The 68,331-nt window shown below is 40.7% G+C and overlaps 1 protein-coding gene across 1 annotated transcript; it reads left to right on the top strand.

Annotated features, from left to right (window-relative positions):
- The first annotated feature begins 16,454 nt into the window (after positions 1 to 16,454).
- Positions 16,455 to 65,411, top strand: rab30 (RAB30, member RAS oncogene family). Its single transcript, XM_078402645.1, has 5 exons — positions 16,455 to 16,612; positions 34,408 to 34,508; positions 42,400 to 42,483; positions 54,563 to 54,746; positions 58,272 to 65,411. The coding sequence occupies exons 2-5, from the start codon at positions 34,416 to 34,418 to the stop codon at positions 58,520 to 58,522; spliced, it is 612 nt and encodes a 203-aa protein (XP_078258771.1). The 5' UTR covers positions 16,455 to 16,612; positions 34,408 to 34,415; the 3' UTR covers positions 58,523 to 65,411.
- The last annotated feature ends 2,920 nt before the right edge of the window (positions 65,412 to 68,331 follow it).

The following is a 68,331-nucleotide window of genomic DNA, read 5'->3' as shown; positions in this document are numbered from 1 at the left end:
TTGTTAATTCAGAGGGTGGTGTGTATCACCACCCCCACCCAACACACCACATTGGTTTATTTAATTTTGCAACTTCACATACGTAACATACACGTTATATTCACCCCCCTATATCACTTCTGCCTTTACTTATTAAATCACCCAGAGGACGTCATTGATGTCATACAGCCATGGTGACTGAAATATTCCCAAGGACGCAATGCCCTTAATACTTGGCTACAGTAGACAGCCACTTTCAAACCCCCTTTTCAATCGTGTATTTATTAGCCAGCAATTTTCATCTCACAAAAATAGTTTAAAATAAAAATTGTCAATCCCCCTTACCTATCTTGCCAGATTACTTTCAATAGACAATAGGTGCAGGAGTAGGCCCTTCGAGCCAGCACCGCCATTCAATGTGATCATGGCTGATCATTCACAATCAGTACCCAGTTCCTGCCTTCTCCCCATACCCCCTGACTCCGCTATCATTAAGAGCTCTATCTAGCTCTCTCTTGAAAGCATCCAGAGAATTGGCCTCCACTGCCTTCTCAGGCAGAGAATTCCACAGATTCACAACTCTGACCGAAAAAGTATTTCCTCATCTCCGTTCTAAATGGACTACTCCTTATTCTTGAACTGTGGCCACTGGTTCTGGTCTCTCCCAACATTGGGAACATGTTTCCTGCCTCTAATGTGTCCAATCCCTTAATAATCTTATATGTTTCAATAGACAATAGGTGCAGGAGTAGGCCATTCGGCCCTTCGAGCCAGCACCACCATTCAATGTGATCATGGCTGATCATTCTCAATCAGTACCCCACGTTCCTGCCTTCTCTCCATACCTCCTGACTCCGCTATCCTTAAGAGCTCTATCAATGGCCTCCTCTTGCACCTATTGTCTATTGAATGCAATAAAATCCCCTCTCATCCTTCTAAATTCCAGCGTATACAAGCCTAGTCACTCCAGTCTTTCAACATACGACAGTCCCGCCATTCCGGGAATTAACCTAGTGAACTTACGCTGCACGCCCTCAATAGCAAGAATATCCTTCCTCAAATTTGGAGACCAAAACTGCACACAGTACTCCAGGTGCGGTCTCACTAGGGCCCTGTACAACTGCAGAAGGACCTCTTTGCTCCTATACTCAACTCCTCTTGTCATAAAGGCCAACATGCCATTAGCTTTCTTCACTGCCTGCTGTACCTGCATGCTAACTTTAAGTGACTGATGAACAAAGACACCCAGATCTCTTTGTACTTCCCCATTTCCTAACTTGACACCATTCAGATAATAATCTGCCTTCCTGTTCTTTCCACCAAAGTGGATAACCTCACATTTATCCACATTAAACTGCCATGCATCTGCCCACTCACACAACCTGTCCAAGTCACCCTGCATCCTCATAGCATCCTCCTCACAGTTCACACTGCCATCCAGCTTTGTGTCATCTGCAAATTTGCTAATGTTACTTTTAATCCCTTCATCCAAGTCATTAATGTATATTGTAAATAGCTGCGGTCCCAGTACCGAGCCTTGCGGTACCCCACTAGTCACTGCCTGCCATTCTGAAAGGGACCCATTAATTCCTACTCTTTGTTTCCTGTCTGCTAACCAATTTTCTATCCATGTCTATTGAGGGCGTGCAGCGTAGGTTTACTAGGTTAATTCCCGGAATGGCGGGACTATCATATGTTGAAAGACTGGAGCGACTAGGCTTGTATACACTGGAATTTAGAAGGATGAGAGGAGATCTTATCGAAATGTATAAGATTATTAAGGGGTTGGACACGTTAGAGGCAGGAAACATGTTCCCAATGTTGGGGGAGTCCAGAACAAGGGGCCACAGTTTAAGAATAAGGGGTAGGCCATTTAGAACTGAGATGAGGAAAAACTTTTTCAGTCAGAGTTGTGAATCTGTGGAATTCTCTGCCTCAGAAGGCAGTGGAGGCCAATTCTCTGATTGCATTCAAGAGAGAGCTGGATAGAGCTCTTAAGGATAGCGGAGTCCGGGGGTATGGGGATAAGGCAGGAACGGGGTACTGATTGAGAATGATCAGCCATGATCACATTGAATGGCGGTGCTGGCTCGAAGGGCCGAATGGCCTCCTCCTGCACCTATTGTCTATTGTCAGCACCCTACCCCCAATACCATGTGCTCTAATCTTGCCCACTAATCTCCTATGTGGGACCTTATCAAAGGCTTTCTGAAAGTCCAGGTACACTACATCCACTGGCTCTCCCTTGTCCATTTCCCTAGTTACATCTTCAAAAAATTCCAGTGGATTAGTTAAGCATGATTTCCCCTTCGTAAATCCATGCTGACTCGTAAAGATCCTGTTACCGCTATCCAAATGTTCCGCAATTTCTTCTTTTATAATTGACTCCAGCATCTTCCCCACCACTGATGTCAGGCTAACTGGTCTATAATTTCCCATTTTCTCTCTCCCTCCTTTCTTAAAAAGTAGGATTACATTGGCTACCCTCCAATGCACAGGAACTGATCCTGAATCTATAGAACATTGGAAAATGATCACCAATGTGAGAAGAAGGGTCTCGACCCGAAACGTCACCCATTCCTTCTCTCCTGTGATGTTGCCTGACCCGCTGAGTTACTCCAGCATTTTGTGAAATAAATACCTTCAATTCGTACCAGCATCTGCAGTTATTTTCTTACACCAATGTGCGCACGATTTCTAGAGCCACTTCCTTAAGTACCTTGGGATGCAGACCATCAGGCCCAGACGTTCCAAGTTCAGACCCAAAAACCAGCATCTGCAGTTCCTTCCTACACAAATAAACTTTCTTGTACTCTGTCTTGGTCTATTCCACTTATTTTTCTGCTATCTGACTATCATCTTCATACCTTCTCTCCTTTTCCAATCTACCGTCCAGCTCCTGACATAAGCTTAAACTCTACCCTAAGCATTAGTTAACGTTGCTATGATAACGTTAGTTCCAGCTTGGTTGAGGTGCAATCTGTTTTTATCCCGTACAGAACTAATTTCTTCGAAATAGTGCCTTTAACAAATCAGCTGAAGTCACTTCTCCTTTTATAATCCAATATTTACATGACATTTGGTGATTTGTTTGATTTTACACTAAATAGAATCTGGAATTGAATCATTATATTTAATTAATAAAGATGGGGGTTGGTGGCATTCATGGATATTTTAAAAGCCCCAAGACCATTGTTGTTTTAAATACAAATGAACTAATGGTATCCCTCAGTATTGAGTTAAATTATATATTTAGTATTCTTCCATGTCAAAAGTCCAAGGTAAGTGCAAATTATTTTATTGGTCAAGGGCAATGAGTTTACTGGTGATTTTGCATTTTTGAAACCATTGGCTATCGTATATTTAGAAAATGTAATTTAGGATGATTATTTTTTATTGGATATTATCCTATGAACAAGCAGGCGAGCGAGAAATGCATGCAATGCCCCTGGCATGATCTCGCAACAGCCTTTTACTGTGTAGCAAGATTTTGATATTTTATGCTCCTTTTCTCCTGCAATAAAGTATAACATTCATTTGTTTTCCTCAATACTTGCTGAATTTGCAATAATAATCCTATTTTTGGCAATCCTTTCGCCACAGGAATCAACCTGGTAAACCTTCGGTGCATTACCTCCAATGCAATATAAGCTTTCTTAAACTGTGTACAGTATTCAAATGCAATCTCACGAGCACCCTGTGAAATTCAAAAATTTCTGACTTTTATACTCCATTCCGTTACAACAAAGGCCAGCATTCCATTAACCTTCCAAATAACTTCCTTTATCTAGCAATATTTGGTACTTCATGCACTGGGACACCCAGATCTCATTGTACTCAAACATTTTGTAAGAATAGGAAGGCAGATTATTATTTGAATGGTGTCAAGTTAGGAAAAGGGGACGTACAACGTGATCTGGGTGTCTTAGTGCATCAGTCACTGAAAGGAAGCATGCAGGTACAGCAGGCAGTGAAGAAAGCCAATGGAATGTTGGCCTTCATAACAAGAGGAGTTGAGTATAGGAGCAAAGAGGTCCTTCTGCAATTGTACAGAGCCCTAGTGAGACCGCACCTGGAGTACTGTGTGCAGTTTTGGTCTCCAAATTTGAGGAAGGATATTCTTGCTATTGAGGGCGTGCAGCGTAGGTTTACTAGGTTAATTCCCGGAATGGCGGGACTGTCATATGTTGAAAGACTGGAGCGACTAGGTTTGTATACACTGGAATTTAGAAGGATGAGAGGGGATCTTATCGAAACGTATAAGATTATTAAGGGGTTGGACATGTTAAAGGCAGGAAACATGTTCCCAATGTTGGGGGAGTCCAGAACCAGGGGCCACAGTTTACGAATAAGGGGTAGGCCATTTAGAAGAGATGAGGAAAAACTTTTTTAGTCAGAGAGTTATGAATCTGTGGAATTCTCTGCCTCAGAGGGCAGTGGAGGCCAATTCTCTGAATACATTCAAGAGAGAGCTAGATAGAGCTCTTAAGGATAGCGGAGTCAGGGGGTATGGGGAGAAAGCAGGAACGGGGTACTGATTGAGAATGATCAGCCATGATCACATTGAATGGCGGTGCTGGCTCGAAGGGCCGAATGGCCTACTCCTGCACCTATTGTCTATTGAACATTATTTACATTTGCATTATCGATTATCTTGTCCTCGTTTTTAAGGGACCAACGTATACCTTTGCTATAACATAATGTAATAACAAGTAACTGCAGATCCTAGTTAATACCAAAGATGAACACAAAATGCTGGAGTAACTCAGCATGTCAGGTAGCATGGAGAACATGGATGAGTGACTTTTCGAGTTGGAATCCTTCTTCAGAGTTCCGACCCAAAATGTTTCCAATCCATGTTCTCCAGGGAAGCTACCTGACCTGCTGAGTTATTCCTGCATTTTGTATCTATCTTTGATATACTTTTGTGAATCCAAATCCCTGTGTATCAGATGAATTATTTATCTCTTAAATTCGTTCAAGCCTTCTACCTTTTATTTTAAATCTTTGTTTCTAGTTATTGATCTCAGTGCAAAGAGAAATACTTCTTCCTATTCATCTGCACAAACTCATCATATTCTACACTTCACTTAAATTCTCCATCAGCCTCTTCCATTCAAAAGAGAAAAACAACCCCAATCTAAGCAACTCCTTGCATCATAGCTAAACCTTCCTATGAGAGTAACATCTATGCAAATCTTATTTGATGACTTTCCAATCCCATATGTAGGACTCAGGAAAACAACCAATATAATCAAGGATTACTTTTTGTTACCATTCCCTCTTCTCCCCGTTCCCATCAGACAGAAGATATAAAAGCTTGAAAGCACATCTCACTGGATTTAGGAACTGCTTCTTCCCCAAAGTTATTAGACTTCCAAATGGTCCTCCCATAAGCTAAGGGTGTAGAACCAATCTCCCAACCTACCTCAATGCAGGCCTTGCATTTTTTAAATCTGCACTTTCTATATCATGTAATGCTATAAAGCTGTGACGTTATATTTTGCACTCTGGTAAGGGTGGCACGGTGGCGCAGCGGTAGAGTTGCTGCCTTACAGCGAATGCAGCACCGGAGACTCAGGGTCGCTCCTGACTACGGGCGCCGTCTGTACGGAGTTTGTACGTTCTCCCCGTGACCTGCGTGGGTTTTCTCCGAGATCTTCGGTTTCCTCCCACACTCCAAAGACGTACAGGTATGTAGGTTAATTGACTGGGTAAATGTAAAAAATTGCCCCTTGTGTGTGTAGGATAGTGTTAATGTGCGGGGATCGCTGGGCGGTGCGGACTCGGTGGGCCGAAGGGCCTGTTTCCGCGCTGTATCTCTAAATGCCGACTTCCTGCAGCTCCTCGTACAGCGGTTCGATGCCCCTTCCACTAAGCACGGTGTCGTCCACTTCATCCCTACCGAGGGGCCGCCTGTATTCGCCCGGGCTCGGCGCCTGCCTCCCGACAAGCTGGTCATGGCTCGGGAGGAGTTCCTGAATTTGGAACGACTGGGGATTGTTCGGCCTTCAGACAGCCCATGGGCCTCCCCCTTGCATATGGTCTCTAAAGCATCTGGGGGGTGGAGACCATGTGGGAATTACCGGCGTCTTAACGCTGCCACCCAGCCTGACCGCTATCCGATCCCTCACATACAGGACTTCTCAGCCAGCCTCGAGGGCGCTGCGGTTTTCTCGAAGATCGATTTGGTGCGGGGATATCATCAGATCCCTGTCCACCCACCGGACATTCCCAAGACGGCTACGATTACTCCATTCGGGTTATTTGAGTGGTTGCGCATGCCGTTCGGTCTCAAAAACGCGGCTCAGGCATTCCAACGTCTCATGGATCATGTGGGTCGCGGATTGTCTTTTGTGTTTATTTATCTCAACGACATTCTGGTTGCTAGTTGTTCGGTCCCAGAGCACCTGGTCCACCTTCGCACTGTGTTCCAGAGGCTGCAGGACCACGGCCTGATCCTCCACCCGTCCAAATGCCAGTTCGGCCTGTCTGCGGTGGATTTCCTGGGTCACTGGGTCACACCGGCCGGTGCCACTCCCTTGCCCGCTAAGGTGGACGCTGTCCGCTCTTTTCCCCGCCCTACCACCATCAAGGGCTTGCAGGAATTCGTGGGAATGGTGAATTTTTATCACCGGTTCGTGCCTGCGGCAGCTCGGATCATGCGCCCCCTTTTTCAATGCCTCGCGGGTAACCCCGCTGAGTTGGTCTGGTCCACAGCCGCCGAGGCGGCTTTTGACGCGGTCAAGCTGGCCCTCGCCAACGCCACCATGCTCGTGCACCCCCGCTCCTCTGCCCCCACGGCCCTGACGGTGAACGCCTCAGACGTGGCGGTGGGTGGGGTCTTAGAGCAACAGGTCAATGGTCACTGGCAGCCTCTGGCATTTTTCAGCCGGCAGCTCACTCGACCTGAGCTGAAATACAGTGTCTTCGACAGGGAGCTCCTGGCCCTCTATTTAGCTGTTCGCCATTTCCGGTATTTTTTGGAGGGCCGCTCTTTTGTTGCCTACACGGATCACAAACCCCTCACGTTTGCTTTTTCTAAGGTTTCTGATCCGTGGTCGGCCCGCCAGCAACGGCACCTCACCCTCATTTCGGAGATCACCACAGATGTTCGCCACATCGCGGGTAGGCTCAACGCCGTTGCTGACGCCCTGTCCCGGCCGGCCAATTCCTCTGTTGCTGCGGTGGGGGGCGAGGTGGATTTCCAGGAGCTAGTGGAGGCTCAGCGCCTGGAAGATATTGCCTCAGCGAACGCCTACACTGCCTCAGGGTTGCAGTTGGCCCAGGTAGCGTGCGGCCCCACAGGTACCACACTTTGGTCCGACGTTTCCTTTCCCCGCCCTCGCCCAGTTGTGCCGACCACCCTGCGGCGTAAGGTTTTTGAGGCCATTCATGGCCTGGCACACCCGTCCATTCGGGCGACCTCGGCCATGGTGGCCGCCCGATTTGTCTGGCACGGCCTGCGGAAGCAGGTGGCCGCCTGGGCCTGCGCCTGTGTCCCGTGCCAGATCTCCAAGGTCCACCGCCACGTCCAGCCTCCGTACCAGAATTTCATGGTTCCGCCCGTCCGTTTTTTCCACATTCACGTGGATTTGGTTTGTCCATTGCCTTACTCTAGGGGCTACACTCATCTCCTGACGGTGGTCGACCGTTTTACTCGTTGGCCAGAGGCTTTTCTGTTATCGGACATCTCGGCAGCCTCCTGTGCATGGGCCCTGGCGTTACATTGGGTTGCCCGTTTCGGCGTCCCGGCCATCATCACTACCGACCGGGGCGCCCAGTTCACCTCGTCCCTCTGGGTCGTGCTTGCGCAGCTGTATGGGTCCCGCTTGCAGCAGACCACCGCCTATCATCCCCAAGCTAACGGGATGGTAGAGCGCTTCCACCGACAGCTGAAGGCGTCCCTCTGTGCCCGCCTGACCGGCCCTGACTGGGCTGACCAGCTGCCTTGGGTCCTCCTCGGCATTCGCACGGCCCCTAAGTCTGATCTGGGTACTTCCTCGGCGGAACTCGTCTACGGCTCGCCCCTGCGTGTGCCGGGTGACATTCTTCCCTTATCCTCCGCCCTGCCGTCGTCCGTCCCGTCAGTTTTGGCTTCTCTCCGGGCTCGGGTAGGTTCCCTGGCCCCATTCGCGGCCTCCAGTCACGGGAGTACCGCAGCGCACATACCGGTGGACTTGCATGACTGCGAGTTCGTTTTCCTCCGGCGGGATTCCCACCGCCCCCCTCTGCAGCCGGTCTACCAGGGCCCGTTCCAGGTGCTGAAAAGGGGGACGATCACCTTCACTTTACAAGTGGGCACCCGACAGGAGCTCGTCTCCGTCTCCCGGCTGAAACCGGCCCACTTGGACCAGGACCGTCCCGTGCTGGTGGGCCAACCTCCTCGCCGGGGCCGCCCTCTGGCCGGCCCACCTGGTTCCCCAGGTGGGGCCGCCCTCTGGCCGGCCCACCTGGTTCCCCAGCTGCGTCTCTTCTCCCACCGCTCGGGCCTCCGCTGCCCACGGCCGTGTTTACTCCGCCCCCTCCAGCCGCGCCCCCATCGCCTACACCTGCAGGGTCCCCCCTCCCTCCCCCTCCAGCGGCGCCCCCATCGTCTCCACCGGCAGGGCCCTCCCCGCCTCCTTCGTCGCTGGCGGTACCGGCCTCCCCTCTCCGTACGCGTTCAGGTCGGGCGGTCCGGGTGCCCGTTAGGTACGGTACCGAGGGTTCTGGGGTGGGTCATGTAGGAACATAGGGATTGGCTGGGAGAGTTCGAACCCTCAGATTGGCTAGCGATGTCACCAGGTGTGCCAGCGCGGGAGAGATAGTCAGTCTAGCGTTGAACTCCGTTTAGGTAAGACGTTTTGTTGGTTGTCTACAGTTTTGAGTGTTGCGATTGTCACGGAGTTTTTGGACCATGCAATAAACTTCGTCTGCAACACCCATCCGCTACCAGACTCGCCACAATATTATCAATTTCATGTCTACTTCTAAGAAGAACAATTTCTTGCCATTTATTTTGTTGCATTTTACTACTCATCAGATCACAAGACATAAGAACAGAATGTTACAAGATTTCGCAGCCTTTGGGAAATCACCATCCAGCCAATCTTCCTAGCTTGGTGAGGACTATCCCAAATATTGTATTCCAGTCTGGTGCTTCATGAATGTGGGATGGTATTTTTTCAGCATTCTCTGATTCCTGACAAGCACTTACTTCCACCCTGGGCACTCCATCTTCCACCAACTGTGGCCTGCCCGTGGGGTTAGTGGAAGGATGGAGGTGGCAATGGCGAGTATGCTGTCTTCAGGTATCATTGGGATGGGTTATGATAGGGGTGTCAGACTTTGCAGCAGAAAAAGGAAGGGCACAAAATAAGAAGTAACTCAACCAGACAGGCAGCATCTCTGGATAGGGATAGACTGAGTCCGAAGAAGGATCTCGACCCGAAATGTCACACATTCCTCCTATCCAGAGATGCTGCCTGTCCCGCTGAGTTACTCCAGCATTTTTTGTCTATCTTTGGTGTAAACCAGCGTCTGCAGTTCCTTCCTACACATGGAGCCAGAGGAGGCTGCTGTACTAAATGCAGTGATGCTAGAGGGCCTACGAAAGGGCCAGAGAGGTTATCGCCAATAAATAGTCTGAAATTTGTTGTATTAGATGGTGTGGGGTACTCAAGGTTACTGAAATTTTGTGGAGAGCCTGATTAGACTGGACAGGATATTGATAGAAAAGAGGACAAATGGGAAGTGAAATTAGACTGGGTGGGATACTGAGTGGTGCTGAGAATCAGAATCAGATTAAACTAGGCGGGATTTTCAACAGAATCAACACATTATACATTGAAAACTTTAGAAAGAGACAGAGCTGAAGCATAGGAGCATAGTGACGTCCCATGCTTGCTTGGCCTGGCCTTCAAATATTCAGTCCCAGTCCCAGGAAGAACAGATGCAGAACAGTATCGCAGCAGAGGGGGTTGAAGGAGTAGTGTGGTGATCAGTGCCACTGGTTGAGAGAATGGAGACTACAGGATCTGTTATCTGCCACACAATCTGAACTCTGAGTCAACTTTGATTATGTGGTGCAAAGGCAGGATGGTAACTCAATGCCCAATCAACAGAGGGAACCAGCAATATCACACACCATGCTAGGGTCCAAGTAAGTGACCACCATTGATAAAAAACCTTATATTTGCAAAAATAAATTAACATTTACTGGAACTTGTGATTGATAGCTAGTTCAATCCATTCCAGGAAGGACCAGCACATTGATAGGGTTTCTTGCCCTGTGAAAAAACTGCTAAATCAGTGTGGCCAAGCAACCCCATCCATAAAATTATCCAGACCAACATTGTGCATCTTTTGCACAGTCGGTTTCAAAGTTTTGTGTGATTTAACTGCCTCTGCTTTGCATAATATTAATGATATGGAACAAATTGTACAGGGGGTCGATAATGTGAAAAAATGTTAATGGTGCATTGCACAAACACTTGTCAGAGCAGATAACGAAGAAGCATTATGGATGGATTGTAAGTCTGGAAACTGGATTGTGTGACCTTTTTTCAGTGACTTCTAGCATGTAAATCAATTTTATGTGGAGTAGATTGTGTTGGCAATCATTTCTGGATGAAATTGTGCCAATCACAATAGTGAGTCAGATATTTCCATGTGATCCATGCTGGAATGTTTTATCTTTTCCCAAGAGTCCCAAGAGCATCATTATTCACATGACACTCATTCTGACATAAACTGACGCTGAAGGTACTATGTCGTGGCCATTAAGGATGAGTCTCAGTGGAACTCGGAGCATATCTTGCTAGAAACAAGGAAGTGCAGATGCTGGTTTATCAAGGAAAGACACAAAATGGTGGAGTAACAGCGGGTCAGGCAGCATCTGTGGAGAACATGGATAGGTGACATTTCGGCACAGGACCCTTCTTCAGACTCTGGATGATATGAAACAATTTGTACAGGCGGTAGATAATGTGAAAAATATTAAGGTATAACGTGAAAAATATTAAGGTGAATTGCGTAAACACTGCAGAACTGATTAAGAAGCAGCATAATAGATGGATTGCAAGAGGAAGAGTTAAATAAATCATAACAATATGTAGTAGTGAAGACAAGGCAGAATGATTGGGCAGCACCAACTGTAGCAACAATTATACAACTATGTGGTAATTTGGACAACTAATGACAAACAGTTCCATTTACCAACTTCCTAGGATCTATACGAAAAATTAACAAGACCAAATGCTTTTACTAAAAAGATCTGTCGCATGTATATTATCACCTAAATGTAGGTAAGGGAAATCAGCAACATTTAATTTTTAATATGCATAAGGATCTGTTTTGAAACACTAAAATTATATTATGGTGTGAAATCATCATTGAAGATATTTCAAGCTACAATGGACAAGATGCTTCAAGGTACTGATCATTGTCTGTGCAATTAATAAGATGTACCAAAAGCTAAAAGTAATGAAGAAGAAAATCTTTGTGCATTAAACGTAGTATTTAGCTGGCTTTACAATCTTAATCTGAAACTCAACTGAAGAAAATGTGGCCATCAACTAAAAGAAGAAGTTAATCTTGGGCTTAAAGTAAATGAAAGGGTGGAGACCAAAAAATGAAAATTATTTATGGAGACATATAAAAGATACCATTTTGGGTTGACAACCTTTCACCAGAATTATGAAAAGTTAGAACTTCAAAATAATAATAATATAATAATAATATATTCCTTTATTCGTCCCACACCGGGGAAATTTACAGTGTTATAGCAGCAAATTGGATAGCAAGAGAGCAAGAGATCATTCATTATAAATAAAAGATACATAAATTGTCATCAGATTTCTGTGTGTTCTTTGGTGTTATTGTTGACTCATCTGCTGGGAGCAGTGCTGGTTGTGCAGTCTCACAGCAACGGGAAAGAAGGACCTCCTATATCTCTCCTTCACGCACTTGGGGTGAAGGAGTCTGTCACTGAAGGAGCTACTCAGTGCAGTGACAGTGTCCTGCATGGGGTGGGAGTCGTTGCCAGCAGCGATGTTAGTTTTGCCATCATCCTCCTCTCTCTCACCACCTGCACTGTCGAGGGGGCAACCCAGGACAGAGCTGGCCTTCCTGACCAGCTTGTCGAGTCTCTTCCCTTCCGCCACTGAGATGCTGCTGCTCCAGCAGACCACTCCATAGAAAATGGCCGATGCCACCACCGTGTTGTAGAAGGTCCTTAGGAGTGCCCCCTACACTCCAAAGGACCTGAGTCTCCTTAGCAGATAAAGTCTGCTCTGGCCCTTTCAGTATAGCGCATCAGTGTTTTCAGTCCAGTCCAGTTTATTGTTGAGGTAGACACCCAGAATCCACCCTCTCGATGTCCATTCCCTGGATATTCACCGGTGTCGGGGGGACTTGGCTGTGCCTGCGGAAATCTACCACCATCTTCCTGGTTTTCCTTGTGGTGATCCGGAGGCAGTTCCGATGGCACCAGTCCACAAAATTCTTGATCAGTTCTCTGTATGCCCTGTCCTCGTTGCCCGTGATGAGGCCGACAATGGCAGAGTCATCAGAGAACTTCTGTAGGTAGGAGTCTGCGGAGCTGTGCCTGAAGTCCGCAGTGTACAGGGTGAACAAGAATGGCGCTAGCACTGTTCCCTGCGGATCCCCAGTGCTGCAGACCACCATGTCCGAGACCAGTTCCTTTGTCCTCACATACTGTGGTCGGTTGGTGAGGTAGTCCAGAATCCAGTATGTGAGGTGGTGATCCACTCCTGTTCGCTCCAGCTTGCCCCCCAGAAGCCCCGGCTGGATGGTGTTGAATGCACTGGAGAAATCAAAGAACATTGTTATCACAGTGCTATCCGGCCTCTCCAGGTGTGAAAGAGCTCTGTTCCGCAGGTAGATGATGGCGTCCTCCACCCCGATGCGAGTCTGGTAGGCGAACTGCAGCGGATCCATTGATGGTCTCACCAGGGGGCGGAGATGGGCGAGGACCAGACGCTCCAGTGTCTTCATCAGGTGTGATGTCAGTGCCACCGGCCTGCAGCTGTTGAGTTCCTTCAGAGGCGGCGTCTTTGGTACCGGTAGCACGCAGGATGTTTTCCACAGCTGTGGAACTCTCCCCAGTTTCAGGCTCAGATTGAAGACATGCTCCACTATTCCACACAGCTGGTCTGCACAGGAAGGAAGAGTTTAAAGTTGCAGGGAAGGAAGAGGTCGGGGAAAAACGGAACGAACAAAGAGGAAGACTTGTGACAGGGGAAGTGAATGGCCAGAAGAAACTGTCATTTTCAACGCAAGAGTGCTTAAATACTGTCCCATTACAAACAATGTCATCACCATTAATGAGTTTAAACTCACCTGGTTTGCTGACAATTTTATTATACCACTGAATAACATCCATAAAAAGTAAATTCAAAATGAGTTGGCTTATAATTAGAAGTAACATTCAATGGGGTGGAAAATCTGCCAGTCCAGCATCACCAAAATCCCGAGGGTGCTGGATTACTGGCATTTTACTGCAACTCCTTCGTCCTTTCCATGCACAACCATTCTAATACAGTTCTAAAAAAGCCTTATCAATTTGAAAAAAATAAATCTGTGTTTCTCCCTCTCTCCTTAGATATTGCCTGATTTGCCATCTTTTTCCAATGTCTATGTTTAAAATCCTTTGTGGCCACCCTATCTCTCCAAAACCCTCCAGCCCCTCAGCCCACACGTGCTTTCTCTATCTTTTTCCCTCATAACTGGCAACTACCTGAGCTCAGAGATTTAAGGACAAATTAATTTCCAAGTATGTAAAAGTCATTTCACAGTGGTAGAAAGAACTTAAAATAAATTTAATTCATTTGCTTTGATTGGATTACTTATTAACTAACATTCAAGTTAGTAGGAAGGAACAGCAGTTGCTGGTTTATACCGAATGTAGACACAAAATGCTGGAGTAACTCAGCGGGACAGGCAGCATCTCTGGAGAGAAGAATTGGGTGACGTTTTGGGTCGAGACCCTTCTTCAGACTGCTGCAGAGCTCTCGTCGGAGAGAGGAGGAGAACTTCTTCAAAGTAGACATAACTTGAGGAGACCGCAGTGGAGCAGACGAAATGACTGAAGAAGGGTCTCGACCCAAAACGTCACCCATTCCTTCTCTCCAGAGATGCTGCCTGTCCTGCCGAGTTACTCCAGCATTTTGTGTCTATCTTCAATATTTCATTGTGGTTCCTACTGTTAACTTATTTTTTGCTCTCTTTTTGCTCTGGTTTATTTTCACCCACATGTTTAGACTGTAATGATGTATCCTTATTGTTTTGATGTGTTTATACTTTATTCTTAATTGTTAACTGTATGTTTGTGTTGTCATTTGTGAGCGGAGCACCAAGGCACATTCCTTGTATACGCATACTTGGCCAACAAACTTATTCATTCGTTCATTCATTCATAACCATTTTATATTCATTGGAAGACAAAAATCTCATGGCCACATAAATGAAACAGGTGCTGGAGTTTGCTTATTACACTTTAATGTAGACATTTTTGACCATCTTGCTAAACAAAGCATTCCTTGCTAAACAAAGCATTTACTAATGGATGAATGAAAGATCCTACCTGATCTTCAGCAGAGTCCTGCAGGTTTCCAAACCAATGAATTTGATCATAATCATCACTTTGACAGGTATGGCTAAATAATTGCCACTCAACCACAACTGGAATTATTTGTTCATATTTAACTGGACATTACAGTATCCGACAAATATCGACCACTATCAATACAATACCAAAAATGTTTAATAATTATCAATGCAGGCAGCATATTTAGAGACAGAAAATTATATTCAATTTTTGTAGAAATTTCTCCACAAAGTTTACACAATGTTCAAAAACAAGATCTATAAACGATCCTTTCACAGGATCACACAAAAAGCCGCAACAAAGCTACAGTATTTATTCCCTGCTTTGTCTGTCAAGCATTTTAGATCTTGTATTATGCCCATTTAGGGGCTAAGTTCTGAGAAACTCAGGTAATCTGTGCGCGAGTTAATGTTTCAATGTCTACTTGACATGTCTCTGAATTAATGATTATAATATTCAATGAACCAAACCACCTCCCTCGAATTGTTTTCCTGCATGTAGGGTTGATGTGCTTGGATTACACGTGGAGGTTTGCAGTGTTATGCTTCGTAGAGGCCTCTCTGCAACCCATCAGATCATTGGTTTCTGAACAGAGGGTAATGATTCAAGATTCAAGATAGCTTTATTTGTCATCCAATATTGGACGAAATTCAGTCACCCACAGTCCAACAATAAAAGCATTAAATAAGCATTAAAATTACACAACCCCAAAAAACCCCCAAAACACAGTCCAACAATAAAAGCATTAAATAGGCATTCAAATTACACAACCCCAAAACCCCCCAAAACACAGCCCAACAATAAAAGCATTAAATATGCATTCAAATTACACAACCCCAAAACCTCCAAAAACACAGTCCAACAATAAAAGCATTAAATAGGCATTCAAATTACCCAACCCCAAAAACACACAAAAAAAGAAACATCCATCAAAGAAACATCCATCACAGTGAGTCTCCTCCAGTCCTCTCCTCACTGTGATGGAAGGCCACAATGTCTTTCCCTTCTCCCGCTGTCCTCGCCCGCAGTCAGGTTGTTGTGATTGTATGCACTTAAAGATTTGAAGCCTTTACGAAGCATGACCCTGCAAAATTTCACATTTAAACTATTCTTAGTCACTCACCATCTATTTGGGAAACATTCTAAGTATTTCCAGCATTTCAGTTTTTACCTCAGATTTTGTAGCATCTGCAGAATTACATTTTATGGTGATATTTCTATAATTAGCAATTCAAGCTGAGTATTTCTGGTATTTTAAGAGAAACTCCACCAGGACTCCCTTACCTGACTAAACTGCCTTATTCCCAAGCAGGCATGAAGGTAGAGTTAATTGTTTTGGTTTGATATACATTGTCGTTGACGCTCCTATTCACACCTACTGTCTGAGCTTCATAATTTAGATAATATGAAGGGTAAGTAAGTCTGTGTATGTAAATCTAAATAAGGGTCCCGAACCTAAATGTCACCTATATTTGTTCTCCAGAAATGTTGCCTGACCAGCTGAGTTACTCCAGCACTGTGCATTTTTGTTTTTGGCAAACCCAGCATTCCTTGTTTCTGCATTCTGTGATTGCAGATGGCGACGACGTGCAAAACTTAATTATTCCAGGAGAAAAAAATACGAAGAAAAAGTCAGTGATTCCACGCATGATTTTTGCTTGTCAGAACAAGTGTAAGTCACGCAAATGCCTACCCCACTTCCAAAAGCCCTCAGAACTCCTGGAAGACAAAGGGGCTTGTGAGAGCAGGTAGGCGGTGCGCACGCGCGCATAAGGAGAATGACTACAAATCCCGACAGACTCCACGGTTGGATTCCGAGCACCCGTTTCCGGTCTGAAAGAAATTACGTCATGGTTAAAGCTGGGATAAAGTGGGTGCATTGTGCAATGTAGCGTCCTGCGGTACAGCGCTGGAGACTGAGTCAAGAGCAGGGCATGACATGACTGCTGTACTCGCAAACACACACTAACTCCACCTTTCACACGCCAACGACAAGGGAAGAAGAAAAAAACCCCGAAGCAAGTAAGTTTTCATCCCAAAGTGTTTTATTTTGTGCAATGATCGACTCCTTTCCTTCATTGGTATGCTTGTGTTTTCTCCCACTTCCAACAGAATTCATGGAAATCGTTCTGAAGTGGTCGCGGTTTCCCCAGTGATTTTATATTGGTCATTTGTGTGTATTTAATATTGGCATCATTGCTATTGGGTTGTTTGATTTACAGCATCATGGCTCATTGTATCTAAAGGACTTAAAGGCTATTTTTAGTTTCCATATAAGTGAAAAATATGATTCGTCGTTAAATATTTTAGTTTTGCTATTTGTAGCACGTTCAATTTTAGCAAAGTTGTGATTTATACTGTACAATAGTTCGCTTGTTTTTAAACTGATTTTTTTAATTTGCAACTTTTTTTTCCAAAGGGCAAATAAATATTTATGTTGCACTCTATTTGGGGAAGGAAGAAACAAGTGATCGAGGATTTTCACATACTTTATTTTCACGCATTGGAAAGAGCATCACTATTTTGTGCGGTGTACTCATTCTGAGGACATAACATATTATAAGTGTGTAAATTCCTTCGTGGATGGTGTGCGGAATGACGGATATCTGTTAATTAAATTCTGGTTGAAGCGATTTGCCTCAGTTTGTGCTTGAATACAATTCATAGCTGACAAAGCTTTTCTTATATAATTTCAAGCAGCATAATTTTTTTTTTTTTAAAGGATCAATCCTCAACTTAAAACCTTGTAACGCAGTATAAAATAATACATGAGAGCAGAATGTGACTTGTACATTCGTTAGCTGTTTCCATTCGGGTTTTAAAGAATTGGGGCTTTTTAATATGACTGGGTCCACTCGATTAGATTTGAAGTTGTGTTTACCACACAGTTTTTCAGCCTGCCTTATTTATTTTTTGTCTCTGATATAAACTTTGCAAAACAGTAAAGTGTTGGTTTAAGAACCAACTCAAATGGAGCAGATAAATTTAATGCCTTATTTTTAACTCTGTATACGTTACTGTAGTGCAATGTTGTGGAATGTTCTTTTGGAATATTGAGCAACAACTGGATCATATGAAATACCAGACTGATTTGAAATCCAGGCACAGAGGGAGTGTTATCCAAATTTTAACACTTATTGATGGAATGAGTTCTGCTTGAAATGGAACTGTTGACTTACTTTCTTTTCACAGACTTTGATCTAAATATATATTGCATTTTGTACAATTAAAACTTTAATGTCAATATTGCTCAAAGGTAGAGTTAGGATTATTTAACAATGGTCAATTTGAGTCTGAAGCTTAGATTTGCCAAAATGTGTGGAGTGCTCAAGTGAAAATGGAACAATTTGTATTGAAGCAGCAAATTTAATTGCAATGGTAAATATGGTACTTTTTATCATCAAACTTATGCATGAGATCTTTTTTTATTGTAGCAAGAAAGTAGAATGTTGAATTTGGTGTGATAAGGTTAAAATCTGTATGGTGCAGTTGCCACAGATAATCAAAACTAAAGCTAGGCATACAGTCACTGTAGATGACATCTGATGGTGGTTGCCTCTGTTGTAATAATAGTCAGAATAGTATTGGACTTTGTCATCGGGTTCCTTTTTCTCAAACAAAAGTATAACCGTTGTCCTTTCTCCTTTAATCTACTAACTTTCGCTCGTCCAAAGTGTGTGTGTGCAACTATTTGAGTCTTCATATTTGGGAAATGGTTATCTCAACCATCCTCATCATAAATCTCCCTTCCTTCAAAAATCACTTAAGGACCCACCTCTTGTTAACTTGCCATCTAAATGCAGAGATGCTGGACACTAAATACATTGTACAAAGCCTTTTGTTGTTCATCGATCACTTCTGTATTTGATTTAGTGGGTGCTTCTTGCAAAATAATTGTGCCATTGATATTCATCAGCTCTGTAAATAGTTCCCTAAAAGTGGTGTTAGGTGGTGAAGAAAGCTTTTGGCATACTGGCCTTCATCACACAGGGAATTGAGTATCGAAGTTGGGATGTTGTGTTGCAGTTGTACGAGATGCTGGTGAGGCCATACTTGGAGTATTGTGTTTGATTTTGGTCACCCTGCTATAGGAAAAATGCAGTTAAGTTGAGAGGTGTGCAAAAAAGATTTACAAGGTTTTGCCAGCATTTAAGGGGATTGAGTAGGAAGGAACTGCAGATGCTGGTTTAAACCGAAGATAGACACAAAATACTGGAGTAACTCAGCGGGACAGGCAGCATCTCTGGAGAGAAGAAATGGGTGACGTTTCAGGTCCAGACCCTTCAGACTGAGGATTGAGTTGTCGAAAGAGGCTGTAACTTTTCTCCTTTTTATTTTAATCAAAAAATATATTCAATTATTTAAAAACAATATTCACAATAAAATAAAACAAAACAGAACCAACGACTAAAATACAATACTAACAAATATACCAAATGAAACTATTATACAACTATATTACAATCCCTATCCAGGATGCATCCAATCCCCTGCAGTGCCCATCGGTCCCAGAAATCCGCCAGGGAGCCCGTGGACAGTGCATAGTCCCTCTAACATCACCCGGGGGCGGACGTAACCCCGGAAAAGGGGTAGGCAGCTGGCTCGGAAAGAGCCCTCTTCCGCCTGGCGACAACTTTTCTCCTTGGAGGGGAGGAGACGAACAGGTGATTTAATAGAGATGTGTAAAATCACGAGGGGAGTAGATGGGGTGAATGAATCTTTTTCCTAGGGCGGGGAATCAAGAACTTGAGGGCATGGGTTTATGGGGGGACTATGTTTCATCACTGCTATAATTTCTACATGGTGTAGAAATTCCTACAAAATGTATAAAAATGGCCTTTATTAAAGTCAGTCAATGTGCACTTTAACCACATGTGATTTAATTTTTTTTTTTAAATTACAAATCTGAAATTGTGGAGTACAGAGGCAAATAAATAAATGATGGGTCTTTGTCCCAAATATTAAGGAGGGCACTGTACAATACAGATGTGAAGAGGATGTGCGATATCTTGTTGAATTGCAAAACTAATCAACTAAGACGTCTAAAGATAACCTATACAACATATTTTGAATGGATGATATTTAACCTCTATGTCTGACATCTCCCTACCGTTTCTGGACCTCGCCATCTCCATCACAGGAGACAGACTAGTGACTGTCTACTATAAACCCACTGACTCGCACAGCTATCTGGACCACACTTCTTCCCACCCTGTCTCCTGTAAAAAGTCTATCCCCTACTCCCAATTCCTCCGTCTACGCCGCATCTGCGCCGGGGATGAGGTGTTTCACACTAGGGATCAGAGATGACCTCATTCTTCAGGAAACGGGGCTTCCCCTCTTCCATTGTAGATGAGGCTCTCACTAGGGCCTCTTCTATATCCCACAGCTCCGCTCTTGCTCCCCCTCCCCCCATTCGTAACAAGGACAGAATCCCCCTCGTTCTCGCCTTCCACCCCATCAGCCACCATATCCAACAAATCATCCTCCAACATTTCCATCACCTCCAACGGGACCACATCTGGCCACATCTTCCCATCCCCTCCCCTTTCTACGTTCAGCAGAGACCGTTCCCTCCAACCCAAACCACCCCATCCCCAGGCACTTTTCCCTGCAACCGCAGGAGATGCAACACCTGTCTCTTTACCTCCCCCCTCAACTCCATCCAAGGACGCAAACAGTCTTTCCAGGTGAGACAGAGGTTCACCTCCTCCAACCTCATCTATTGTATCCGCTGCTCTAGATGTCAACTTCTTTACATCGGCAAAACTAAATGCAGAGTCGCCGATCGTTTCGCTCAACACCTTTGCTCAGTCCGCCTTAACCAACGTGATCTCCCAGTGGCCGAGCACTTCACCTCCCACTCCCAGTCCGACATTTCTGTCATGGGCCTCCTCCAGTGCCACTGGAAATTGGAGGAACAGCACCTCCTATTTCGCTTGGGCAGCTTGCAGCCCAGCGGTATGAACATTAACTTCTCCAACTTTAGATTATTCCTCTGTCCCTCTCTTCCCCTCCCCCTTCCCAGTTCTCCCTCTATCTTCCTGTTTCCTTCCTTTGTCCCGCCCCCCTGACATCAGTCTGAAGAAGGGTCTTGACCTGAAACGTCACCCATTCCTTCTCTACTGAGATGCTGCCTGACCTGCTGAGTTACTCCAGCATTTTGTGAATAAATACCTTCGATTTGTACCAGCATCTGCAGTTACTTTCCTACACTAACCTCCCATGATATAACATTATTGCTAAACAGCAAGAAAATAATAATAGTGTGTACTTTTATAAATTAAAGCATCAGTCCTTGTCAGGATGAAGTCACAATTTTATCCTTTTGGCAGTTATCAGTTTGCATTGCTGGAACCTGCAGGGTGTGGTTGATAGAGGTTGTCCCTGGGTAACGAATGGGTTCTATTTTTGTAGACATCTGTAAGTCAATTTTGTCCATAAGCAGGAAAATAAACACAAAGCACTTCATATGGTAACCGTAGCGCAATTGTATTACAATGAATGGCATCAAATGCACAAATAAGGAAGAACAATTACAAATGGAGAGACGTGAAGAGATATGTTTCTATGTCGGACTTTCAAACTTAATATTTTTTTGGGAGCTTTTTTCTCTGAACAGGTCTTCCATAAGTTGGTATTCATAAACCCAGGGAAGGCTTGTATTTTTAATGGAAAATAGGAAAAATATTTTTCTAGCAGATGCAAATACCATTGGTGAAGATAGTCTTGGGGACCAGTTTTGAATGTGTCATCAGAGGACCAACAGAAATGTGATAGATGAAATGATAGCCTGTGTGGTAAACAATAGTGGATTTTTTATTTTAGGTTGTTGAATGGAAGGTGACATTAAGTGTCTAATCAGTGCATCAGTAAGCTTGTGATTAATTAAGCATGTGACTGTCTTGGTTTGTGTATCTGACTACATAAAATTGCTGCTCCTATTGTGAAATATTAATTGGTAATTAGCTGTTGGGTGGCTTGTAGCAAAGATACTAGAGGAACAAGATAGACCACTCGGCCCTAAATTTCAAGAGTGGTCCATCTTGTTCCTCTAGTATCTTTGGTTTGTAGTGCTATGAATCCTTGAGACTTTTTTAAGGTTTTAAATCATGCAATATGACTACCACTAAAAAAAAAAAAAGAAGAGCTCCTTATACAAGTAGTTATGTTTTCTGCCTCATGAATCAGTGCATTTCTGGGAGCAATGAACAATGGTTAAAAGCAGTCTGCCTTTTTTTAATATAAAGTAAAATAATGCCTATCGTTTAAGTAACACGAGGTTGCACAGACAATATTCTACTAATTCTTGTTCCTGACACTTTGCCTAGCCATTTTATGGTAAATAGATGAAATATAATTCTGATTTGTGTTTTTTATAAATGAATCCTCCCAATTTAATGTTTGAAGACTGACCTGCTTAAGCTTGACATGGTATTTGATGATTGGGAAGATGTTAGTGGCAACTTGGGTATGTGTAATACTAATCCAATGTGATCTATCTATATTTCTAATTCTTGAGTCTCAGTCCTTTAAATAACTCCAAAAGGAATTAGCTTGGTCTGACATCTAGTTTATGAAATGCCTGTTAACTGGTCAACTGAGAGAGAACAAGTAAATATAACTTGTCTCTTCAGGTGTTGTTTCCATATCTAGACTGCTTTGATCTTTCTGTAGTTGTACAGGGCCCTAGTGAGACCGCACCTGGAGTACTGTGTGCAGTTTTGGTCTCCAAATTTGAGGAAGGACATTCTTGCTATTTAGGGAGTGCAGCGTAGGTTCACTAGGTTAATTCCTGGAATGGCGGGTCTGTCGTATGTTGAAAGACTGGAGCGACTAGGCTTGTATACACTGGAATTTTGAAGGATGAGAGGGGATCTTATTGAAACATGTAAGATTATTAAGGGATTGGACACGACAGAGGCAGGAAACATGTTCCCAATGTTGGGGGAGTCCAGAACCAGGGGCCACAGTTTAAGAATAAGGGGTAGGCCATTTAGAACGGAGATGAGGAAAATCTTTTTCAGTCAGAGATTTGTAAATCTGTGGAATTCTCTGCCTCAGAAGGCAGTGGAGGCCAATTCTCTGGATGCTTTCAAGAGAGAGCTAGATAGAGCTCTTAATGATAGCGGTGTCAGGGGGTATGGGGAGAAGGCAGGAACGGGGCACTGATTTAAAAAAATATATAGCAATGATCATAATAAAGCACAATATTCAGGGAAACCTGCATCTCTGGTGAAAAGTGGGGTGACACAAGGAACTGGAAATGCTGGCTTACAAAAAAAGCCAAAGTGCTGGAGTAACTCAGTGGGGTCAGGCAATATTTTTGGAGAACATTTTGGGTCAAGACCCTTCAGCTCTTTTGGAGTTGTACATTGTGGAAACAGGCTCTTTGGCCCAACTCATCCATGCTGGCCAACTCTACCTGTGCTATATCTGTCATCAGCTTTGGCAGCTCGTTCCACACACCACCATCCTCTGTCAAAGTTGCCACTTGGGGTTCCCCTTTATATCTTTCCCTTCACGCCTTAAAATTATGCCATTTAGTTTTAGACTCTCCTTCCTTGGGTGGACTATGACTTTATCTATGCCTTTATCCATGCCCCACATGAATTTGTAGAACATAAGTCTCCTTTTAGCCTCTGAAACTCCAGGGAAAAATGCCATTGATAAAACTCAGTTAAGCAATACTGGAGTGAACCTATTGCACAATTAATTGGCATTGGGTTAAGTGCATTGACTTAAAAATAAATCTAACTTGGGCAATGGACCTGCAATCGAGGAGAATCTGACTGCAGTGTCTCCAAGATTGATGGCCACATATTAAAATTGGACAATAAATGATGAATTTATTTGTTAACAATCTGATTGGGTCCTGGATAATAGAGGATACAGATTTCTGGATTTTGTGTTCCTCAGAACATGGGGAATGTTGTTTTAGTTACAGTACCTGTGACTAGTGGTGTGCCTCTGGGTTCGGTGCTGGGCCCTTGACTGTTTGTCAAATACATCAATGATTTGGATGAGAACATGCAGGGCAAGATTAGCAAGTTTGCTGGTGATATAAAAGTGAGTGGTTTTGCAGAGAGTGAAGATGGTTGTGAAAGATTGCAGCAGGATCTGGATCGATTGGCCAGGTGGGTGGAGGAATGTTTGATGGAATTTAATACAGAGAAGTGAGAGGTTTTGCCTTTTGGGACATTGAACAAGGGCAGGACCTACACAGTTAATGGTAGGCCTCCAGGAGTACGGGTGCATGATTCCTTGAAGGTCGAGTCGCAGATAGGTAAGGTGGCCAAAAACGCTTTTGGCACTTTGACCTTCATCAGCCAGAGTATTGAGTATAGAAGTTGGGAGGTCATGTTGCAGTTGTATAAGATGTTGGTAAGACCGCATTGAGAATATTGTGTTTGGTTCTGGGCACCACGTTATAGGAAAAGTATTGTCAAGCTTGAAAGGGTTCAGTAAAAATTTACGAGGATTTTGCCAGGAGTAAAGGGCGTGAACTATAGGGAGAGGTTGAGTAGGCTGGGTCTCTATTCCATGGAGCACAGAAGGATGAGGGGTGATCTTATAGAGGTGTACAAAATCATGAAAGGAATAGATTGGGTAGATGCACAGTCTCTTGCCCAGAGTAGGGGAATTGAGGACCAGAGGACATGGGCTCAAGTTGAAGGGGAAAAGATTTAATAGGAAATCCGAGGGGTAGCTTTTTCAAGCAAAGGGTGGGGGGTATATGGAATAAGCTGCCAGAGGAGGTAGTTGAGGCTGGGACGATCCCATCGTTTAATCTTTGTGTAGCTGGGGCATTGTTGGACGAGTTGGGCTGAAGGGCCTGTTTCCACACTGACTCCATGACTAGTACACTGGTGAGAATAGGATTTTTGTTCCATGATCAAAAGTATTTTGAGTGATGGATTCCTAATCAACTGGAAGGAAGAGTTAATTTCTGAATTTATGCTCTTGAAGGACGGGTAGAAGGATTCCTGATTATACATCATTGGTTGTGTGACCTGTCTGCTGTTGGGGACTTTGTCACTCTGACTTCAGGATGTGTTCCACGTGCAAATGTACTTTGGAACTGCAATTACCATTGTTTCGCAACAAGATTAAAAATCTTTTTCATTACTCCCAATACTCTTGAGTAGTGCCCAGCTAGTGGGTGTGACACTTGATTGACAAATCCAAAGAAATGCTAATTTGTTTTATTGGAATTGTCATTTAATTTTAAAAGTGTGAATGTAATAAATTTGACTTGAAGAAATATGAAGAGAAAACATATGTAGAATGAAAGTTAATTTGTATAAACACTGAAAGTTTCCAGAAAGTACAAATCCTGTACGGGGTTCTTGAGGAAATATGTGTTCGTAAGGCTTCAAATTTTTGGATCAGTTCATGAATGACTGAAACGGAACCAAAAGAAACTCTAGGTGCATCAATTTTTCAGGATCCATAATAAATGACCCATAAATCAGCAATTGTGTGTATATATTCCTTTGTTTGCTCCATGTATAAGCAAGTAATATGACAGAATGAAAAACAGAATATCCATTTATTGAAGGCAGTAACTTTCAACTGGGTGAAATTTATCAAGAATCCTATGACATGATGTATATTGTGTCACACTATATTGTTCCACCTTTTCTTTATTGAATGAAGAACCTATACAAACAATTCAGCATGGTTTCTCAGAACTATAGTTGGGTAGTTGTCAGATTGCATGTATCCAATGCTCTCAGCTGCTGCTTGAGATGACATTCAATGAATCAAACTGGCCGCTGTAATGGGAGGCCTTTGGAGGAGACCAACGTGACATGTGGTCATACAGCACAGAAACGGGTCCTTTGGTCCACTAAGTCTATATTGGCTGTTTGGCACCAATTTGCATCATTACACTATTATATTTCTACCAATTTGCAGTATTACCTTTTCTATCCTCCCCTGGGATTTTTCCACTCATTTACATGCTAGGACAATTTGCAGTTCCCGATTAGCCTGCCCGCCAGCATGTCTTTGGAAACTGAGGGGGCTGGAGCTCCAGAAGGGTCCCATGCGGTCGTGGGGAGTATGTGCGGGCTCTGCACAGACGGTGGGGAATTTTGGGTTGAGCCCAGGTCGTTGGAGCAGTGAGGCAGTGGATTTAGCAGCTGCAGCGCTGTGCTGCCAAGAAGTGGATCATTCACTTGATGCTTCAGTCTGAATATAGTTGCAAGGTTTTTGTCCTTATCTTATGTGTTTGTGCACGAGGGTCTACCATCGTGAAGAATGGGATCACCTGCATTTGGGGTAGAGAGATGGGGGTAGATCCCGTTTCCATACTGTATCTCTAAACTATCTGTAAACAAAACATTTCTAATAGTGCTAATTAGATCTCTGTAGCATTGAGAGAGCAGTTACAATATTGACTGTAAATATTAGGAAGTCTAATGATGTGAACACCCAAAAAGATAGCATTAAAGAGAGAAAGAAAAAATAAATGAACAAATTTACTGATAGTAGAAATGAATGATGAAGATGTAAAGTGATTTTGAAGTTATAGTGAGCATCATGGCTACTTAGAACAGTCATTAAACTCCTGCTTTAATGGTAAATGGTTACAATGGTGACCCAAGAGGTCCATTAATTACTGATGACACTCCCTGCCTATATAACAAAGAATATGCTGCTCAGAGTGCAGCATCCTGCAAAGCTTCATGGGTATTGGCAGCAGTTCTCTCTCAGTGAATGTCCTTGGATTTTTATAATGTAATTTAAAACAGAAATACTTTATTTGTTGCCCGAGTATCTTTTGTGTTGTGAATTTCCAGATGTTTCCTATTGCAGGAGATTCTGTGCCTTTCTTCAAAAGTTCTCTTATGAAGCAGTACTTTCTGTTATGCAAAATAATATGAAGACAATAAACAATCAAAGGAAACTATATTGAATTACCACTTTAATTAGTTCAATTCTGATGCAAATATGTAGGTTCACTTTCAATACTACATTTATCCTGTTTAGATTGTATTTATTACATCATAATGTTGATATGTTGTTGGTATTGTGATATAAATTATGGGGTAACTGGTTAGGTATTGCTTAATGAAATGATCTTACTGATTTATGGACAATGTCATAGCTGCCCTAATTACAACTCTCCCACATTTAACAGTTGTTTTTGCAATGAAGACTTGGAGATATGCAAAACAAAGGATGAGACAATAAAATGAAAGCTAAATAATTGACTTTAAGTCATTCTTTGTACTGACACAAACCAAGTTTATTTGCATTGACCAAGTCACTTATGGTACCAGCAGGACCAGTGTCATTGTTGGTTGAAGAAAAACATTAACTCCTGGTTGAACAATAATATTTTTCACTCTGATTGACCACTACAAACAGTGCACTAGGTTACAATGTATCCAAGCTACAGTTGTACCTTACATGAGATCTGGTGTCACCAAGGCTGACTTAAAGCATCTCTAAAATCTACAACTATCGTGGACAAGGGCACCAAGTATATGTGAACACAACCAAGTTCCACTCTGCGTTGTCTTATCTGTGTATCCCATCAACAATTGTGCTAGCCATAACCAATTGAGAAATTAGTTTGTTTTAGGTTATTGAGGCTTGTACTATATTTTTTACATTTATTGTTTAATATTTGTCCAGTATGCAGCATTTCACATTTTGGCGATTGAGAGTTTGCACAACTAATCCCTTTAAATCTATATGCTCATTCGCTTATTAACTGGGGCATTGAACCTGTTTCAACATTTCAATTATATAATTTTGCTTTTCTCTAGCCCAATACAGTCCCCACCTACATCCGATACCTTTACTCAAAGCAGTATCTAATTTGGACACTCCCTTCCTTGGAGGTCAGATCTTCGCTCCCCCTAGAAGTTTCAACTGCCCACTTCATGAAATGTTGAGAATCTGAGCCTAAAGAAGGGTCCGTCTCAAAAAATCACATGTCCATTCCGTCCCCAGATGCAGTCTGACCTGCTGGGTTCCACCAACATTTTGTATTTTGTTAAAGATTCTAACATCTGCTGTCTTTTGTGTCTCCATGTTAACAGGAAGCCCTGTTTACTACCAGTCATTGAGCATTGACAAAACAGATCAGCTCTCATGCCACAAATCAATATTAAGAAGGGCTGTTGAGATCATGGCACGTGGGTGGAGATTGTGGTTTATATCCCACACCCATGCCAATATTTTAGGTTGTGATACACACTAAACACAGTTTTTCATAATCTCATGACATGTCAAATTCTAATTGTGTTGTAACACACGGGTAGGAAGTTTCTTATCCATATTCTCTAATGCCCATGATTAATAAAAGCCTATTGATCTTAACCTTGCATTTCAATTGATTTAATATTTTGCTGAGAAGAGATCCAGACTTTCCCTTTCCTTTTGTGTGAGATTGCCTTTACTTTGTCTTCATCCCAAAATAGAAGCTGTCTAATTTAATGATTTTCCCTGAAGGATTCCCCAAACCAGAGGAAGGTATTCCCTTGTATCTTGTTCATTATTTGAAGCGCCTTGATCCGATTCCTTCTCAAGAAAGAAAAATCAACCCGTCTTGTGCACTGTCACTTTATAATTTAGTTCTTCAAGCACGGGTAACTGTAATCCATCCTTCCAATATTTCTTTACTGATTTTGGTGCCCTAAATGGAATGCATTGCTCCAGCTGGAAGTCTGGGCTGTACTTGAATTCCATCTCCCTGAAATAAATGCCAACATTCCATTATATAAGACGTTGGTGATGCCGTGTTTAGTATTGTGTTCAGTTCTGGGCACCATGTTGTAGGAAAGATGTCAAGCTGGAAAGGGTGCAGAGAAGACTTACAAGGATGTTGCCAGGACTCAACCGTCTGAGCTATAGGGAGAGGTTGGTGGGTGTATGGAATGAGCTGCCGGAGATAGTTTAGTGGCTATCACAATGTTAAGAAGCAATTAGACTGGTACATGGATAGGGCAGGTTTTGAGGGATGGTGCATGTTGGTCAGCATGGGCAAGGTAGGCAGAAGGGCCTGTCTCCACACAGTATGCCTCTCTGATTTTTCTATTTATTTTTGTATCCGTTTTATAATCTTGGTGGTAGATTTCAGTAGAACACCTTTTTATCTGTTTCACTTGGTCTTAATTGTCATTTTCTGAACCTGTCAATGAGATTGTGCCTCAAATTGAGCTCCATTTATCAGTGTTTTGCCCAATCTTCAGTGAATATTTCTTTGCAGTTTACTGACCGCTTCTTAATATTATCTGATCAAATGATGAGGCTCGTGTACGGAGCCACCATGAATGCCATTGAATACTGCCAATCGGAGAATGGATTATTTGTCCCTATTCAGCACCTGGCTTCCAAAACCAATTACAGACCCACACTGTGTGGAATTTGTGGCACCTTACTGATTTATAGAACCTTATCCAAAAGCTTGTGCAAATCCAGATTGATGTAGTCACCCCATTCATCTTGCAGGTCATACCAATCAAAGTTGGGTCAGCAATAATATTCATTGTTGTCATTCTCCTATCCACTATTGTTCGTCCAGGCAATGCATAACTCTTTCCCTGATGGATGCTAACAAATGTACACAATTGATATTTACTGACATGTCTACAGCTAACACGTTTGTTTCTCCCTTGCTTATTGGATTATAGAACTGGTTATAGAATGCTCAAATGGAAAGGCCCAAATTTCTAAATCTAAAATAATCAGGAAAATTATGGTTAACTTTATTTCACCTTGCATTTCGTCAAGGATGGAACAGTTAATGTATTGTTCAGGATGCATCATAGCTTGGTTTGGGAACAGCTCCACCCAAGACCGCAAGAAATTGCAGTGAATTCTGGACGCAGCCCAGGCCATCACACAAACCAACCTCCCCTCCATTGACTCTATTTATACCCCACACTGCCTTGGCCAGGACGAGTTGCACCCTGGCCACTATCTTCTTCCCTCTGTCATCGGGCAAAAGATATAGAAGTGTGAAATTGCACACTCCAGATCCAGGGACAATTTCTTCCCAGCTGTTATCAAGCAACTGAATCATCCTACCACAAGCAGAACACAGTCCTGAACTACTATATACCTCATTGATGTCCCTCGAACTATCTTTGATTGGACTTTACTGGTTTTACCTTGCACTAAACATTATTCCCTTGTATTTATTCACTGTAAATGGCTCGATTGTAATAATGTATTGTCTTTCCGCTGACTGGATAGCACGCAACAAAAGCTTTTCACTGCACATCAGTACATGTGACAATAAACTAAACTGATGTCCTAAAATAGTGCACTTCATTACCACTTGTGCAAAACCAGTATTAAGTCTGTTATGTTCGTACCCTTTTTGATGTACTTGGATTCCCTAAGGCAGGTGAAATTCTATCCTATTTCTCCACTGAATTAAAAAAAAACTCCATAATTTATTATATATTAGTCCCATTTTTTAATGGGGCAATTTTGCCCATTATCATTTGCTTTATCTTTCATTAACTCTTGTATCTTTTGAAGGTTTAATTTTCATTTTTGAAAATGCAATGCTGCACAGTATTCATCTCCAGTTATTTTTTACTTTTATTACAGTTTAGAGGAGATGCCCCAATTTCGTAAGTGCAGAGGTGTCTTGAAGGTAATTTTTGATTGCACCCAGGTGTATCAAAATGGCAGTTTTCCACTGCTTGTCTCTTTGCATTAAATAATTGAGAACCGTAGCACTGTAACTTGTGTTTTAATATCTCTGACTAGCAGTCTCCAGATACTTCCTTTTCTGAAAACTGAGGTAGTGAATTTAATTAAAATCCTGACTTTGTCACTTTCAGTTTAAATTTACTATATTTCTTTCTGCAATTGCAATTTTTTTTTTCATTTTCATAACAGTATATATGTTACACTTGGTGTGCTGTTTATACATTTTGTTCATAGAGCCCTTGTTTTCTTTTAATTGGTCAGTTATTGACATGTCAATTGCATGTCTATCTCCTTGGTACTGAGATAAATCTTGTCCGCTCCATGGGTCTGCTTTAAAACTACGAACCAAAAAAGCTACATTAAAACTCAAAATCCTATGCAGTAATTTTTTGATGCATTTAAAATGTCTCGTTTTGTATATTGCAGTTCAGAGTCATTGTGGCATACATTTGAAGTTGCAGCTTGGGTACATTTAGTGTAATTTGGAGTATTTGTGTAAAATTAGATGATTTGATTTTGCACTTTAAAAATGTAAAATATGGTAATTTCACATACTACAGAGCTCGGTCCATGTTGTAGTTAAGGGCCTGCCCCACTTAGGCGATTTTAAGGTGACTGCCGGTGACTACGCTGTTGCCGACAGTTCGCCGGGGTGTTGCGGGCATGATCGTGAGGAGTCTTCAAAAAATCGTAGTGGATCTCGGCGCGTCGCTGAGAAATCAACCGGTTTTAAATTTCTCGTCGACAGCTGGCTTGTCGCCAGGTATCGTTGCTTATTGCGGGTGCTGTCGCATGCTGTACTCGGGTTTGCTAGGTTGTCTTAGATGCATTTAGAAGCACGTAATATTAAATTAAGTAAAGTCATTTGAAGATCCCATAAAATACTTGTGTTTAACCAATTTATTTACTGTCAGGACATTTGACGGGTAGATTGGAGGCGACAGTTTGACGGTCAGGTAAGCGTGGGAATTTTGCGATGTTTATGGCCATCAGCGATTACATTTAAAGTAGGCTCCCAACCCAGATATGCAGCCCAGAAACCAGATATGCATTTCCCGTACATTTTCAAAGAATGCCCACACTCCGCACAAAAATCCATTTAATCACTTTTAAAATTTTCAAAGAATGCCCACACTCTGCACAAAAATCCATTTAACCACTTTTAAAATTAAATTTCTTAATACTGCTATTAGTAAACTGGAAGTCAATCCAGTTTATGCCTTGTTACCGTGAAGCTTGGTTTTCAAGTTACCCGGGCAAGATGTTATATTTCAAAACTCAAGTAATTACCGACTTGTCAGTGATTTCAGTGAAAATTAGGACGCCGGAGAAGCATTGATAAGCGTGGGAATTTCGCAATGTTTCAGAAGACGGTGTAATCTCGACCTAACTCGGCATTGTCGTAGGGTAAAAGAAAATTTTGGCGATCTGCTACGACTTTGACAGTCGCCTAAAAAATCGCCTAAGTGGGACAGGCCCTTTAGGTACCAGTTTTATAGGGGATAGAAGGGAGACCATCACATTGTCATCACCAAGAGCAAAATTGTAACCAGAGCCAAATTCTCAGTGCATCACTGTGCAGTGGGAAAACAGTCAAGCTTCATTTTGTTTCTCCATAACTATCATTTTTCTCTTTGAAGCCAAGGCTAGCTGCTGTCTTCGCATCAGAGACAGAGTTGTGCAGCATGGAAACAAGCCCTTCACCACTAAAGTGTCTATCGGAACAAGTCGCATAACATCATAAGTGATAGAAGTAGAATTAGGCCATTCAACCCACCAAGTCTACTCTGCCATACAATCATGGCTGATCTATCTCTTCCTCCTAACCCCATTCTCCTGCCTTCTCCCCATAATCTCTGACACCTGTACCAACCAAGAATCTATCTCTGCCTTAAATATATCCACTGACTTTGCCTCAACAGCCTTCTGTGGCAAAGAATTCCACAGATTCACCACCCTCTGACTAAAGAAATGTCTCCATCTTAAAAGAACGTCCTTTAATTCTGAGGCTATGACCTCTAGTCCTAGACTTTCCCACTAGTGGAAACATCCTCTCCACATCCACTCTATCCCAGTCTCGTTTGGCTTGTATCCTAATAACCCTTTCGCAGTCATGCACCTGTCGTATTGTCTTTTAAATGCTGTATTTTTATTTGCCTGCACCACTTGATTTGGCAGCTTGTTCTGTATGCTCATCAACCTCTGTTAATGTTACCTCTGATCCCTTTTTTAAATAATTCCCTTAAACGTGTGTTGTTGACATCCCTGCCCTGGTCAAAAGACCATTCACCTTGTTATTTTATAAACCTCTGGTCACTCCTTGGCCTTCTGTGCTCCAGAAGGAAGAGTTCTACCCTATGTTGATAATGCAAGTCCTTCAATATCAGTGACATCTTTGTGAATTTTCTCTGCCCCCTCTCCAGCTTAATTACATATTTTCTATAGCTGGTAAGCAGAACTGCACAAAAATTCCCATTTGTGGTCTTGCCAATGAATTGTACAGCCTAGCAGATCTCATGCTGAGAATTGTTTTGAACAGTGTTTGTGTGTATTAAGGATGTTTTTGCCTCTGAGACTGTCCAATAATGTGTTCCATTTTACATAACTATTTTTATCTTTCCATTAGATCAGAGATGTAGTTTATCCGCTAACACAAAAATGTTTCAACAGGATTGTATTGGAGTGTTAGTATATTTACAGAATTCTTCATCTAAAAATTGCATAATTTAGTCAACTGATTAAAAAGTGATTTTTGTAAACAAACTTGGTTGTCTTTTCCTCCACTGCTTTTGTATACTAGAAATCAAATCTTTTGTCTCTGCTCTATTTCAATTATTGTTCATTTGTTTAAAAACCTGTGCTCAATCTCTAAAGTGTCTGTTATCCAGCAACATAAGTCACAGACTTTGCCTTTGTAGACTGGGTTCCATTTTGGAAATGGGACAAAGTAGTTTCTAAAGTACAAGTTTGTTACAACAATTCATTACTGGGGTGAGAGGTTCCTACAACTAGGTAATGTATGCGGGTGATTATTGCAGTGCAGAGCTCCTCTGGCTCAGCAGGGATGGTCACTGACTAATAGATCCAATCTCAGTATTGCACTCTTTTTCCACGACAATCATTCTGTTTGACTTTGTAAAAATAAATACCATTTAGGAATGCAGTTTGGAATTCAATATCTTTTATTCAACATGCCAAGCTGTTGGCTTGACTCTGTGGAAACGTGGATCTTGGATTCATGATTATGAATTGTTTTTCTTTTATCTCTGGAGCTGGAATAATGTGCAATTTGGGTCACAGATAATAAGAGATGAGTAAGTGTTGTATTTACATCTAGTAACATTAAAAACCAGTCTAAATATATATTTTTAAATGTTGAGGTACTTGTTGATTCTGTCTCCCTGCTGGTGTCTTCCTGAATTCTGATTTTAAATATGGGGAACTAGATTAATAGACATACCTGTCATTAAAATTCTGTGCCATGCTGTAAACTCTTTTTATTGTTATTGCCCAGTCAACTAACACAGTAATCAGCTTATGTGACTTGGAAATTCCTCTTACCAAAAGGAATGCTTTCCTGGAAAATGTTTTGAGTAATATCGAGTAAATTGAAAAGGTGGTGTAAATTGAGATATTTTGGTACAGTATATTCCCATGGGCAGAGAATGACGTTTAAAAATAATTAATGTATGTGTACCACACGATACTCCAATGAAAATTAGTAAATAGAATATTTTCAAGATTCAGCCAATTTCTTACTGTTTACTACTTGCATTTTTCAAAAATGAGTACTTGTAACTGAAATTATAATTGAACCTTCTGTGTTTCTCTGTCAGAAGGCAATATGAAATTTTACCTTGATATGCAGCAAAAATAATGATGCTGGTAATCACATGCCTTTTAAATGTTGTAAAGTTCATTAGCATGCCTACGTTTATCAGACATTCATTCCCCTCATTACCTCATATTCATTTGTGTTCATTCCTCTCTTCATTTACTCAAGCTTTAATCTATGGAAAATCATCTGTCAGAATGTCACCATCATTCCTGCTTGATTATTTTCATTTATGACAGGGATTTAAACTCACTTCAAACATTGGTTGACTGTAATAACTTTTTATGTCCTCTTCCAGGTGTGTAAATGAGTATGGAAGATTATGACTACCTATTTAAAATTGTCTTGATTGGAAATGCTGGTGTAGGAAAGACCTGTTTAGTACGAAGGTTTACTCAGGTAAGAAAGTCTTGAATGTTAAACAATTTGAAGTTGGGATCATTATTGTAAAATGTGATGTACATTTTCCTGATATTTGGAATCTGTTGTGCTTGGCTATATGTCAAGAAACACTGACCAAAATCCACATAATGTGTTCTAGCATAAGCCACAAATTTAAAGTTCTAGGTTTTTCAATTGAGCCACCTAAAGAGAGAAGGGCAGATTAAGTGACATAGGTAAGTTTCCAATATATTTTGTATCTGTCTTATACTGGGCAAAGCAAATAATTGTAGTTTCAGAGAGGCACCAAAAACTTTTTTTTTGTCCATTCAAAAGGGTTCACCAATTTCCATTGCTACCCAAAACTACCATTGTCTCTCCAGCTGTCTGTTGGATTGATGGGGACAGTAACAGAATGTAGGGAAATGGGCCTGAACTCGTCTCCTTTCCAATATTAAAGGAAAGAGGGGTCGGGTGGAGATAATGTAGATAGACTTGGCAGCCACGTTTCTTGTGTGGGATTGTTTTGCAAAATATAAATGATGGAGCATTATTTTGTCAATTAACAAAAAACTTGCTGTTTACTGTTTACATTTTTCTTTTTCTAAAACATTTGGCAGATGTTAGTGGTAGATCTGCATCTTCTATATTGATCAGTATTTGTATTACTTTGCACAATTTAGCACGTGTTGAATGCTCTGCACCATCTGTGTTAATATCATCAATGCGATTATCATTATATTAGTAAAATTTCAGTACAGAAACAAACCATCCAGCTTGGCTTGTTGACATTATTTCTGATCATCTCTGACTTCACATAATCTTTTTCATTGACTTTTCTTTCGTATCCTTCAAAGCACTTATGGTATTTGCCTCAACATAACAAGAAACTTGTTTCCACATGTAATAACCATTTTCTTGGTTAAGAAATATAATTAATTAGTTGTTGAATTTATTGTTACAAATGAGTGGCCAGTAGTTCTTGACTGTCCGTGTGGAGGTATATTTGTGTACCCTATCAGCCCCTTGATATCTGAAAACTTTTGTGAAGTTTCCCTCAGCCCCCTTGTCTCTGAGAAAGCCTTGTTGAATCTTTCCCTGTTTATCACAACCATAACTTTGGGTTTCATTCTCGTAAATATTTATTGCACCATTGTGAGTAACTCCATATTAAACAACATAGATACCAGATCTTTGTGCAGTAATCTTGTCTGGGGTCAACAAAGATAAAAGTACAAAGTTAATTTTTTTTTAAGCTTGTATTCCTCCAGAATTGACTGGTGCTCATTTTTATCAAGTTAACTTGCATTCTACCTTTTTAAACATTCATAAATGTATATTCTTGGATTGTTCTAAGTTAGTATTTTATTGATGTTCTTTTCTATGTAGTTCCTCTCGTTCACTCATACACTTCTCACTTTGTCTTGATCTGCACACTGTCTTGGGAGACATCAGACTTTGTAACATTTCTAAACACAATACTGAGTGAGTATAGAAGTTGGGAGGTCGTGTTACAATTCCATAGACATTGGTGAGGCTACATTTAGATCTTTGTGTTTGGGTTTGGTCACCATGTTACAGGAAAGATGTTAAGCTGTAAAGGGTGCAGAGAAGATTTATGAAGATGTTTGCAGGACTTGAGGGCTTGAGCTAGAGGAAGAGGTTGAGCAGGCAAGATATGACTTTATTCATTGGAACACAGGAGGATGAGAGGAATAGATTGGGTAAATGAAGTCTTTTGCCCAGATTAGTGGGTTAGAACCAGACATGGGTTTAAGGTGAGTGGAGAAAGATTTGATAGGAACCTGAGGGATAACGTTTTTTACACAAAGGGTGGTGAGTGTAGAATAAGCTGCTGGAGGAGGTAGTTGAGGCAGATACTATTGCAATTTTTAAGAAATCTTTTGATGGGTGCATGGAGAAGATAAGTTGAGAGGGATATGGGCCAAACGCATGTAGGTGAGACTAGTGTAGATGGAGCATGTTAGTCAGTGTGGGCAAGTTGGGCCGAAGGGTTTGTCTCCACGCTGTGTGACTCTGACTCTATTTGGAAATTACACATCACAAGCCATCCGTGTTTGCGATCTGAAGATATTTTTACTTTAAACCCTGAGTTCCTCTTTTAGAGAGTGGATGCAGAATCAAGAGTTTGGAAATGCATTATGAGGGAAGTGCAGTGGTGACAATTTTGAACGTTGCACTGGAGCATTGAATTGCAAGCTGATGTTATGTTTAGTTATGATGGTCCTTTTTGATTTTCGTGTTATGTCATTGTTTTTCCTTTTTCTAACTACTTGTTCCTCAGAATTGATATCCTCCCTACTTAATCTTTTAAGTGGTACATATAGATGTGCTTTAGGAAAATGCACATCACAATGGTGTAAATCACTTAAATGAGCCAAAATGTGATTTGGTCTGGCAAACTCTAAATGTAGTGGGTAAAAAACAAAAGTATGTGCTAAACAGGGAGGGGCTAATTATGCTGGACACAGCCCTCATCCACAGCATCCAGCTGCTCACACATGAGTCCATCGACAGAGGGCTGATTCAGTGGCATTCGACACTCTGAAGTCAGCTGATCTCTGCCCAAGAATGATTCTGAAAGGAGGAGCTGTTGCCTGCAGTCAAAGCCAATAATTTTAACATTGAATGTCTTTGATATTTGCTCTTTTCCCCAGCCCTATTTCTGCTCTCATCTCTTGCTTTCCCCCCACTAATCTTCATCTGCCGCCACAAGTTTAGCCTTGTCACCAGACTTATACACTTGTAATATTCTGCTCCCATCTGCACAACACAGTATGGAATAGAGGTAATAGGTAATGCAAAAAAACAACCAGTCTAGCAACAATCCTGTTTACATGCAAGTCCTTGCAGTATTGCAGTATTCCGAAGCTATTGTCTACAAGATGGGAGCTGTTGGTTCGCAGTCGAAGGCCGCTTAAGAGGCTTTCTTTGGAAACTGGTAAAGCAATTGCTTTTATTGACATTTGTAAAATAGGTTATGAAGCAATGTTAATGCCACTTTTCACCATAGATTAATATCTATGCCACTCATAATCTTATACAAGTCTATCGGGTTTCCCTGCATTCAAGAGAAAACGATCCGTCCAACTTCTCCCTGTAGCTAATACTACCTAATCCAGGCATCATATTGATAAACCACCTCTGCACCCTTTCCAAAACTGCCATATCTTTCCTTTAATGGGACGACCAGAACTGTAGGCAATACTCCAAATGCGGCCAAAACAAAGTCCTTTAAAACTGCTTCATGACTTCCTTACTATTGTAGTCAATGCCCTGACCTATGAAAGCAAGCATATCATATACCTTTTTTTACCACTATCTACTTGTGTTTCCACTTTCAGGGAGTTATGGACTTGGATCCCAAGGTCCCTCTGCATATCAATGCTATTAAGGGTCATGCATTAATATTCTATTTTCTCCTTGCATTCAACCTCCCAAGTGTACACCTCTCACTGAGATTAAACTCCAAACTTCTCTGTCCATTTCTGTAGCTGATGTATTACTGACTATTTACTTTGACAACCTTCCTCAGAGTCTGCAACCCCAGCAATTTTGATGTCAAATGCAAACTTACTAAACAAAAAAAGCAGCTCTGGTTACAACTGCTGCCCTTTATGCCTTTTGTTGTGCTAAATTCTGGAGCTTGCATGAAGGCAGACCCAAACTAATGCACAGCTGATCACCTGTGGTACAGGGGAAACTGATCTCTCAGCATTTAAGGTCATTTTTGTTTTAAATTTCATTAAGTTGATTTGAATATATTGTTTTATAGTGTCCTTATTTTAGTTTTTGAAGAATTTAAGATATTCTGAATAGCTTTGAATATTTAATTTCTTTTCTTGGATAGCTGGTAAGGCGGGTTTACTTGTGGTAGGAATTACCATTATCACTTGGAATTAATAGGTAATAGCTGGTGATGTAACTGAAGAACAGATTCAGTTTATTACCCCCTTTTGTCAGGCCTCTGGTCCTTTCATATGCTATGGTACTGTTTGATCACCTTGACCCCATTACAATCATCGACCTTTGTCTCTGGAACAAGTGCGCTACAATGCTGAGAGCTATGTTATGTACAGCCTTGGTTCTTCCCATTGTACATGAGTTTAGCTTGATTGTATTTCTGTGTAGTATTATCTGAATTGATTGGATTGCATACAAAACACAACTTTTCACTTTACCTCAGTGCACATGGCAATAATAAACCTAACCAACCCATCTTTATATCTAAGTCATTTATATATATCATAAACAGCAGAGGTCCCAGCACATATCCCTGTGGAACTCCACTGGTCACAGACCTCTAGCATGTAGATTGTCCTTCCAACGCAACACTCTGTCTTCTAGTGATAAGCCAGCTCTGAATCCATACGACCAACTTTCCCGTGCATCTTAATCTTCTGAATCGGCCTACCCTGGAGGACTTTATCAAATGCCTTGCTAACATCCACCTAGACAGCATCCACCTTGTCCCCTCATCAATCACCTTCATCACCTCCACAAAAAAATGTGATCATTGGTAAGGCACAACCTGCTGTGTACAAAACCATGCTGACTGTCCCAAATGAACCAATTCTCTTCCAAATGGGAGTAAATCCTATCCAAAAGAATCCTCTCCAATAGCTTCCCTACCACTGAATTCCCTTCATTCTCCCTGCACTTAAGTAAAGGAACAATATTAGGTAATGTCCATTAGGTATGGTTTGAGAAAAAGTAAACGTCTTTGTCAAGGCTCTTGCCATCTCCTCTTGCCCCACCCTGGTGATTTATCCACCATAATGCTCTTTAAGAGCCCCCACACATCCTCCTTAATACCAAACTGCAGTTGCATATTAGTATTCTCTACACTGATCTCACAGTCCTCCCTTTGGTCATCAAGTTCCCTTACTTTGCCATAGTTGTTGTTGTCCCCCCTCTTACTGAAACATGCCGGTTCTGAACTTCAATCAACTGGCCTTTAAAGGACTCCCACATGTCAAATGCGGACTTGCTCAATAACGACTGCACCCAGTGTACCCTCCCAAGCTCTGGCCAAACAATGTTGTAGTTGGCTGTACTCCAATTTAGTACCTTCTCACAAGGCTCAGCCTTCTCTATTCAAAATAGTCCTAAAATTTATGGATAGGAAAAAAGCTGCAGATGCTGGTATAAATCGAAGGTAGGCAAAAAATGTTGGAGTAACTCAGCAGGTCAGGCAGCATCTTTGGAGAGAAGGAATGGGTGACGTTCCGGGTTGAGACCCGTCTTCAGACTGAAGGAGGGTCTTGACCCGAAACGTCACCCATTCCTTCTCTCCAGAAATGCTGTCTGACCCGCTGAGTTACTCCAGCAGTTTTTGTCTACCTTAACATTTATGGAGCTACAATCACTATCCCCAAAATGCTCTTCCACTGTAACACCAGTCACCTGGCCAGGTTCATTTCGCTTCAAAACTAGCCCTTGGATGTAGGACACTGTAATTTTGTACTATTGTAACTACACAGGAAGACAATAAATAAACATTCATTTTAATCAACCCTCATTTAAATTTTGTTTCTGACTTGTGGAAAAATCAGTTTACATACATCCCGGGAACACAACCCTTGAGACAGGGGCTGCCTGTAATTTCCTTTCACAAACTTTAGGCTTCAAAGGCACCAAGAAGTGGATTCCACAATATTTCAGTATGAATCTAACCATGGATGTTCTTTAATTCAGAAAATGATCAGGATTAAATAAATGTGAATAAATTTATAACTGCAGCTTTGAATGAATACTTCTGAAGGATATATACTTTCAGTTTTTAATTGCTGCCCTTGTTCACACTATTTACTTTTTCCACTGCGTAACTTCCCTGCAATATATAAATCAAAGTGCATGGCCTAAATCTAGCTGTGTAACACTGTTTGTTTCAGTATTACATAGCAATATTCCTGTTTGAGCATAAGATGTAATTTCTATGTCAGTCAGGCATCAGATCTTAATGGCCATTAGCATTTGACTCCCCAGGCCCACATGGGTTTTTGGGCAAGAGGTATTTTAGGCTTGGGGAGAAAAACCCAGTGTTCCAGATGGTATTTGCCTCGAGGTTGGCAGGGGCTACTCCTTATGGTAAGAACTTCTGCAGTAAGGGGAAAGACTTGACAATAACATAGTTTATGTGTAAATGGTCTAATTTTGTTGAAAACAGGAAGAGGCAGATGCTTTTCTTTATCTACATCATATGCACTTCTCTGAAAATGGATCATTATGATCTCAAAATGGAAACCTCCTATTGGAGCTGTGTTCATAACTAAGATGACCAAATATTCTAATTTCTATTGTTCGTTAATTTGCTAAAAGTGTGCATCTGAATTTTTAAGGGTTAAACGTATACACAACATGCTTGCCATTTGTTGCCAAATATTGAAATGTACAGCATTTCTGCATTCTTTATTTATGATCCAACACTACCATAGGGCCCTGCAGTTGGATCAGAGACTGTTCTTTGGTAAGGTTGGTCTTCAGAAAGGTTCAGTGGCTAGCAGGGAGATTAACATCAAAGAATGGGACCGGAAAAGAATTGGGAGTGAGGCCAATCTTCAGTGATTGGGTCCTTGGGGTGATGTTGGGGGAAGGGAACTTCTCCAGTGACATGGCCCAGTGAAGGGGGATGGGGCTTGAATTTTTGACCAAAACCGAGAGCCAAGAGCAGACTATGAGCTCTTCTCCGTCGTTGGGAATCTGGATTTCGGTGTGGTGATCAGGTAAGTGGCTTGGGGTTGGAGAGGATGTGGTAGAGTTTATGAGGATCATTGGCTGTTGATAGCAGAACAATTGGTGGAATGGAGTTGGGGAATTGGATCAGCGAATTCTTGGAAAATCAGGGGATTGGAAGAGGAATGGTGAGCTAGGGTTTGCTATTTGGGGAATGTTCTTGGTGTTTGTTCTGAAGAACCTTTGCCAAGTAGCGATTAGCCATATAGGTATCTCGATCCACTGTGGCATTTATTAAAACACAGTTGTTCTGCGAGTGTCCAATGATAGTTGCTGCAGCAAGTTGGCCTTACCTTCCCTGCAGTACATCAAAATCAACATTACGTGGACTGAAATCATCCAAGTGCAACTGAAATGGAAATTGGACACTTGGTTAGCTTGTGCCAAGAAATGCCTGGAAAGACCTGGAAATAATTCTTGCCAGATATATTTCTGGTAAAGAATTGATTTTGTTTTTATTGCAGATTTCCAAAAGAAATGTGGAATTTCAAGTTGGAAGACTGATTACTACTTAAACTCACATAGCTAACTGGAATTTCCATTCATTTGGCAACACTAACTTGAAAGTAAAAGTCCTGATGTTCAGTGCAAACTGCTAATAAAATTATTCCCTTACAGTGGGTTCAGTGGTGATTTCCATACTTTCCTTTTAGCTTGTGCCCATGTGAAAAATATTTTGCCTTGTATGTTGGTACTCCTGCTGACTTCCCGATCTTCAGAAGATGCCCATGAGATGGAGTAGAAATTTCTGTTGCTGAATATTATTGTATCATTATAACATGATATCAATATACTTTCAATATTGTTTTGATATTAGGCAATGTAATTCTTCTTATCGTGTTTTATCGTAAGTAATGCCCCCATATCTTGGGAAAATACATATATTGCTAACAGAAATGTTAAGTTCTGTGTTATTAAAGGATATGAATTTTATTTTTAGTTTTACTTTTTAAAACATTTAATAGCTTTGATAACTGCAAATTTTAGTTTTCTTCTGTGTCATGCTCTATATTTGGTACCTTTTCCCCATTTGGCCAAGAAAGGCAATTTGATTTGAATCTTGTATCTTTTTTTGTGAGTAATTCTCATTGTTTTATCAAGGTAATACAAAATTAATAAATACATATGGACTGAAAATCTTCTGTTGTTACAGGGCTTGTTTCCACCAGGCCAAGGAGCCACAATTGGAGTTGATTTTATGATTAAAACTGTTGATATAAATGGAGAAAAAGTGAAGGTACAGTATAATAAAATATTCAAACCCCTTAGATCCCTAAGTTTTACTTAAATCAAAAACTTAAAGCTGCATAGTATATCACATTTCGCATGGTAATATTGACTTAGTTGTGCGACTACTTGGAATCTTTTTATCCTGTAGACACAAGGAACTGAAGATGCATGTTTACATAAAAACCCAAAAGCTAACTAATGTGTCAGGCAGTATCTCTGGAGGATATGGATAGGTGATGTTTTGGGTCTGGGCACACCAGACTGATTTTGGAGAGGTGGGGGGGGGGGGGGGGGAAACAAAGCGTAGCATTTAATAAGTGGATACATGTGAGGAGGGGAGGGGGATGATAGGTAGATGGGTGGACAAAGGCTAGAGATGAAAAGGAGGAAAAATGGTATAAGATACAGAGAAAAGAGTCGTGAAATGTGAAACCAGGTAAGGGTTTTGGGTGGGAGCGAAAGAGGGAGGGGATTGTGAGAGAAATTTGTGTTCATTACCCAGGTGGGGTACAGAAGAGAGGAGTGTTTTTACAAAACAAAATGGGGTGTTGCGGATTATAAGAAAGAAAGTAGTAATGGAGATATCGGTGCAACTTGCATGATAGAAATATTGATTCAATCATAATCATGAATTATGATTCCTAATGTGCAGGAAATCATGAGAAATACATTTTTTCAAATGTTCTTTGACACAACTATTCCCAATGACAAAACATCAAAATTCCTGATACCATGTGGAGAAGCCAAATCAATCCGAGTTCTGGATATTGGACGAACATCTAAGTGACGGTTGAGGTAGATGTGAATGATAGATGGGTCGGGTGACCAAGGTGGGAGAATGTCGACATCGTCCCTACTTGTGTGAGCAGCAGGAGCAAGTGGACTGGAGGGGTTTTGGGGATGATGAATTTGAGTGAGGATGGAAAATTAAATCTTTATAACCAAGAATACAAATGGAAGTGGTCAATTTCAACGAAAAACTTGTCGTGATTTTGAATGGCAGAAACAGTTCAGAATGCTCATTTGGGCATATGGCAGCCAAATTGAGAAATCCAAATTTATGGACCTTGAACTTAGAATGGTGAAGGATAATGAGGCACTATGGCACAAACCTGGTGATGTGAAATTGACTGAATGAAAGAGGAAAGGATGCATCTGGTGATTAATGTTATTGTCCATGAGAATTGAGGTTATTCTGCCATTGATTGACTTTAGGCAATGTTATTACTAAAGAAATGTTGTCGTTTGTTTACAGTACAGTACAGTGCCCTCCATAATGTTTGGGACAGACTCATCATTTATTTATTTGTCTCTGTACTCCACAATTTGAGATTTGTAATAGAAAAAATCACATGTGCTTAAAGTGCAATGTTAGATTTTATTAAAGGCCATTTTTATACATTTTGGTTTCACCATGTAGAAACTACAGCAGTGTTTATGCACAGTCCCCCCACTTCAGGGTACCATAATGTTTGGGACATATGGTTTCACAGGGTTTTGTAATTGCTCGGGTGTGTTTAAATGCCGCCTTAATGCAGGTATAAGAGAGCTCTCAGCACGTAGTCTTTCCTCCAGTCTTTCCATCACATTTGGAAACTTTTATTGCTGTTTATCAACATGAGGACCAAAGTTGTGCCAATGAAGGTCAAAGAAGCCATTATGAGATTGAGAAACAAGAATAAAACTGTTGGAGACATCAGCCAAACCTTAGGCTTACCCAAATCAACTGTTTGGAACATCATTAAGAAGAAAGAGAGCACTGGTGAGCTTACTAATTGCAAAGGGGCTGGCAGGCCAAGCCACGGCCCCATAGCAGAAGCTTCCACGTCGTGGGGCTGGAAACTGGAAGTGTCCTGAGCTAATTCTGCTACCACCATCATCTATTGTACAAGTGATGACTCCCACTGATTGTCGCTGGTAGCTTGTGTCCTATTCAGGACTGACGATGACAGTGATGTAACATTTGGAACATAGACGATGTACACGAAAAAAGAAGGCCAAGCCACAGCTGATGACAGAAGAATTCTCTCTATAATAAAGAAAAATCCCCAAACACCTGTCCGACAGATCAGAAACACTCTTCAGGAGTCAGGTGTGGATTTGTCAATGACCACTGCCTGCAGAAGACTTCATGAACAGAAATACAAAGGCTACACTGCAAGATACAAACCACTGGTTAGCCACAAAAATAGGATGGCCAGGTTACAGATTGCCAAGAAGTACTTAAAAGTGCAACTACAGTTCTGGAAAAAGGTCTTGTGGGCAGATGAGACGAAGATTAACATATCAGAGTGATGGCAAGAGCGAAGTATGGAGGTGAGAAGGAACTGCCCAAGATCCAAAGCATACCACCTCATCTGTGAAACACTGTGGTGGGGGTGTTATGGCCTGGGCATGTATGGCTGCTGAAGGTACTGGTTCGCTTATCTTCATTCATGATACAACTACTGATGGTAGAAGCATAATGAATTCGGAAGTGTTTCGACACATCCTATCTGCTCAAGTTCAAACACGTGCCTCAAAACTCATTGGCTGACGGTTCATTCTACATAAAGATAATGATCCCAAACATACTGCTAAAGCAACAAAACTAAAAAATTGTCAATTCTTGAGTGGCCAAGTCAATCATCCGATCTGAAACCAATTGAGCATGCCTTTTATATGCTGAAGAGAAAACTGAAGGGGACTAGCCCCCAAAACAAGCATAAGCTAAATATGGCTATAATACAGGCCTGGTAGAGCATCACCAGAGAAGACACCCAGCAACTGGTGAAGTCCATGATTCACAGACTTCAAGCAATCATTGCATGCAAAGGATATGAATCAAAATACTAAACATTACTACTTTCATTTACATGACTTTGCTGTGTCCCAAACATTATGGTTCCCTGAAATGGGGGGACTGTGTATAAACACTGCTGTAATTTCTACATGATGAAACCAAAATGTATAAAAATGGCCTTTATTAAAATCTGACAATGTGCACTTTAACCACATGAGATTTATAATAGAAAAAAAATCACAAATTGTGGAATACAGAGGCAAATAAATAAATGATGGGTCTTTGTCCCAAACATTTTGGAGGGCACTGTAAAGAGACTGATTTGGGGGAGGGTGTGAGTGGAAATTCTTGCTGTACATTGACCCTTTGCTGCAAGTTACCTCTCTTGCCTTCAATTGATTCCCTTTGGTCAACGTGGGTTGTTTTTAAATGTGCTATACAAATAAAATTGACTTGACTTGACTTGACTTTATGATCCAATCGATAAAGGCCCTGACGAAGTTTGTCCACATACAAGATATGGACCCATAGGATGGAGTATAATTTTGAGGAGATGGTAGAGAATTTAACTTTACTTCTATAGATTGTATATGGGGTGATAGGCACCCTTTTTCATTGCTATACTGCTTGAAAATGTTGGTATATTGCATAATGAAAATATTGTGACAGATTATTTTCAGTTAATTGTTGCACTGAGTGTTCCTGCAAATGCTGTGTGGTATCTTTAGACAATAACCTGCTGACCATGTCATGCACACAAAGTATTTGGTGCTTCAGCTATTTTTACCTTCATGGTTCCTTGTGTCAATTGTGCCAGATGATGTTGCAGTCAGTGTGTTTTGTGTAATCATTTGCTTTATGTTGAACAGCAAACTGATTTTTTAATGAATAAACTATTTGTATTTCAACACTATAACACCTTAATTCTAAAAAAATGTGGTCACCTGGTAATTCAAAGCAAAATTGCAGAAGAACAAAACTTTCCAACATTTTATGTAATTGTCAATATATACAATTTTATATTGTCTAATAGAATCACATAATTTGACCTTCTGTTTAGTTTAGAGATACAGCATGGAAACGGGCCCTTCAGCCCACCAAGTCCAAAACGACCAGCGATCACCCATACATTAATTTTATCCGACACCCTAAAGACAATTTTACAGAAGCTGATCAACCTACAAACCTGCCTTTGGAAATATCTAGTTCAAATATTGTGTGAAAAAATCTGTTTGGAATTGGCAACAGTTGATAATTGTGTAACCATTGTCTAAAGGACCATGGTTTTCACAAGCTTTTCCAGTTAGTTGCCACTGAAATCCAACATCAGAAAATCATGGCACCTTAGCAACTGTGTGCATAGAAGAAAACAAAAGTTTCATTTTACATACTAGAACCAACATTCAGCCAGTTCACTTTTCACCTTTATATTTTCACTGAGTTGCTCTCAAACAGCTGTTGTTTAGTAGTGGACAAGAATTAAATTAGCATGGAGGGTTGATGGTGATCAGGCACAATGTTGTATCCAAAGTTTCTTTCAAAGAATAAGTATCAATAATTTGGAGGTATCAAAAGTTTTAATACATTTATTACAAATGTTGCATGCGGAAGGGGAGATGATAATCATCAGGGATGATCATGTGGACAAAAGTAAACAGGTGAATTTTTTATTCTTAAATTTTCATAAAACATTTATCTGCTCAACTATAGAAAAGTAAATAACTTGATTCGCAACACAAAGTCACAGGGTGGATGTGGAAACCATGTTTCTTGTGAGATAATTTAGAACCAGGGGTCATTATTTAAAATGACAAAGTTGCTGATTTAAAACATGGACAACATTTTTGACATTGAGAGACTTTGGAACTCGTTTCCACAAAGGAAGGTTGAAGCAGATTCTTTGAATATTTTTAAGGCAGCTTTAGATAAGCTTTTGATAAGTAAAAACATGAATGATTACTAGAAGTAATTTTGCCATTATAGATTGGGACTGCCAGAGTGCCAAGGGCTTAAATGGGGAGGAATTTTTAAAGAATCTTTGAGACAGTTTCCTCAGCCAATAAATCGAGGGCCCTGCAAGGGAGAAGGTAAAGCTTGACCTGCTCTGGGATTTGGTCAGGGCAAGTGACTGCAGTGTCCGTGGGCCCCGTGGGCCTGCCTTTGGAGATCAGCGACCACTGTTATATTAGTTTGAAATTAGTTATGGATAAGTTCAGGGCTAGCCCACAAGTTAGTTATAAATTCTGCCACGGTCAACTTTGGTGTTAAACAGGAGATTGCAAAAATTGATTGGAATAGGTTGTTTGCAGGCAAAGGACAATCTGGAAAATTAAATGTTTTTAAAATCATAATATTGTGTGTTCGGGGCATGCTTGTTCCTATTATAGTGAAGGGCAAGACAGGAAGGAGTATGGATTCCTGGATGAGGGAAATGTTATTCCATTCATCTGTCACATGTAGACTGCTGAGATTGCATGTATCCCTGGAAGATAGAGGATTGAGAAGCATGCTGAGAAGAAAATTGGGAGGATAAAAAAAAAGACACTGCTCTCGCAGATAAATTTAAAGAGAATCCGAAGAGACCTTATTAAGGGATTGAAGGTAACTAGAAGGAGAATAGAGCCGCTCCGAAAACTAAAGCAGTCATCCATGTGTAGGAAAGAACTGCAGATGCTGGTTTAAACCAAAGATAGACACAAAAAGCTGGAGCAACTCAGTGAGTCAGACAGCATCTCTGGAGAAAGGTCTTGACCCAAAACATCACCTATTCCTCTTCTCCAGAGATTTTGTCTGACCCGCAGTCACTATGTGTGGAGCCGCAGGAGATGAGCAATGTCCTCAATTAATAGTTCACCTCTGTTTTTAATATGGAGAAAGATGTGAAACTTGGGAAGGTTAATGAAGATGTTGTGAAGACCATCCATATTACAGGTGAAGATGTGTTTGGTGTCCCAAGATGTGTAAAGGTAGATAATTCTACTGGGCCTGAGCAAGTACCTCTACCGGGAACACCATAAAGGAAGAGAAGAAATTGCAGGTGCACTAACCATATAACCATATAACAACTACAGCACGGAAACAGGCCCGTTCGGCCCTTCCAGTCCACGCCGACCACTCTCCCTGACCTAGTCTCATCTACCTGCACTCAGACCATAACCCTCTAATCCCCTCTTATCCATATACCTATCCAATTTACTCTTAAATAATAAAATCGAGCCAGCCTCCACCACTTCCACCGGAAGCCCATTCCATACAGCCACCACCCTCTGAGTAAAGAAGTTACCCCTCATGTTACCCCTAAACTTTTGTCCCTCAATTCTGAAGCTATGTCCCCTTGTTGGAATCTTCCCCACTCTCAAAGGGAAAAGCCTACCCACGTCAACTCTGTCCGTCCCTCTCAAAATTTTAAAAACCTCTATCAAGTCCCCCCTCAACCTTCTACGCTCCAAAGAATAAAGACCCAACCTGTTCAACCTCTCTCTGTAGCTTAAGTGCTGAAACCCAGGCAACATCCTAGTAAATCTTCTCTGTACCCTCTCCATTTTGTCGACATCTTTCCTATAATTTGGCGACCAGAACTGCACACCATACTCCAGATTCGGCCTCACCAATGCCCTGTACAATTTCAACATCACATCCCAACTTCTATACTCGATGCTCTGATTTATAAAGGCAAGCATACCAAATGCCTTCTTCACCACCCTATCCACATGAGATTCCACCTTCAGGGAACAATGCACAGTTATTCCCAGATCCCTCTGTTCCACTGCATGTGGATGCTCAGAGATATCTGGCGTGGATATATGAATATCAGAAAACTGGAGATGGCTAATGTTGTGCCTCTATATAAAAAGGGCTGTAAAGGAAAACCTGGGAATAATAGACCAAGTCAAACCTGTTGTAGGAGAGAGAATCTTCCAACAAGAGATAAAATATCCATGCATTTGGAAAGATGGGGATTGATTAGGGGTAGTCAGCATGGCAGATAGTGTCTCACGAATGTCATTGAAATTTTTTTTTGTAAAGTGACCAAGAAGGTTGAAGACAATGCTGTGACGTAGTCTACATGGACTTCAGCAAGGCTTTTTTTTATACAGTCAAGGAGGTGCATGGTAGGCTGGTCTCTAAGGTTAGATTACCTTAGAGACCCAACTGGCTGCAATTGGCTACATGGTTGAAAGCAGAGGGTGATGGAGGAAGGTGTTTGGACTAGAGGCCTATGACTGGTGTGCCTTAGGGATCTGCTGTCTGTCATCTATTTCAATGATTTGGACGAGAATGTACAAGGCATGATTAGTAAGTTTGCAGATGACTATAAAATGGATGTTCTTGCAGATGGTGAAGATGCTTCTCAAGAATTACGGCAGGATCTTGATTGACTAGGCAAATGGGTGACAAATAGCAAATGAAATTTAATTTGGATAAGTGCGAGATATTGCATTTTGGGAAGTTAAAGCAGGTACGGGAGCTTGGTAAGGAATGGTGTTGAACAAAGGGAGCTAGGAGTACAAGTAAATAGTTCTAGGGGTAGATGGGGTGGTTCGTTTTTGGCATGTTGGCTTCAATTAGTTGTAATGAAGTGCTTTCTTAATTGCTTGCCGTTGCCTACATGCTTCTGTTTCTTTTGGAATGGCGTACAGATATCTCTGAGCATCCACATGCAGTAAGCTCAGGATATTCAAATATGCTTTTCTACTCTTTCAACAAAATGTTTGGGCAAGATTCTAGACTCCAAATGTCAGAATGTAGAATGTCCATATTAAGCCACCTTGGAGAGCAAGTGGTTAGTCAGCAATTGCAGTTTATGTGGATGAGTCAATGTCAGCCTAATGAAAATGATTTTGTTGTCGCCTTGAATACTATTGGCTGCTGCAATCTCTTGACATGTATCTGACCCCATCCACCACCTCAGACGCTTTGCTTTTTTTTTCCTTCTGTGCTCTAGAGCTTAATCCAATTGTTTATCATCCATGTGTACAAATAGTCACACACCTCTGATTAATTTCTGCACTATCTGGCACATTGTTTGACATAGCTCCCAAATAAAGCCAATATTACTTTCAACTCTATTTGTAACTGCAAGAAATGTACCTCTACTTTGAGGCAATAATCGGTGAGTCCCATCAGTTTGAATGCCACTTGGATTGAACTTGGGACACTGGTTTCATTTCAGGGCTGGAAGGCAAGCTGTATGCCCATTGAGTTTGGCTGTAGAGGTTTTGCAGGGCAATTGCTCTACAAAGCCTTGAGTGCACTGGGCATCACCAGAATGGAGAGGAGAAGAGCCATCAAGAACACCACAGAGGCAGCGGAGAAAGCCTCGAGATGGCTCTGGATCAGGAGAGGAGGTTCACGGGGAGGAGCAAATGCCACCGGAACACAAGTCGTGGTCTGATCAACCACGGCTGGGTCGCCCGGGCGAGGGTGTCTGATGTTGAAAGACCCGAAACACCCAATGACCCCAGGTTACATCACTGATGTGTTCAGGAGCATCAAGAGATGGATTTTATCAATCATTCTGTGTTCCATCCTCTTGATAATCAACATGACACTTTATCTGCAATTACCGCATGTTGCCAAAAGCCTAGTCCATAAATTCAATGCTGTAAATTATTTCTTTGATTTTTTTTCCCTCTAATATAGGTCCGTCCTTTCGCAATATCAAATATTCCACTACCATTTTTCCTCAAAACATATTTAATGAGAAATAACAACCCATTGTTTGGGTCTTTCAATAGGTAAAAGGAGAATGGTCAGGGTAAATTCTGTATAGTTGGGGGATTAGGAGAAGATGGTGTGTACACTTGTATCAAAGGTTGAAAACAAGTTGGTGAGAGAAGAGATTGCAACACAGCTCCAGTCACATTGAATGTTGTTTGTGACTTTGCCTGTGGCAGTTTGTAGTAAACATGCCGGTGTCACGTCCTTGATAGCTACAGGCTGATCAGAAGACTGGTATCACTGCTTCAAAAAGAACAGTATGCTCTGTTTTGTAGATTACATTCCTTTGATTAACTGAAAGCAGAAGCAAATAAACTGAGCCAAAGGGGCTTTACTACTTAACGGTGTGTTTTTTAAAGGCACAAAGTCTACTCCAACTTGTTTTTTTTAATTTTTCATCTGTTCTAAGTCATTACAGTCTATTTGATATTTATGGTGACCAATGACTGCAGTTAAAGTAATCATGCCCCCTACATGTATATCTCCTTTTCAAGATAGAAAAACAAGTTTTGCCTGTCTGCTGCTGATGAGGATTGTGTGTGGGTTGTATTTGTGCAATCGATCTATGCTTTAAAGGGCAAAACCAACAATGAATAGGCAATGTTTATAACTGCAACGTTAACTAACAGTCTGAGAAAGCGATTTGAAAAATACCCTCTGAAATTTGTTTTTGGACATGTTGCTGATAAAGCTACTGGGCTAGAATTCCTGTTGTACAGCATAATATTTGTATGTCAAGTGATAATTTTGTAGCTGAGAACTAATAATTAAAAATGTTCTCTGCAAGCATATGCCACTTTGGTAAATTGTCACATGGTCTTCTATGCTGACAAGCTTGTGCATGAAGGCCACAAGGTATGTTGCAATGCTGTCAATTGGTGTGCAATGCATGGTTGATGTTGCTTCTGCAATATTTTAGCAGTGGCTGAGGAAATTTTAAATCTAGAAATGGGTTTGATTGGAGGCTTGTTCCGATATAAGTTAAAGCATACATGTTCCATTCTGAGCAGTCATCATGGAGTGGTTCACTGAAGAAAGGTATAATCTTCATAATGGTCCCGTTGTCTTAAAGGCATCTTTTCTATATGCTCTTGTTCTGGTTGCCCATCTCTAATGGAACAATGCCCAATGGACAGTTGGATCATCCACCTGCCATTGGCTAGTAAATATGGTGCTTTGAAGTGAATTGGGTGGGTGATTTCTTGGGAGGGGTGGACCTTAAAACACTCAGCCTCCCAGTCAAAATTGAAATCTTTCACAGCTCCAGATTAAGCTTGATCAGCTGACCTAAAATATGGTTCTTCTCATCAGAATAATTTTAATTTTGTGGATATTGATGTGAAAATAAAGCATGGGTTCTGAATATCATTTTCATGTGGAAAGCATGTGTCCAGCTGTGGTTCTCGCATTTGACATCAAATTGCCTTCTATTTGTTGCCACATGCTGATCATTTCTTTGCAGTCATAACATTCTTGTTTTTTTGCTGAAAGCACATATTATTCGTATGGTTGAAAAGCTTAAACGTGTCATTGTAGAATTTCTTGTAGTCCAACTAAAAGTCCTATTGGATTTTATTATATTAACGCATAGTTTTAAATTGTAGATTGCTTACGACTTTATCCTCTGTTCCAGTTTTTAATGTGCATCACGGGTGTTGGGGCCATGCTAGGGGGATGAGTATTTCCTTGTTCAGCTGCTCTTGTTTCTTTCTGCACAGCAGCATTAAACTTTTGTCTCTGGCATTTATCATCCTCTTCCTTGACCACCGCCCCCCCCCCCCCCCCCCTTCCACATGTATCCCTAAACTGTGAGCACAATGCTTGGCCTCCACAAAAATTAATTGAGCACAGTAAAACAAACTCTGAGAAAACTGTGCAGGGAATTTTAAAATACCAGATAGCTCTGAGAATGATTCATTCAAAGCAGAATAAATGAATAACAAATTTAGACAATGCTTTCTGGTGCGAAGGGACAATTATCCTGCATTCTTGTTGTTAAGGAACCTACTTCGATAGTAACGGACAAAACTAGGGAAGTAAAGAGAATTCAGCCTGCACAATATTCTGATGCAATTGTATGAAGAAAGCTTGTGTTGATTTTCTAGGGGGAAAAAAAACCTACAGATGCTGGTTTAAATCGAATGTAGACACAAAATGCTGGAGTAACTCAGCGGGTCAGGCAGCATCTCGGGAGAGAAGGAATGGATGACGTTTCAGTCTGAAGAAGGGTCTCGCAGGATTTTCTTCCTAATTGGTAGAAGCTAATGTATACCAGCCCTGATTTAGATTTGGTTAAGGTGTTACAAAGAAATGAAGATGTTCTAAGCCTATCATGACATTTTGGTGGTAGAGATTACTTCTAAATATCTTCATTCAGGTTTTGCAGACTTTTTTTACAACTTAACACTATTATCCAAAACTCTGTTCATTTTGTTCTCTGCATAAAAGTCTGTTCACACCACCTTTTGATCTGTCATGGCAGCCAGTCTCTGAAACTTCTCAATTTATTATACTGGTAATTTAGTCTCGCCACAACCTAGCCTTTCCCTTTTCTATCATTGTTTATCAACTCTCATTCTCCAACTCCAATGGCTTATGTTTCCTCATTTTGAAACCCCTTCATTTGACTTCACTATCTTTCATCCTTGACTTGGCTTTTGACCACTCTAAGATGCTCCCATCCATTTGTCTCTGACTATGTCTCTGAAGTGGCTTGAACTTTCTCTTGTCCTGAGGATTGTTTGTCCTGGCATTTGTAAGTGGGACCATGATTTGAGAAACCTTTCGGCACTGGTTGAGAGAGTTTGAATGTTTTTTGTGCTTGGCCAATGTCTCAAACACTGAGCAGCTGTTTACATGAAAACATGAAGTGCTAGACTAATTCAGTGGATCAAGCGACATCTCCAGAGGATATGGATAGGTGATGTTGAGGATCAGTAACCTGCAGTCTGAAGAAGGGTTCTAATCCAAATTGTCACCTATCCATGTCATCCAGAAATGCTGTCTGGCCTGCTAAGTTACTCCAGCACTGTTCTATACAAGACTCCAGCATCTGCAGTTCCTTGTGTCTTCAACTATTTATATTACTTGAATATCTACATATGCATTAAAAAAAAAAAAATCCTTGTGCTGGTGTAGAAGGAGCATGAGGTGTGTGAGAGTGCTAAATGTGGATTCAGTATTGCTACCTATCAGGGTATACACTGAAGCAATGCTGGTTGTAGGCCTTGTAACTCCCAATGATGGAGAATTGATTTGAGAATCTTTAAACCTATCATGTATTTCTGGGGTTGGTTATAAGGGTGGGTAGAAGAAAAATGCATTTAAGCAAAAGTGACCTTGTATGGTTTGAAGTTGGAGAGGAAAATTGTTGAGTAAGAGTGCTTGTTATATTTGCTATTCAATAGAAATCTAGATTGGATTAGCATCCTCTTTTTAACAGCAAAACCAGTACGAGAACCAAATCTCACAGGAAGTAACAATCTGAGATCTGGTTTGTCCAGTCCCTTTTAGTTCGTTATTGCATGTTATTGTTCATGTTATTGTGCAGTAAAACTCCTTGAATTTGTTTTCTGTCCCTCAGCTCCAGATTTGGGACACTGCTGGACAAGAGCGGTTTCGATCCATCACACAGAGCTATTACCGCAGTGCAAATGCCTTAATATTGACCTACGATATCACCTGTGAAGAATCTTTCCGTTGCCTTCCTGAATGGTTAAGGGAGATTGAACAGTATGCAAGCAACAAAGTTACCACTGTTTTGGTTGGTAAGTAGGAAGAAGTGCTTGAAATATTCGTCTTCAATGAGGTCAAATTTATCAAGCTTGTTTCTGTTCTTTCAGTGTGGGCAAAGCTGGATTCTTTAGGTGTTGAAGCAGTTTTCCACCATGATGTATATCTGATCCAGAGATGAATGTCTTGGATTCTCACAAAATCACTTGTTGCTGCAAATCCTAGGCATTAGGGAAATAATTGCTGAAGTGCTACTTGAACATTATGCATTGTGTACCCAGGTCCTGGTGTGGTAGAAAATGAACGTTAAGCCAAGGTGTGTCAGTTAAGGTTAAGTAGGATGGGTCTAGATTTGGTTGAGTCCATGAGAGTTAATCTTGTTGAGTTATACAAGATTCTAAGCTGTCACAGCAGGGCATACATCGAGGCAGTTTCCTCCAACGAGAGAATCCACAACATGGGGGGGGGGGTGTCTGGAAAAGTAGTCAACAATTCAGAATTCCCTTTCCAGAGGGTTCTGATGGTGTCACTAAATATGCTGAAGGGCGGGATTAGCAAATATTTGGACTGTAAGGGAACAAAGGGAAAATCTAAGCCGAATTTAGTTTAGAGATACAGCGTGTAAGCAGGTCCTTCGGCCCACCGAGGCCACACGAACCAGCGACCACCCCTGCACTAATTCTATCCTACACAACGATGAACAATTTATAGATCTGGATTAACCTACAAACCTACACATCTTTAGAAATGTGGGGGGAAACTGAAGCACCCGGAGAAAACCAATGCGGTCACGGGGAGAACATACAAACTCTGTACAGACAGCACCCAAGATCAAGATTGAACTTGGGTCTCTGGAGCTGTAAGGCAGCAACTCTACCGCTGCGCCATTGTGCTGCCCTAAATTATTGAATAATGAATGTTCGATATGATCGTATTAGAAGCAGAGACTCAAATGACCTATTCCACACCATGTGCTTAATGTACACATTGACATGATAATTTAAATAGCTTGCAGCTATGTCGTTCCCTTGTAGTCATACTGTTGTCAGATGTGCTGCAGTTCATTTCCTGGCCATTGGTGATCCCCAGAATATTGAGATGGTTTTATTAAAATCCATAAACACTGTTTTACTTTTTTCAATGGCCTGCAGTAAATTTCTAATAGTCCAGTGCCCTTGGGACTTTAACTTTGCCAGATGGAGATTTTCCAGAATGTTGTTATTAATGCCCAAACATAGGTTGTTTTTTTTGTGGACTATTTTAGCCTATTACAGAATTTTTTCAATGAACTGGCAAGTTTAAAGGGAGGACTTTGGATTCTAGCTGCAAACCCACACACATTCCTGGCCCTTGATATCCTGGATCCCAAACCTGATTCCGACAGAAATGCTGGTAAAGTTTAGATTCGCATGACCAGCAATAATGCAATTTGTTAATAATTTGTATATAAATAGCATCAATAGGCATGGTAACCAATACAAATTCTATAACCATGCTGACATTTAACTGTAAAACCATTGTAATCCAAGCCCACCTATAGCACACATTATACAGGCAGACATCCCAGTTAGCCATTTTTATTGGGCCTAACTGCCATCCCTGTTCATTTGTACTCTGATTTCGAATCTTGTTCGGTTTCTTGGTGATTGTTCTGAATTGGGTACTGAAAATAAAAGCTGATCTATATTTCTAGTATTTACCTTAAATCTAGTGGTACAATGCTGACCCGACCCAACCAAGAGATCCCACAAAAGGCATTGTTCCATACTCTGCACAAACATTTCTGAACCATTTTGTGAATTTAGATATAATAAAGATACGATACGACAGAACTTTATCCCAGGAGGGAAATTGATCTGCCAACAGTCATAAAACACAAGATACATGAAACGTGAAATTAAAGTGGCGAGTCGAAAGGATTGCTTGGTTGGAGAGGGGAGTCAGTCTACCCCACAGCCGATGGATGAGTTGTACAGTTTGATAGCCACAGGGGAAAAAGGATCTCTTGTGGTGTTCTGTACTGCATCTTGGTGGAACCAGTCTGTTGCAAAAGGTACTCGGCAAGGCAAACATTCATAGATTTATTGGCCATTGCAGTGTCATGGAAACATTTAATCCATGCTGTTGGAAATCTGCTGCAGAGATGTTGCCTGTCCTGCTGAGTTACTCCAGCATTTTATGTCTACCTTGTGTCAATTCACACCCCACCTCCAAAAGGAGGTTGATAGTCAATTATCGGTGATACATTATGGATAATTTAGGATATTGGAAGAGGAAGTAAATACTTATGGTGGTGGGTGGGCTGTGAATTGGGTAGATAGATGGCTTTGTTTCAGACGGAGTGTTGTTGGAACTGCAGTTGTCTAATCATGTGGAGATTGTTCCATCATGCTCCAAGCTTTCGTCTTGAGGGCGAAGTCAGGAGTGAATGTCTAGGTTTTTATAAAGCAAAAAACTGCAGATGCTGGAGATATGAAATGGAAATACAGAAATAATGGAATTTCTGACAACGTCTGTAGTGAGAGAAGCAATGATAACCTTTCCAGCTGATGACCTCTCATTACAACTGTTCATTGAACATGAACCTTTCTTCTGTTTCTTTTTCAATATATACTGCCTGACTTTAATATTTTCTGTATATTTTAGTTTTTTTATTAACTAATGTCTTTGACCTGCCCTTGTGACCATTCTATAATTGGTTAATTTCTGTTGCTTACAAGCACTGTAGAAAACATCTGCTATTACTTTGCTAAAGACAAAGTAACCTGATGAGGTGGTAATTGGCTAGATTAGATTATGTCCCTTTTTGATAAAACACATGGGATAATTTTCCACATTATTGGGTAGTTAGCAGTTGTATATGGGTTGGTTAGAGGCATGGCCATTTTGGAGGGCAGCATTTATGTTATTGACCCCATTATATCAAGCTCATTCCCCTTCATAACCCAGAGGTGAATTAGATTGGCTTCTGTGATACGGCTTTGTGAAGAGGCTGAGATGGATCATCTACTTGGCACTTCTGGTAGAAGATGGTGGTTATATTTGCTTTTGAGAAGTTAATGATGCTGTTTCCTCCCTTGAAACAAATGTGACAAATTAAGTTAATGCAATGGGTGCAGCAGTAGAGTTGCTGCCTTGCAGCTCCAGAGACCTGGGTTCGATCCTGACTACAGGTGCTGTCTGTACGGAGTTAGTACATTCTCCCCATGGCCTGTGTGGGTTTTCTTCGGGAGCTCCAGTTTCCTCCCATACTCAAGATGTACAGGTTTGTAAGTTAACTGGCTTTGGCTTACACGGTGGTGGCCAAGCTGGTAGTTGAATTCTCTGATCCTCTTTCAGTGGTGCCAAAGGCTGTCTTTTATCCATCTGACCAGATGGGTCGGTCCTATTTATCTTGCTTCTGAAAGACTGCATGAGCTAGATGGTGTTCAAGTCTCTTGAACCCTTGACTTACTGACTGTGTGGCAGGATTACAACTGCTCCATCGTGAGCTGACAATCTAACATTGATATTTCAACTTGTGGCTAGGTTCTCAATTATGCCTCTTTCCCATTTTGCAGGAAACAAGATTGATTTAACAGAGAAACGAGAAGTATCCAGAGAAAGGGGTGAAGAATTTTCAGAATCTCAGAATATGCATTACCTGGAGACATCAGCAAAAGAGTCGGACAATGTTGAAAAACTGTTTCTTGACCTTGCGTGTCAGTTGATTGGTGAAGCGAAGCAGACCACACTGGTCAATAATGTAGCATCTCCTTTGCCTGGGGAAGGCAGAACCATCAGCTACTTGAACTGCTGCAACTTTAATTAGATGTGAACACTAGCCCATTAAATTGAGCTGATGCTTTGCAGGAATATTTTGTTGGTGAAGGAAACTCCTACATTTTTTACCTATTGACCAAAGCTTGAGGTGATTTCTGGGCTTCAGCATGGCAGACTGATATTGGGTGGGGGGGGGGGGGGGGAAGCAGCCAAATTAGATAGCTTTTATGCTCCAGATTGCCCAGGTAAAAATAACAACATAAGATCTGAACTTGTTTTTTTTAAATGCCCATCTTCATAATTTTGTTGTGCTTTGCTCTGCCAAATGCTGACTTGATGCACAGAATTTGCCATTTTGCTGCTACGTAAACAATGAAGGCTTGTATGAATAGTTAATTAGGAGTAATTTGAAGCATAGAAAGTGCAGAATTTGGACCTGCTATTAACAACATCCTGGTTCCATGCTTCACACAATATATCGGTGCTAGACTGGTTTTTATTAAGTTATCTATCATTGAAAATTTAGTTGGTCAATATAAATGGAAATTGCCAGTGTGAGATAATTCCTGCATGTTGTCATTAAGTTCTTTTATATAGCTCTGAGAAATATTGCCATTCCCTTAAGGATGCGTTTCATTTGTGCAACAAGGTTTTATCTTCTCAATCTGCAAAGAATACCATTTGAACCCATATAGTTTAATGGAATAGTAGCTGTTGTGTTCCTAATTTTGTTTAAACCATCGGGCTTGGATTTGCCCTGAAATGTTACATTTTGTTTGAAGGTGATTAGGGAAGATTTTATCTCTGGATTGTGTAGTGAAATTTATTCACCATTTTAATTTGTGTGAGTTTTGCTACATATAATCTTACAAAATCTTCCCGATATATTAATTATTTCCTCTAACTGATGCCGACGTTTCTGAAGATGACAGATCATGCTGGGATACACCCTTTACTGCAGCTAAATGTTCTTCTGCCCAAGAGAACTGTTAAACATGCATGACTGTAGGCATCGACATATGTTCTCGTGGTATGGTTTCGTCACAACCTCCAGGCATAACAAACGTATAACGACAGCAATTATTGATTGATTTGGAGAAGGAGCTTTAATCCTATTCTTTTGTATTCACATTTTAAACTACATTAGATCTGTTGCACCGGGATGCAATGAAATTTCTTTTTTACATGAAGCTCACAGAGTAAACAGCATAAATAATGATAAATATGACAAATACAATGACGAGTGCAAAACAGCAGAATGGTGCAAGATCGTATTGTTCTTGACACTGATGATTCAGCATAGACCAAGCATTGTGTCTAAAGCTGTGTAGTCTCTAAATTTGATGTTCTCTCTGTTATACTACTATTGTCGGCTGATGCTGAAACATTAACACATTTGCACTATTAGGAAACATGGAGAAACCATTAACCACCATATATTTCCAGCAAAGAATTCTTGTGTTATCCTGTCAATTGTTTTTGAATATTGCTGTCTTAAGTTGAATTGGAAAAGCATCTGAACTATACATTTTTATTTGCATAACAGGAATTCAAATAAAACTGTGCAGGTATAAAAAAAAAATCACAAATATCTGCATGTTAAAACATCTTAAATAGAATTACAGCTAACCATCTTATGGTTGTTATACAAAAGGAGACACGTTGCTGGAGTAACTCAGCAGGTCAGGCAGCATCCCTGAAGAACATGGATAGGTGACATTTTGGGTCAAGACTTTTCTACAGTGTGAAGAAGGGTCTTGACCTGAAACGTCGCCTCTTGAGTCTGAAGGAGGATGTTGGTCCAAAATGTCACCTGTCCATGTTTTCCAGGGATGCTGCTGACTAGCTGAGTTACTCTTGCACTTTTCCTTTGTGTATTAACTGGCATCTGCAGTTCTTTGTTTCTACATCTTTTGGTTGTTCCAATTTTGGACAAACTTTCAAATTATTTGAAATACTTATCTGCCTTTTGATGATCCTTTTTAATCCCATCACAACCACATTATGACATCTCAGCTTGTTGCACCAAGTGTCTGTACAGTCAATAAATACTTCCCTATGTCTATGATTACTTTATATCTCATAATCCATCAGGTGTTTATGTTCCTGAAATTTAACTGTTATCCTGTGGTACTTTAGAAACATAGAAAATAGGTGGATGAGTAAGCCATTCGGCCCTTCAAACCAGCATCGCCATTCAATATGATCCTGGCTGATCATCCAAAATCAGTACTCTGTTCCTGCTTTCTCCCCATATCCCTTGATTCCATTAGCCCTAAGAGCTATATCTAACTCTCTTGAACATCCAGCGAATTGACCTTCTGTGGCAGAGAATTCCAGAGATTCACCACTCTCTGGGTGAAAGGTTCCACAGATTCACAACTCTGAGTTAAATTGAGAATATTTTGAGAATATTTCATCTTGCTCACTTTTATTCATTACAGTTATGGAATAGCATACTACCAACTTGGGCAGTTTCAGAAAGCTAAGTAAATTATTATTTTCTTTGAGATCTTTTCCTATGACCCCATAAACATACTTTTTACAAACTCGTACTTTTCTAAAGTATTAGCCCATTTAGTAGTAGGCTTCTGATCTTTTTACTCAGAATAAATGGAAATAATGAGAACATTACAAAATGAACTCTCCGATCACTGTGCATCATTCACTGCCAATGTTATGAAAATACATGCAGCATCAACAATAGTTTTGTATATCTTTGCACTTTACATCAAATGTAGCAGCCTATGGTTGTTGGTTTATTCCCAAACACTGATCTTTTCTATATTGGAAACTATTTGCTGCAGAGCTGTTAAAAATTCTGAAATACTTTTTTTGCTTGTGGCACTAGCAGAAGCTACATTCCTTTTTGTTTTTAACCTTTTCTGAAGTGTAGGCTGCTTACGATGGTGCCATTCAGGACTGACTGATAAATGGTTGTACTTTCCACAGAACCTTTGACTGATATATCATTAACTTGATTGAATATAACCATCATGAAATATCTTCATAAAGCTTTCTACTATATTTTGTATCTAGAATGTATTGTGTGATGAATAAAGGGTGGTGTTTTTTAAACAAACACTCTTGCAATAGAGCACAACTCTCAAGAGAGCTTGACAGAGGACAGTAAAATGGGTATCATTGAATCCAAACACTAATTTCTGTAAGAATATTGATAGCTGAAAGTATTAATTAACTGTTATTTTATAGATGTCATTATTCATTTGATGAAACTGAGCCTTGCAGTAAGCTGTAATTTGCACCTGAAATAAGACTTGTACACAGTGCATTGTCTGAGGTGACATCGCTGCATTGATAATTTCACAATACACACAAAACTAGTGAATTTATGACTGATTTTAATTTATTTGGTATTGACTGTGCTGAAGCTAGATTGGAAAACGACAGACCAATTTTCCATAGCCTAAAAGTGAAAACATCTGTGCATCAGAAAGTCAATTTCCAAATGCAAGGCATTTGTCCAGTAAGGAGTTTTTAGGAAACATTTTTAATATACTTTTATAAATCTTATCTGTAAATGACTTGGCCTGAATATTAATAAAATAATGTGCAGTATTGTGTTACTGTTTTAACTGTTATAATTGATTTTACAAAGTTGCTATTAAAGTTCTCAATTAAACATTATAGAATGTATGGAAAGTTCCAAATTACAACGGTCTTTTAGTTTGGGGTGAGATTTTTTTTAAATCATCTGATTCTATTTAAGTAAAGGCTGACAAGAGATTTTCAGTTCAAGAATAAAGTGAAGAATTTGGAATTGAGAAAACAAACTTCTCCGGCCTTCAGATATTGGCAAAGTTACTTCCACAAATACTGGTTCAGGCTTAATTCAGAATTAAATTTAATGTGTGGGTGATTTAATAAAAGTGAAAGAAATGTTAATGTAATCTGAACTGTTCAGATAAGAGGAAATATACAAACTGTTTGATGTAAATAGCCCATTATCCTTTTATAGTGACTATATGTGCAGTGATATAGTTGAGGAGAATATTGTCCTATTATGGAATAATTGCCTTCAAAGGTAACATTTTTAGATGTATTTTATGTTCATTATTTAAATTTTTGAATTTGCATTTCCATATTAATATTACCAAAGATTTGAGAGTTGGGAAAGCAGAGTTTTGACCTTCAGCACCATTAAATTGTTTCTCTGATCGACTGGAAGTGTCATTGAATATCAGCAGCAGTTCCAGAATATTTGTGAAGATTTGACTGCATTATCTAATACTTTAAATGGGAAGGAAATATCAGCACTACATCATTTTATTTTCTCGTGTTACATCATCAGTGACGTACTTTGTGCTTAGCAGGGAAGTTCTGAGTTGGAGAATCTTTACAATTACTCCTAGATAACTACAAATAACATGACAGTTTTCCATTCCTGGGGAGAGCGGGGAATTTGCCTCAATTGCCACCAGACAATGTAATTGACGTGTGGATTTTCCTTTCGGAGAAATTGAGAAACGAAATGTCCTTGCACACAAAGCCATTTAGAAATTCAGACTCTTAGATACATAGAAAATAGGTGCAGGAGTAGGCCATTCGACCCTTCGAGCCTGCACCGCCATTCAATATGATCATGGCTGATCATCCAACTCAGTATCCCGTACCTGCCTTCTCTCCATACCCCCTGATCCCTTTAGCCACAAGGGCCACATCTAACTCCCTCTTAAATATAGCCAATGAACTGGCCTCAACTACCTTCTGGGGCAGAGAATTCCACAGATTCACCACTCTCTGTGTGAAAATGTCTTGCTGGATGTTTCCTCGCCACTTAGTGGAAATACCTCAATGGACAGTGGGCTAGATGATACTTTTAAGCAGCTTGTGTACTAATACACTGATTTGTAAATGCCAAATCTTTTGCATAATCAGTTTAAATTTTTTTAAAAAAAAACTCTCATGAAGAGACAGACTTGATTTATCCAACAGCAAAAGCCAAAGTGCTAGATGAACTCTACGGGTCAGGCAGCATCTTTGAAGAGTCCCAACCCAAAACGTCACTTGTCTATTCCTTTCTCAGATGCTGCCTGACCCACTAAGTTTCTCCGACATTTTGTTATCTGCTGGAGGTTCCAGCATCTGCATTCTCTTGTCTCTGTTTTCATTTATTCAAGATCATTCCAATCTGTCTCATAAAGAATACATTTTGTTTAAGATTAGTGTAACCAAGGGGCATTGTAGGATAACTTATTAATTTGTTAGTCTACAAGTACATGTCAGTCTCGACTCAGTCCATCTTTATTCAGTAAAAAAAAAACGAAGTGCTAGGGTGACTCTGGGTCAGGTAGCATCTCTGGAGAACATGGATGGGTGATGTTTTCAGGTGAGACTCTTCTTCAGACTTATCAGTCTGACCTGGAACTTCACCTTGATTAGCTGAGTTACTCCAGCACTTTGTCTTTTTTTGTAAACCCACATCTGCAGTTCTTTGTTTCTCCACATTTATCCACTGTTGCATTTCGTAACTTGTGAAATTCTTTCTCAATTTACCTGGGGAATTTGGAGGGGGGGGGGGTCACAAGAGAAAGCTATTTATTAAGAATAAAGTTTTGTTCATCTGATGCAGTCTTTCCAATGAAAGTATAAATGTTTATTGGAAATGCAGCAATACCATTGCTTAGATTTAATATCGATATGAAAGTAACTGGAAAACTTGTTTACTGGACAAATGAAAAGTAGACCATCAGGAATGTGACAACCTTCTGTGTATTGTGCTATTATTGGAGCTGAACTGATCTGTACTTTTACAAATTTATTCTTTGAGTATATTTTCCCATTTCCTTTTAAATTGTACATGTTTCTATTGTTATTTGGGGAAATGTTAATTATTCATTGTATTTCCCTCTGACTGTCCCCTGTCACCCAAATATGGTATAAATGTTGAAAGCAATTTTAAAATGCTGCTGTCCAGAAGTATTTACACAAGAAACAATGGAATTCTTTTCTGTCAGATTACTTTCAAATTCAGTAACAACTTGTATAAACGTTGTTCATCTCATTCGAGCCCTTCGATAAAAGGTTATTTTTAAAAATTACTTTAGTTTGGATTAGCAGTGAATAAAAGTGAGGCCATCTGCAAAATGAATAACGTTCTTCAGTGTTTATAAATTTTCATGTAAATGAGAAGTTATACAGCATGGAAACGGGCCCTTCAGCCCAAATTGCCCACACCAACCAGGATGCCTCATCCACACTAGTCCCATCTGACTGCGTTTGGCCCATATCCTTGTTAACATTTCCTGTCCAAGTATGGAAAGGATGTCCCTTTTCTGAACCTTTTTTACATAATTGGATCCTGCATTGTACAATAGTACAATGTATACTAGTCTACTACTGGTGATGCCATGCAATTATCAGGATACTGTTGAAACCTCGTGCATGGCAAAGAGAACATGCAATGTCACTTTGGATTTAGAGATGGTGAGGTAGTATGTAGTCGAATGTGTGGAAGATGAGATTTGCCAGTAAAATGATTGAGGATAGATTTTCCATTGACACTAGGGAAACGCTTCAGAAAACACATTTTATACAGGCTGTTACTGTTTTTTAAAAATCTGGACCTTTAGTTGGCTGAGCAATGATGCCAGCCATTTTCTATTTATGACTTTGGCACAATAACATTCATGATATGGCACTAAATCTAAAAGTACAGAACTACAAAATTTTAACTATAATGCTGACAGATGCTTGTAGATCAGTACATATGAGATTGCATTGTAAGAATCTCCAAACTGTGAATAGCTGTAATCTAAGATACATAAATGTTTTTCACGTGAACTTAATGGTGCTGTTATTTGGAATGAAGAATGTTAGTAATTAAAAATAGTTTGTTATAACTAATTTGAACAGAATGTATACCTTGTGTTAAACTGAAAAAAATGAATGTGTTTTTTGCCACACTTGTTGTCTCATTCTTTACAATTTTTTCTTTAATTGGGCATGTACAGCTGGAGTAAAGAATCAAATCTATTTGTACGGTTAATTTTAAGAATTTTTGTCAATCATTTTTACATTTTAAACATACATACTCTAATTCACTTGTCATGTTTTAATGGACAATTGTTTCAAGCACACTGGACCAATTTGGGCTAAGTACTTAAGAGATGCTATGCCTCATGATATAGAATTTGTGGTGGGCGAGGGTTGTTCTGCACTAGGGTGCTGCTGACTATGTTTGCATATGGTTGATTACATTCCCTCATAAATGAAAAGAGATGGGTAACAATTACATGGAAAATAAATCCAGTTGTGTAATATTTATTTTACAAATGCTTGCTTACCAGTATTGAAATACCACTTCAGCTTTTTTTCCCTCTCCTTTTCGTAAAGCATCATTCACTTGATGGGATTTTATTGTTACAAGTGTTCAAGGTGCCAAAGCTCCTGTCAAGTATGAAGAGAGACATCTCCCGCGCAGGTTCAACTATATCTGAGTACACTGGGTAAAATAGAGACAGGATGACAGTGGAAGGTTGCTTCTCGGACTGGAGGCCTGTGACTAGTGGTGTGCCTCTAGGTTCAGTGCTGGGCCCTTTACTGTTTGTCATCTACATCAATGGTTTAGATGAGAATGTACAAGGCAAGATTTGCAAGTTTGCAGATGATACAAAAATGGGTGATATTGCAGATAGTGAAGATGTTTGTCAAAAATTGCAACAGGATCTTGATTGGTTGGCCAAGTGGGCTGACAAATGCTTGATGGAATTTAATACAGAGAAATATGGGGTGTTACATTTTTGAAATGGGCAAAATCTACACAGTGAATGGGGTAATTTTTTCACACAAAAGGTGGTGGGTATAATTAAAGCAGGGACTATTGGAATATTTAAGAAGCAATTAGACAGGTACATGGATAGGACAGGTTTCGAGGAATAAGGGCAAAACACAGACAATTGGGATATTGTAGATGGGACATGTTGGTTGGTGTGGACAGGTTGGGCCGAAGGACCTGTTTCCAAACTGCATGACCGACCTTGTATCGGCAGGTTCCTGTCCCGTGTTGTCAATTGGGAATACTGGGCTATCAATCCCTGGAATGCCACAACCAACCTGCACATTGTTGTGCACTTCCCCTGGGCATCACAGAGACTAGCAGCAGGAATCTTGAAACAAGGTGTTTTGGGAGCTCTGCCCTTGCTAAGACAGTTCATGGTATCCTTCTGCATTAATGGCATCTGCACATAACTTGGTTACCAGATCAGAGATCAGCTCGGGTAATGGAGGAAACAGATTTCATTTTTAATGTCAATTTATTAATATTCAAAACCAATCCCAAGGCCAGTTCTTTTCTTTAAAGACAAAACACAAAAGGAAACTTTCGCAGGCCATTGGAATGAAAACCAGGGAAATCTCTTGGTCATATTTGGCACCAAGGCAGAGGTGATGATTCAAAGAGACTAGAGTGAATCATATATTTCTAATAACTTTAAATCTAAAACCTAATTAGCTTTTCTTAGCTTTGATGAAAGAGGAATTTCTGTAGCCAGAGGGTGGTGAATCTGTGGAATTTATTAAAAGCAGATTGGCTGTGGAGGCCAAATCATTGTGTATTTTTGAAGTAGAGAGAGAGGTTCTTGATTAGTACGGTCATCAAAGTTAATGGCAGGAAACAGGCAGGAGAATGGGATTGAGAGGGAAAACTAGATGAGCCATGATCGAATGGTGGAGCAGACATGATTGGCCAAATGGCCTAATTCTGGTCTTATTTAACATCAGGATTTCATATGGAATGTCCAACAGCAGCCTCTCTATAATAAAGAAAAAATCTTGAATTTTGTCTCTGCAATTTTTTCCCAATGCAATTTTTTTCCTAGCAATTATTGGCCAACTTCCCAAACATTTATAGATTTAAATGAGCATTCAAACATTTTACCAATGGAAATTGGACATTTATTGTAACAATTATCATATACATATATATACATATATATATAATGCCAGAACAAAACATTTTAAGTAGCATTTCACTTGTGCCCAAGCATAGCAGTTCACAAATTTGGCCAATTTCTGAGGACACTGCCCCCTATGAAGCAGTAGCTAATTTGGCGGCAGGTAGGCACAGCAGTAGAGTTGCTACCTTACAGCATCAGAGACCCAGGTTCGATCCTGACCACAGGTGCTGTCTGTACGTCTCCCTGTGATCATGTAGGTTTTCCCTAGGTGCTCTGGTTTCCTCCCACACTCCAAAGACGTACAGGTTTGTATAGTAGGTTAATTGTGTCGGTAAAAATTGTAAATGGTCCCTAGTGTGTAAAACAATGTTTGTATATGGGATTGCTGGTTGGTGTGACTTGGTGGGTCAAAAGGCCTCTTTTCTCGCTGTATCTCTAAACTAAACTCATTTAACTATTGTTCTTGGGATTAAATTTATGATGGCCACTGTGCAGTTAACTTTCACTGGATGCCCAGGTTGAACAGGTGGTTTGAGCCTCATGAGGTGGGGTGGTTCAAATATTCAGGAGATCTCTAATTCATTTGGGAATTGTACTTCACATTAAGCTGGATGAGCAGATGGAAGGGGATAAATGAACTGTCAAGTATTGGCTTTGATGGTTAGTGATCTTGCTGCTATGAATTTTGAATAACAACATTTTATCCATTTTTAAATCAATTTCCATAATCGGGGAATTGAACTGCAAGAACGTAATTCACAGGAAGGAGAATGTGTTTGGGTAATGGACAGAATTAACAGAAAACACCAAGGTTATATTTAAACCTACTCCAAAGGTAGAACCTAGTTTATGAGCTTTTGTAATCAGCTTACAGTAAACAATGTGTAATGCAAAGTGGAAAGTCTGCTAGATTTAATTAAACTACAGAAACATTAATTAC

Source organism: Rhinoraja longicauda, chromosome 7 (genome assembly GCF_053455715.1).
Source record: "Rhinoraja longicauda isolate Sanriku21f chromosome 7, sRhiLon1.1, whole genome shotgun sequence".
Taxonomy (NCBI): domain Eukaryota; kingdom Metazoa; phylum Chordata; class Chondrichthyes; order Rajiformes; family Arhynchobatidae; genus Rhinoraja; species Rhinoraja longicauda.
This window is presented reverse-complemented; position numbering and strand designations above follow the sequence as displayed.

Coding starts and splice junctions, on each gene's coding strand:
- rab30 (XM_078402645.1), top strand. CDS start 34,416: ATGAGTATGGAAGATTATGACTACCTATTTAAAATTGTCTTGATTGGA. Junction 34,509..42,399: donor TAGTACGAAGGTTTACTCAG/GTAAGAAAGTCT, acceptor CTGTTGTTACAG/GGCTTGTTTCCACCAGGCCA. Junction 42,484..54,562: donor TAAATGGAGAAAAAGTGAAG/GTACAGTATAAT, acceptor TCTGTCCCTCAG/CTCCAGATTTGGGACACTGC.